A 71,651-nucleotide genomic window follows, 5' to 3' on the forward strand; every position below is an offset into this window, starting at 1 on the left:
TAAGCCATATTAAGGGCTTCTAAGGAAGTGATATCATTGTCTGGGTGGCCTATATGTGTTAAGTTTGTGATAATAAATTGAAAATACCTAAATTTGTGCTTCTTATACCAGTGATTGCAAAGAGGCCTAATATAATAGGTAAAAAGGTAATTTGCTGCTTCTTTTTCTGGGAAAACTAGATGAGAGAAATTAATTTTCTAGTTGTATGTAGGGAGATCAGAGACAAAATATGCATAAAACAAAGGTCAAATTGCATAGCATGGAAGGGGGAGGAATGGAAGAATAGAATATGCTACCCTACTGAATAGGTGTGACACCACAGGAGAACAAGTAGCCCCAAGGGGCTTGGAGGATAGAGTTTCTGATGGGAAAGTTTAAATCAGTGCAGACATGTGAGGGTCAAATAGTCTTAATGGAGGGGGAGAGCTGTTTATAATACTGATTGATGATGGGAGACAGGAGGGATATGGGGTCCATGAATGGAAATTTAATGAGGTTAAGAGAATGCTGGAAAGAAATGCAGGGGGCAGATAAGGAGAGAATGATGAGTAGTCAATATGGACATCAAACACCTCCAAGGGGATAGGGATTAGTTGCAGGACTGGTTGTTCAGGCTGGAGCACCAGTTAGTATGCCCAGCATTGTTAGAAGTTCAGCTCTTAGAGAACATGTTACACAGATATTATCCAGCAAGTCACAGAAAGGAGGCTTGGGTATGATGAGACTGCAAAATAGTGGAGCATGTAGCGTGGGGTTGTTGGACAAGGGAAAATCATAACTACTGCAGTTGTGGAGTTTACAATGGAAAATGAGGTGGAAACAATTACAGGGACAGTAATCACGGCTAGCTACCAAATGAAATACATAGTAGTAGGTAGAGTTTTAGGCCTTTGTGGAGAGATAGTAGAGGTGAGGATTCCATTTCCTTCTCCAATGCATGAAAGTGAGAAGTGAAAGTGAAGTTGCTCAGTCGTGTCTGACTCTTTGAGACCCCATGGACTGCAGCCTACCAGGCTCCTCTGCCCATGGGATTTTCCAGGCAAGAGTACTGGAGTGGTGTGCCATTGCCTTCTCCAAATTCAGGTGTTAGGTACCCAAGATCTGCTCATTTGCTTGCTCAGTCATGTCCGAGTCTTTGTGACCCTTTGGACTGTAGCCCTCCAGGCTCTTCCGTCGATGAGATTCTCAAGGCAAGAATACTGGAGTGGGTTGCCATGCCCCTCTCCAAGGTATCTTCCCGACCCAGGGATTGAATCTACATCTCCTGCGTCTCCTGTACTGCAGGTGGATTCATTACCACTGAGTCATCATTACTAATAGGTACTCAAGAGGAGAAACTAAATGAAGTGGCACCAATAGGAATATATCAGAAATCGTATAGAGTGCTAGTTTACACCAAGAGGCATGAAGATGGAAAAGAGTGGGTTAAGAACAAATCTGAATAATCTATGGGGAGTTCCTTGATGCAGCAGGATAGATATTGGGGCCTGCCAGTAGGCTTTAGTTCCTTGCAAGCTGTCATTACATGGTATAAGAGAGGATATGAAATCTTAGAGATATAGGTAAGTAGGATGTGTAGGATCTTCAGTTAAGTAGTGGACAGTAACCATGGTGCCACTGGCATCATCTGTGTAGGGAACAGAGGCCTGCATAGATTGAAACTGATGGATAAGGTAGGAGGAGAGAGAGAGAGAGAAGAGAGGGCAGTTGGGGAAATTATAGGAGATTCAGGTGGATAAACAGGTGGGGTGGAAGAGTCAGGGATTGAGTCTGGGAACAGAGAAAGTGAGTCTGGTCAGAATTTTTTGGGTGGGTTTTGGCATTGGACTGTGGTGATAGGACATCTGGCAGTGTCAGCATCAAGGCTTGGACTGCTACATTGTGCTGAGATCATCATTTTCAATGTGTTCAACTACTGGGCAGAGGTCATCATCTTCAAAGTGATAGGCTGCTGAGCTGAGGCCATCATTTCTGAGATGATGGTTTATAGTCTATGCTCTCATCTGTTGCCTGCTTGTGAGTGATACCTCTAAGGACCCTAATGGGGCAGAGGGACCAGGAGCTCCTGATATGAATCCTGAGCTACCTTCAAAACATTAAAGCAAAGTTTTATAAAGTGAAGTGAAAGTTGCTCAGTTGTGTCCGACTCTTTGTGATTCCATGGACTATATGGCCCTTGGAATTCTCCAGGCCAGCATACTGGAGTGGGTAGCTTTTCCCTTCTCATGTATACATCCCTGGATGTATATTTGTCTTCAGCCCTCCAGGTGTTACAGAGTAATTTCTTATGGAGAAACTGGGAACTGATTGAATATTCCAAACAAGTAGTATAAAAAGGAGCTCAGTTTGACATTGAGCTGAAGTGGTGGAATCCCATATCCAAACCATGAGCTAAATAAAGAACAGCCAGAACCAGCAGAACTAGAATGTTCCACAACTTTGGACCTTTGGCATATAGTCCCTGGTGTGCTGCCTGTGCCTGTTTAATATGATGCGAGTCACAGGCATTGTCATCCCAGATCCTATAGTGACTCCTCATTCAGCATCACTGTAATGAAATAAATCCAGAGCTGATATCCTATTTAACAATACTGGCCCAAGAACCAGGTCGAGATCTTTTTTCTTCACCAGAAGATCCACACAGTTGTAAGTATTGTATCAGGTGTGGAGATTTCTATTCCCTTTAGGGAAAGTGAAACCTCTAGCTAACCAAACTTTAAAACCACCATATTGGGAAAGGACAGCAGACTTGTAGAAAGCATTCTTGTGGCATACAGAATAAACTTTTGGGTAGGGGCAGAAAATTTTTGGTGAGCCTCATTCTATTCTTTGCCCTTCATCCAGGACCCAATGCAGCATGATTTGTGCCAGGATAGAAAAGGGATAATAGAATGGGGACATGTCATTAATTTGAATGTACTGTTACATTGGATATTGTATACCTAGACCTATAAGTGAAATTAAAAGATGCTTACTCTTGGAAGGAAAGTTATGACCAACCTAGACACCATATTAAAAAGCAGAGACATTATTTTTCCAACAAAGGTCCATCTAGTCAAGGCTATGGTTTTTCCAGTGGTCATGTACGGATGTGAGTTGAACTATAAAGAAAGCTGAGCACCAAAGAATCGATGCTTTTGAACTGTGGTGTTGGAGAAGACTCTTGAGAGTCCCTTGGACTGCAAGGAGATCCAACCAGTCCATCCTAAAGGAGATCAGTCCTGGGTGTTCATTGGAAGGACTGATGCTGAAGCTGAAACTCCAATACTTTGGCCACCTGATGCGAAGAGCTGACTCACTGGAAAAGACCCTGATGCTAGGAAAGATTGAAGGCAGGAGGAGAAGGGGATGACAGAGGATGAGATGGTTGGATGGCATCACTGACTCAATGGACATGAGTTTGGGTAAACTCCTGGAGTTTCCTTCCAAGAGTAAGCATCTTGACCTGGTTCTTGGGCCAGTATTAAACGTCTTTATAAGAGAAAATGCATGAAGAAGTATTGATCCTGTTATTTAACAAAATCTCAGTATATGCTTGTGTGGTAAATCGCTCAGTCACGTCCGACTCTTTGTGACCCCATGGACTGTAGTCCTCCAGGCTCCTCTGTTGATGCAATTCTCCAGGAAAGAATACTGAAGTGGCTTGCCATGTCCTCCTCCAGGGGATCTTCCCAACCCAGGGATCGAACTCAGGTTGGTCATAACTTTCCTTCCAAGGAGTAAGCGTCTTTTAATTTCATGGCTGCAATCACCATCTGCAGTGATTTTGGAGCCCCCCAAAATAAAGTCAGCTGCTGTTTCCACTGTTTCCCCATCTATTTGCCATGAAGTGATGGGACCAGATGCCATGATCTTAGTTTTCTGAATGTTGAGCTTTAAGCCAACTTTTTCACTCTCCTCTTGACATAACATAACAGGAGTTGAGGGGGCATGAAGGGGTTTTGGTAGAGGAAATCAGGCAGACCACCCAAACACTAAATCACTTGACAAAATATATACTTCAGATCCTCTCTCAGCTAACAAGAAGAGAGAGAGAGAGAGTGTGTGTATCCCAGGAAATGTAATTTAACTCCTATAACTTAGGCATTGCCCATCTTCAAAATGGGAGCAATAGAACCTTCCTTCCTTGACCACTGGGAGGAGAAAATGAGAAAACCTAAGGTTTGTCACACTGGGCACATTCAGAAACTGTCTTCACTCTGCTTTCTCCCTCATGTAACAAAGTCACTTTAATACCTACATTCAGGTTATTTATTGCTGTGTAACAAACTGTCACAGGGACGGGGGAGCCTGGTGGGCTGCCGTCTCTGGCGTCGCACAGAGTTGGACACGACTGAAGTGACTTAGCAGCAGCAGCAGCAACAAACTGTCATAGAATTTAATGGCATTAAATATTTCTTTTGCTCACTAACTCTGTGGGTCTGGAATCTGGACTGGACAGAGCAGGGACAGCTTTTCTTTTTCCACAATATCTAAGGGCTCAGCTGTAAAAATTCAGAGGTTCAGGGTGACTTGATGGCTGGGGCTGGTGTCATCTGAGCTCATCTAGTTGAGACTAGCTGTGGGCTGGGACCTGAGCAGAAATTGCTGATCAGAACATCTGCATGTGGTGTCTGCACTGACCTGAGCTTCTTCACAGCATGGCGACTAGGTTCCAAGTGCAAGTAACCCAAGATTTGTGCCCAGAAACTGTCACTGTCACTTCCGCCACATTCTAATGATTAAAAGTAGGTTATAAGTATGCCCAGGTTCAGGGAGAAGACCACAAACCCCACCTCAAAGAGTTTGTGGACATGATTTAAAATCACCATATTTCTTTTTGTTTCTTTCTGTCCTACTGACTTTTCACAATAAATACCAACAAGCAGTAGTATTTTAAAATTATTTTTGTTGTGGCAGTTGATGTTTAAATAAGTGCCCACTGGTGTTTGCAAGGATTGAAGAAAGTTTACATGGTCCATATACTTTCAGAAACCCAGGGCACTGTGCGTGACTGCTCTGTGCCAGGCACTGTGCTTGCTCCTTGACAAAAATCATCCCAGTTATTGCCTACAGCATAACAGTGATGTGAAGTATTAGCATTTCCATCCATTAGATGAGGTCTTGGGTAACATAGTCACTGTATGAAAAACTTGATATCGTAATCCAGGTCTTTATGATATTATATTCAATGCTATTGCCTTTAGCTTGGCTCTATCTTTGAAAAGAACTCCTAAGGTATGATAAGTAAAAATTTGAGAATTAACTCCATAAGTCATCTGTGCTATATACATAAATGTCTAATATAGTGGTATATTAATAGAGAAAGGACTATGAAAAGGCATTGTGTTCTATAAATTATATGGGTTCTGGAAATGGAAAATACAGTTTGGTTTTGTGTTGGAAAAACAGTTGAAAAAAAGGTTGAGTGGATTAGCTATGTTTTTGTGATCCTGGTGCTCCTGTGTGGGTCACACACTGGTTGTCCTGGGATCTATGTCTTGATTAATGGCAGTTTTATTGCATGGGTGTGTGGTATCATGGGAATGGAAGCCTACTTGGAAGAGCAATTTTGGTTTTCATGTTAAATTCTGGTGTTTGGTGAAGAAGGACAGAAATGCATTTCATTGTACTTCATTGTTACTTGAGTGTAGTGAAAGGGCTTCCAATTGAAAGAAGGAAGATATTATATATAATCCAGGAGGGAAGCTGGTGGCTCTCAAGGCAATGGACACACATCACTTGATGGGAAATTGGGTGGACTCTCACTGGATATGATGCTAACTGGATTTCATTTTTTTGTAGCAAAATGATAACCAGTATGTTAATTCACGGTGCTTTAAACCACTTTCACATTTTTCTCATAAAGCTGGAACCCCTACCAGAGCTACTGAACCCAAGACCTCTGCTTTTGGTAGTAATTGTTCCCTATCAGCTTCTTGGTGCCACCATGCTTCAATGTCATGAACTAGAGGCATTTAATTAAAATAATTTGACTAATTTTCATGTTCTTCTGCACAAACCTGGATATATGAGAAGCATGACAGGTGAAATTCATACTGATAGGTGAAGTAAGAAGAGAGCTGATGGGATTTATGCAAGGTTGTTAAAGAGTTATGGGGTGAGTTGCTGGTACCAGGAGCTAGAGAGGTCTCCTAAATTCACTCCAGTGGCCACTCCAGCAGCCAGTGTACTGGTTTTATTCTCTACTGGTTTTGTTCTTTGCTAAATGGTATCTCATCTCTCAAGAAAGTTGTGTGTGTGTGTGTGTGTGTGTGTGTGTGTGTGTGAGTGGGTGTGTGTGAAAAGACAGAGAGAGAAAATCTAATGCAGTGGTTAAAGTCTCAGACTTTGAAGTCAGACAATTATGCATTCAAGTCCCAGTTCACATTATTTTCAGCATTCAGTGGTTATAGGATAAATTACTTAATAGAGTTGGTAAAGAAAAGAATGATTTTTATCATTTTTTCTTTCATGTCTTTTCCTAACCCCTGGTTTTATTGTATAGTATGATTTAGGAGAAAATTTCCCATTGATCTCCAAAAGCAAAAGATGGCACAGAGGGACAGAGCATCATAGTGGGGCTGGTAAATAGAGAAATGGATTCAGGAGACAAATACTGTTGGGCCCATGCATAGCCAACATCATTTTTATTAATAAACATTAACTATATTAATTGATTAATCTAATTCATTAATTATATTAATTCTCCCTTGAAGTAAGCATTTTGCCCTCACTATAGTAGGCTTCTAACAGGAACTGGCTAAGGCCAACTGGCTTGTTTATCCTGTCTACTTGACTGTTTAATAGCACTTCCGTGGCAGGTGCTGTTTGTGTTTGTGTGCGTGCATGCTCAGTTGCTTCAGTCGTGTCTGACTCTGTGAGACCACATGGACTGCAGGCTACCAGGCTTCTCTGTCCTTGGAATTCTCCAGGCAATAACATTGAAGTGGGTTGCTATGCCCTCCTCTAGGGGATTTTTCCCACCCAGGGATCGAACCTGCATCCTTATGTCTCCTGCATTGGGAGGCGGGTTCTTTACAACTAGTGCCACTTGGTCTTTGTTGTTGTTGTTCGATTGCTCAGTCGTGTCCAACTCTCTGTGACCCCATGGACTGCAGTGCGCCAGGCTTCCCTGTCCTTCACCACCTCCCAGAGCTTGCTCAAACTCATGTCCATCGAGTCAGTGATGCCATCCAACCATCTCATCCTCCATCATCCCCTTCTCCTCCTGCCTTCAATCTTTCCCAGCATCAGGTCTTTTATAATAAGTTGGCTCTTCATATCAGTTGGCCAAAGTATTGGAGCTTCAGATTCAGCATTGGTCCCTCCAAGGAATATTCAGGATTGATTTCCTTTAGGACTGACTGATTTGATCTCTTTGCAGTCCAAGGGACTCTCTAGAGTCTTCTCCAACACCACAGTTCAAAAGCATCAATTCTTTGATGTTCAGTCTTCTTTATGGTCCAACTCTCATATCCATACATGACTACTGGAAAAACCATAGCTTTGACTATATGGACCTTTGTTGGCAAAGTGATGTCTCTGTTTCTTAATATGCTGTCTAGGTTTGTCATAGCTCTCTTTAGTGGATGTTAATGTGCACTACAAAGATATTCACTTTGTGCCTACTCCCATTAGTTCATCCGTCATCCATATGCCTCCTCTCCAGATTTTTTTGTACTGGATATTCTATCTTTCTCCTTCCAGGACCCTGACCAACTTGACAAGTCATCTTCCACTGCCTCTGAGTTCAAATATATTCTTACCCTGGGCCAATTCTCTTTAAACCAAGATGAAAGACCAAGATACTCTCCCCATGGTGCTGCATATTGGGAAGCTTTACCCTTAAAATGTATACATTTCAAGGCTACTTCAGAGCAAAGCATAGTGCAGAAGCATTCTATTTTCAGCTCCTACCCACATACTGGGCCAACCCATCCATGAATCAGTTTGTTTCTCCATCAAGCCGGTCATAAGGAATCTTCCATAGCCACAACTATGAGTTGAGACTTGAGGCTCTGATGAAACAGTTTTGATAACTTGGGAGGGAGCCTTGGCACCCACATCAGTAGTTTAACTATGCTTTTGTGACCTGCCCATGCCTAATACTGAAAGGTTGTTGTTGAATCACGCAAAGACGCCGGGATTCTTGGCCCCCAGAGGAGAAGAATTTAATCTGGGGCCAGAGACGAGGCTTGATCACTCAGAGCTTTTGTGTAATAAAGTTTTATTAAAGTATAAAGGAGATAGAGAAAGCTTCTGACATAGGCATCAGAAGGGGGCAGAAAGAGTGCCCCGCTGCTGTCTTCAGCTGGATGTTATATAGTCACCAGCAGTCTGTTAATGAAAGAAAGGAATGTCTTAAAACTCAGAATGGCACCAGGCCTCTCACACATAAGATGTATTTTGGGATAATCTTGGCACCAAATGGTTCATCTTGGGCCATAAAATGTTTAACTTGAATCTTGAAGAAGGGCATATCACCAAATAGTTCTGTTTACGTAGATTAGAGGAACAATATCTGAGTATAACATACTGGTTTGTCAAGTAGGTTCTGAGCCAAGAGGCGGAACCAACTTGAAGACAGAGTTTGTGGTAAATGTATAGTACATTAGCATAATTTAAGATAAACATTTCCATAAGAAAAAGGCATTGGTTAACTCAAGGTTTGAGGATAGTTAACTTCAGGTGAAACCAGGTGTCATTATGGCAACACAGTATTTTAAGAGAAACCTCGTTTTAAATTTGTATAAAGAAGGGAAAAATATTGCTGGTTTGTTTCCTCCTGCCACTTAAGAGAGATAAAAATGTCTGACACTTGCAGGCTATTTCCTCCATTTGGAGACCCCTGGCCTTCCTGCCTATTACCCTCTCATTCCCCCTCCCCACTCTTTTTTTTAGGAGAATTATGTGGTCTAGGGAAAAGGGGCGTAGTTCTCATTCCATAACTGCTTTTGAGCTGACAAGGGGCGTTGTCCCTAAATTGGTGAGGCAACATATTCTCCTAATCTTCATATTGAGGATATCTGATCCAGGGACCCCAAATAGTAGTTGGAGGCAGCTGTAGCAGTAGCAGGAGTTTGAGTAACCATTTGTAACTTAAAAGCTTTTATGTGGCTAGAAACAAATGTAGTTATATAGTTACAGATGCAAGGCAACATAGTCATTAAAACAAGTTAAAAATCAAAATTAAAAGTCAGGTTATGCCCATAGTTAAAGTGTATGTTGCACCAGTCTATTTTATGGTTGGTAGATGTCATCAGATGAAGAAGAGGCTTATAGAAGAGGCATCGCATGTGATTGTTGTAGAAGGTATTTACAGACTTGGGGAAAGTCTTTTATTTGAAGTGGAAATGTCCTACGGGAAGCCTTTCACTGATGAAGAGGGGGGTGTTCCACAGACCCAGCGGTTAGACCAATTGTGGAATGTAGCTTAGGAGTGAGCCCAGGACAGGAAGGCATTGTCTTGAGGATCAAACAGCAGACTCAGGATTTTTGGAGTCAGCAGAAGTAGGCTCGCATAGATTATTAGGCCCATCTGAAAAGTACAAAGTCAGAGCATAGTAAGTAAAGACATAAAATGAAGTCACTTAGTTTTGGTCAGGGTGCCACCTCTTAACTCGAGTGTGATGTACCCACGAATCAATTTTTGGCACTTTGACAGCTGTGGGAGAAGAAAGAATAACCTGGTAAGGGCCTTCCCAGAGGGGCTTGAGGGATGAGCCCCAAGATCTCAATGTTTTTATGAGGACCTCAGTTCCTGGCTCAAATAGAGGCTTGTTTGACCCAGAGGCTGGGTCAGGAGTCGTCTCCCGGAGTTTTGTTAATGCCTGTTGAAAAGCTGAGAGCTGAGTTACATAACTAGTTAATTTCAAGGCTTCGGGGTCTATAACAATGTCTGTGCATAAGAAAAGGCCTTTTATAAATACATTTAAAGGGAGGACAGTCCCTCCTTTTTTGGGGCAGTTCAAGCCCTCATTAAAGCTATGGGTAAGACTTTAATCTAATTGTCTTTTGTCTCTTGAGTTAATTTGTGTAAATGTCTTTTGATAATATCATTAGCTTTTTTAACCTTTTTTGAGGATTTGGGTCTCTAAGAACAGTGTAAGTGATATTTTATTTTTAGAGCTTTAGATACCCTCCGAGTTACAGCAGCTTTAAAGGTGGAGCCATTATTCTACTGTATATTCACTTGGTGTCAAAGGACCAGGTGCTATGTATCTATCAAGGCTCGATAAAATGCCTGGGGTCTTTTTTGAATGGTATCTAATTCTTCATTGCAGGTGGCATGGCTTTGCTTCGGGACATTGAGATTATGTTGTAAATCTCCTGCCAAGGCTCGCCATAAATTACACATGTCGTCTATTCCCTCTACATGTACCTACCTTTAATACAATAGGATCTATTGGGTCATATGGGCCAAGCAGCAAGGCTGCATATACACAAGCTTGGACCTATTACAGAGCCTTTTCTTAATTAAACCCCACTCAAAGTTGGTATTCTTGCATTGCATTTACCATTCTTGGTAAATGGGTCAGAACAGTATTTCTGAGTTGGAATGTGCTGCCTCCATAGCCTGGAGAGGCCTATCAGGTGTCTCATCCATCCTTCTTGATTGGTGGATGGCCAAAAATGCTATAATGCATCCGGTATATTCATAAGATTGTCTGTGTATGTCCAAGATGACTAGATCCCTAAACACTTCATTGATGTGAATCTGTGATGGTTTTATCTCCCACAATGTGTTTTACTAAGGACTCAAATGTATCTTTCTCATCTGATCCAGTTAACATGATATCATCTATATAGTGGCCCAAAGCAATATTTTGCAGAATGTCCACATGTTTCATATCTCTTCAAACTATAACAGAATTGGAAAGTTAACATATCTCTGGGACAAAGCCACACATTAATTCAGTTGTCCAAATCATGTGAATGTGAACTGTGCCTGGGCGTTCTTCATGGTAAGGTTGGAAAGAATTCATTTGTTAGATTAGTGACCATGTCCTTTGTACTTAAAATCTGTTCTAGCAAAGATACCACAACCAATATGGCAGCTGCAAATAGATCTAATACTTGTTTGAGTTTGTGGTGGTTTATTCTCCTCCTCTTTAATCCCTTTGGATTTTTTATGATCCAGACTGATAAGAGGGAAAATGATAGGCATTATTACCACTACATCCTCTAGGTCTTTAAGGATGGGACAAATTTCTGCCACTCCCCACAGGATTTTGTATGTTCTTTTTAAATTTACTGTCTTGGCCAGAGTGGTAGCAGTTTCAGAGGCTTCCACTTGGATTACCCCAGAATAATAGCTTTTTCCTTACAGGCTAAGGAACCAATATGGAGATTCTGTCACCTGCCATGTATATCTATTCTAGTTATATATTTGTGGATCAGGGAGATGGCAAGCAGATTGTCTGATAGACTTATTAGAAATACAGTAAGTTAGATCTGGGATAACTTATATGCTCCCTCTCAGAGAGCCATGAATATACTTTAGGTTTTCAGGCATCAATGTCAACTAGACCTCAGTGTCCAGGAGGCTAAATATGCCTGGGTAATTGTTCCCCAATGTACAGTTAGCTAAGTAAAAGGCTACAGGTCCCTTTGGGGAAGGACTCTGTGAACTATTACCATATAAACTTGCTATAGAATTGCAATATCCTTCCTTCTGGGGGCCTCACATCTGTGCTGTCCCTAGAGGCTTACAAGACAAAATACTCAGGTGAGTAGGTCTGTTGGATTGAGTGTTAAAGTGAGAGTCAGCAGGTGTGTGTCCCATAGTCAAACCCATAAGTCATTGTAGGACCTGAGGTAGGTCACATCCTCTGTCATGTTCAACACCCAATAAATGTCAACTCAATATTTTAGTGAAGTGAATGTCTTATGGTGCTTTGAGTAGTTTTAAAAGACCCTGTAAAGACACTCAGACCCTCATCCAAACACTTATACAATGCAGCTATTTTATTTTTTTGTTTCACTTTAAGTAAGCCAGAAAGAAAAACACCAATACAATGCAGCTATTTTAAAAGAAAATCTTTCTTGAAGAAAGACTTGTGGTGAGTGGCTCTGTTTAAGAGAAATTCAAAGACTGGATCTGGTCTATTCAGTACACACGCAGACACACACACACTCATAGCAGGTATCATCAAGTAAATTCTCAGACACTTCCTGCAGCATAAAATCTCTCTGTATTAATACTAAATATTTTTTTAAGTGCCCACATGGAATACACCCTTTAGTAATAACAAAAAATGGCTAACAGTGACATTTATTCTGACATTCTTTACATCCAGAAAACAACTTTTGGCTGGATGGTAAGATTAGTATTAAAATTTAAAAATTTGCTAGCATACACTATTAATATTACTTATGCAATTACTTTTTTAAAACTCCATTGTCATTTTAATCCTGAGAAGTCTATAGCTGAAAGAACAACTCTAATTAGGACCTAAGAGGGCAGTTGATGTCTCTTAAAGCAAGAGCTGCATGGTAATATAAAGAGTATGGATAACATAAAACGTAAAAATCAGAAGTCAGGAAAACACAGGAAACAAGTGGAGATGGGGTGCTGAAATTTGTCACTGATTCCAAACTCAGTTGAGTGGTTATGCGACCAACACTTAAGCTGCTCCTCCCTTAACCAATCATAGAAGATAAACTTAGGTTTAGGAAAACACTTCCCTATAGTTCTCAAACAGTGAGAATCTTCTGAAATTTTCTAGATGTTTATGTAACATAAAGAGCATTGTGTGATTCTGCTACATATCTGGATGCTGTCACATGGTAGGATGGTCTTCTCAGACCCTCTCTAGGCTGACAAGAAAGTTCCGTGTGTGTGTGTGTGTGTGTGTATGTATGTGTGTATGTGTGTATGCATCTATGTGATGGGGATAAGGAGCAGAGAACAAGAATGAGAATACACAAAAGTGTATACTGTGAGACCAAGACATTAGACATAAACAGATATATTTTCTGTAAAGTCTCTGTATAATTTCCTTTTCATTTAACTTGTATGGATATTTGACAACTTTCACATTAATAAAAATACAATTCCATAACATCAATTCTTTTTTTAATTAATTTATTTTAATTGGAGACTACTTTACAATTTTGTGGTGGTTTTTGCCATACATTTACATGAATCAGCCACAGGGTTACATGTGTCCCCCAACCCGAATCCCCCCTCCCACCTCCCTCCCCATCCCATCCCTCTGGGTTGTCCCAGTACACTGGCTTTGAGTGCCCTATTCATGCATTGAACTTGGACTGGTCATCTGTTTCACATATGGTAATATACATGTTTCAATGCTATTCTCTCAAATCATCCCACCCTCGCCTTCTCCCCCAGAGTCCAAAAGTCTGTTCTTTACATCTGTGTCTCTTTTGCTGTCTCACATATAGGGTCGTCGTTACCATCTTTCTAAATTTCATATATATGAGTTAATATACTGTATTTGTGTTTTTCTTTCTGACTTACTTCAGTCTGTATAATAGGCTCCAGTTTCATCCATCTCATTAGAACTGATTCAAATGCATTCTTTTTAATGGCTAATACTCCATTGTGTATATGTACCACAGCATTCTTAGCCATTCATCTACTGATGGACATCTAGGTTGCTTCCATGTCCTAGCTACTGTAAACAGTGCTGCAGTGAACATTGGGGTATACAGGTCTCTTTCAATTATGGTTTCCTCAGTGTGTATGCCCAACAGTGGGATTGCTGGGTCGTATGGCAATTTTTTAAGGAATCTCCACACTGTTCTCCATAGTGGCTGTACTAGTTTGCATTCCCACCAACAGTGTAAGAGGGTTCCCTTTTCTCCACACCCTCTCCAGCATTTATTGTTGGTAGACTTTTTGATAGCAGCCATTCTGACCAGCATGAGATGGTAGCACATTGTGGCTTTGATTTGCATTTCTCTGATGAGTGACGTTGAGCATCTTTTCATGTGTTTGTTAGCCATCTGTATGTCTTCTTTGGAGAAATGTCTGTTTAGTTCTTTGGCCCATTTTTTGATTGGGTCATATAACATCAATTCTTAATGAGATACATCTTGTCCTGTCATAATTTTATCTATATTACTGCTTCAACAATGGAGAAATCTAAAATACTCTTAGTATTTTGCAGATACATTGTATGTGTGTTTGTATATAATTCAATTGTTATATCTGTATATTCATATGCATATATTTTTGTTTAAAACTTTGTTACATTATTCATGCTATTTTGGGCCTTTCTTATGTGTAAATATCAATGTGTCTATTTGCTTTTCTTTAATTTTACTGGTACTGAGCAAATTTGGATATTTGATTCCAATTGTTTTTCACCTTTGATTTATTTGTTGATAATTTTGAATATTACTGTTCTAAGTCATGTTCATTTTTATGTAAATCACATTAGTTATATGCCACCAAATTATATTCTAATTATTTCTTCCATTTTCTGATATCTTTAAGTGTATTGTATTTGGCAATAGAATTTTTAATTTCCCCATATTATTCCAAACAATGCATATTATGTTTCACCATAGAAATAGTGAAATAACTATTGGTATGCTTTTCCTTATTGATTTCTCAAATATTCAAAGATATACTCCTTTATTTTTTTTTGGCAACTCTGACCTACACCTTAGACCCACTTCCACACACCCCAACCCCCATCTTCTTTCTGTGATTTTAGGAGTCAGTAGTTAAAACTCATTTCAGCCAATACTGTCCCCCTCCCTGTGGTCCAGTGATATAAGCAGACCATTTCAGTCACTAAATTGAAAACCAGCGAAAAGTTAGTTATATCCATGAATCTGAGTGCATTCTTTAAATGAGGTTAATGAACCCAATTCAACATCACTGTTGTGAGATGAATGGGAAATTATGGGAAAAGTCTAGCCCATAGGAGGCTTTCAATAATTGTCACTCTTTGCTACATTCCACCTCCTCTCTCTTGTGAAAGAAATTATTTTGCCATTCACTTAATAGCATTACAGTCATAGAGAACAATGAGAAGTGTAGAGGAAGACAGGAAAGTAGGTGCTTATTGTCATAGTGTATTACTCAGATTCGGTGGCATTTTTCTTTTCTGGCATGTCACCAAATGGAGTTGGGGAATGGGGAGAAAATTAACTACTTTCTTTTATGTCATGCAATATCCTCTCCCCTCTTTTTACTGTTTGATTGAACAGAAAACACAAAAGTTTCCATTGTGCCTAAGAAGGAAGAAGTAACTCTATCCTAATTAGTATTTGTTGGCTACTATAGTCCAAAGACAGGAAATTGTAACTACCACACAGAGGTCAGCAGGTTCAAGTAAATCACTGCTAATCTTACAGGTCCTCCAAAGCCTTTGGGTATAAGCTGTGCAGAAGAATGTTGAGACCACTACAAAAACTCATGTTTTACATCTATTTGAGTGCATGTAAAGAATGGCCTCCATTCTATTCTAAAATGTGTACCACTGGTGAAACCTAAACCATATTCAGAATCCTGCTGACCAAAAAGTCTGGGAAATGTAATTCATAGGCTTCCAGCTTCTGCAACACAGAGGAGAACACAGAAGAGGATGGAAAGACTGTCCGAGACTAGTTGACAATATCTGGGAAAGTCCTCTGAGTTTTATTTCTCTAACCTTCCTGATTTGTTAAAAATACCTGATTCTCTGTATTAAATAATTTCTGTTTGAAATACCTAGTGCAATTTCTCTTTTGCTGACTTAATCCTGAGGGATGCACACTCCCCAGATTCTGATTGAATAGTTCTTATACAGTTACATAGTTACATATGAACTGTGATTCATATTTTGAGAAACAATGCTTTTGAGGGATTCTCCCTCCCATACTGGGAGGGATAAATTACACTCTTTTTTATGCATGCCTTGTCCTACTTGCTGTTTCAGCAGAATATTTCTTGTGTGTGATCTTTCCAGTAATTTCTTCAATAAGTAAATGCTGCACTAACTTAGAGAAGGACAGGAAAGAACATTAGAGAAACCCAATGACTCAGGTAATCTTGGGTAAATTATTGAACCACAAAAACAACATTAAAATGTCCTTAAAAGCCTAGCACTCCAAGTCTCTGAGTTTGCTATTCAGCTCCAGCCAGTTGTTGGCAGTTAGGAATGCACAACAAATACTGCCAAATCTTCAAATGTTTTTAAGACGTTTTTTTTTTCTTTTGCATGAAATGCCAAATGTTTCGAATGTTGACAGGGAAGTAAATAAATAACTGTGCAGTTAAAACACATCTGTGGGCCAGACCTAAGGACTTAGGGACCTAGGCTTAGGGACCATTGATTTTTGACCTTTGCCTAGGACTTCACTGTGCTGGATCATGAGAAATCAGAAATAAACTATCTTTTGTTTCTAAATGGTCCCAGTCTATGGAGAAGAGAGGCACACATTCAAAATATGCACATGATATAGGTGTAGCACAGAAGAGAGTGGAATTAAGGCTAAGTAGGGACAGGACATGTTACCTGGAAGAAGTGATATATTATTGGGATTTCAAGGGGTGTATAGGGATTCAGTAGGAAGATGCCTAATTATAGGGGAAGGGGACATTTCAGGAAGAAGATGCAATATATACAATAGCATTACATCATGAAATAACAGCTTTTATAGGAATCTGTAAGATTTTAATACTGTTAAATAAAGTAAAAGCAGTGTGAGGAGGTGGGGACAGTGGAAGGGGAAGAGAATAGGAAGTGAAAAGGGAGACTAATAGTGCAAAACTGTGTCCTTTGACTATCTTAACAAGCAAAGGGGAGACAGTGATAAATGGCAGGAATATGAAAATAGATTGGGGGGCTTGAGATCAGAGGAAAGGAGACCAGTGAGGCAAATTCTATAGTTCTGATAAGAGACAATGAGGATTTGAAATAGGGCTGTGGAAGTGAAAATGCAAAGGAGAGCATACCCAAGAGAAACTTTTGCACAGATGCACCATGACACATACCCATCAACAGAGAAATGAATGGATATTTTACAGCATTGACAGTGAGTGAACTACAGCTACATGGATGAATTTCAGAAACAAAATTTTAGCGAAAGTAACAAGCCCCAAAATGCTACCTAGAAAAATACATAAATTTTGTCAAATTTGAAAACAAAACTAAACAACGTGGTTTAGGCATATATCTATGTACTGGAACATATGTAAAAAGAGTATGGGAATAATAACTAATATGAATCAAGATAATTATTTCTTTGGAATTTGGGGGAAAGATTATGAGGAGATTCAAATAAGTAATATTCTAGTTTTATGGCTGAGTCCTGGATTTCCAGTTTTTTAATTGTAATTTAGATGGGTAGATCCATAGTTAAGCAGTACTTTAGGGCTCGTGATGAAAATGCATCGTGACCAAGGCTTCTGCTATTTTTCTGTTCACTGAGGGCTATAAGAACGGTGGGAGAAGATATATTTCAGAGCAATTTTGGTGATGAAATAAATTGGTTTCCAGACATTCTTTTCCTTAAATTGGTTTTAGATTAGCTCCTCCAACGGAAAAGACATCACTGTGTGAAGACCACGTGCTTTTACATCCCGCGCTTTTTGCCCTTTGCCCTTGACCACTGTCGCTTCCCCTCCAAAGGGAGGTTGGTTACGCCAAGCCGTGGGGGGAAGGGAGGGGGTGGCCCGCGGGTCTGAAGCGTTCCTATTGGTGGAGAGAAGGAGCGAGAAAGAGGCTTGAACCGAAGCAAGGAAAAGAGGGGCTAAGGGGCAGGGCTAAGCGGGAGGCGGGGCAAGAGGAGCTTAACAGGAATGAGGCGCAAGAGCAATTGGTGGCGCCTCGCTGCGATGGCGGCGGCGCCGAACGCTGTCACACAGCTGGCAGCGGAGTCTTCCCCTCAGGAAGCTACCGTCTCTGTCGCCTCCTCCTCCTCCACCGCCACCGCCTGCGCGGCGGCGGCGGCGGCGGCGGCAGCGGCAGCGATTGTGCCTGCCTCCTCCGCCACCTCCACGTCTGCCTGCCCGCCTGCCGGTGACTGTGGCGGCGGCGGCGGCGGCGGCTTTGGCGGCTCCACTATGGCGGCGGCGGGGAGGGGGGGCAGTAGTTTTAAAGTAGACACCCGCCCTTGCCTGAGAGAAGGTGAGTTCCCGTCCCGGGGTGTGGGGGAGGCCCCATCTCCTTTGCTGCCTCTCTTCTGCCTGTCCCAGAGCGGACTGGGCGCGGTTCGCCACCGCCCCACCCCCCACCTGCTGTGGCGCAGTAAAGGCCAAGCTCGCCCCGCCCCGCCCCGCCGTTGTATCCCCGAGTGTGCCAGAGGGATGAAGCAGAGAGGGGCTTCCCTACCTCCTTCTGCCCGAAAAGGATGGGGCCCCCCCAGGAAAAGGAACTGCAGGTACTCACAAGCCAGGAGTTCGAACGGAAGGAAAAAAAAAAACAACACTTAATTTCTCTCCCAGCCAGGGCGCTTTAGTGTGCTCTCTCTAGGAATCCGAGGTGTGATTTGGTGAAAGGAGAGAGAGCAAGGTAGAAAAGTGCGCTGGAACTAGAAGGTCAGGGAAAGGGAAGTGGGACTGACGGCGAGAGGGGCAAGAGATGAGAGAGAAACAGCCAAAGAAACGAGAGGGAGGAAATTTCCCTTGGGGAAATTCAGCATCCTTCAGTGTAGAAACTTAGAGTAGTGTATTTAAGGAGAGCCGGGATTAGACATTTGGGGAGGTTAGAGTGTATGTTGAGCTTTAAAGTAGGATCGGTTGGATTTTAGAGTCGTAGGGTCTGGTGGAGGGGGTTGTACCAAGGAAAGAAAAGTGGCAGAGGTACAGATTTCAGAATTTTCTTTGGCTATTTGAGGGTGTAACCTTCTAAAGCAAGGTTTTCATGCCCATCTTTAAGGTGGTTTTGGCTTTAATAAATAATGTACATACCAACACACATTACTCCTAACATATTTCGCGACTATTTCAGCTGAAGTGGTATTTAGATCACACAAAGTACTATATATTTGTGAACAGCCTACTAATAGCAAACTGTAAAATTTGCCATTGAAATGTGTTTTAAAGCAATTTTGGAAATGCTTCTTATCTGGGTGAGACTGAGTCCACCGCAGAAAATCTCTGTAAAGCATTTTGCCATCGTAAATTTCATTATTAATTTCCAGTATATTCTGTGTTACCCTATGCTGCTAATTTGCCTCCAAAGTGAAAGATCGTGGACCCCAAAATAGAGTAAAATAATCAAAGTTACTTTTTCCTAGAAGTAGAAATAAAAGTATTCCATAAAAATAGTTTTCACATTCTTAAATGGTGTATCCCGTAACCTATGACATCTTTCAGTTTGGAGGAATGGCAAAGCAGAAGAAAATCCCTTACAATGTTTGTCATAGGCACATTACATAAATGGCACTTACTAAATATAGAAGTTAGAAATACACTATACATGATGTTTTTTAAATTTATGATCTCTTTTACTGAAGGCAGCTTTTGAAAGACTTATTTAGTGTCTTCAGTCATCCTGGACTTAAACACAATTGCTCAGGGATGAAAAGTATGAAACCTCCTGGAATTTTTGTTTTTATACCAAAATTTCTGTCTATAACCAACACAAAGGAGAGAACAGTTTTTCAGGAGTCAAGATCACAGTTCAGTTTGACTCATGGCCTTTTCACAGTAAGGTTTAGGACCAGCATCTTATGGAAAAGATGGCTTTTTGCCTGGCTCTGTGACTGACTTGGTTGCAGTATCTTTAAATATATGCAGGTATTAATGACTTTAAGAGTTACAAATTAAGAAAGTAGTGGCAATACCCTGTCTATACTACTTCTAGCTGGTAAAAATGAGGAGAGCCCTAAAATAGGAGTCTGCTGAATCTAGGTTCTGGTGTTAGTTTATCTGCTAGATTTTTCTGACCCTGAACAGATCTCAAGCTTCCTGGATTTGGGTCTTGACATTTATGAAATACAGGTATTGAACTAGCCAAACTCTAGATCAATTTCAGATCTGAAAGTATGAACCGTGGTTTTGCAGTTCTGCATTGATATTCTTTCAATAGCATTTCCATGGCTGTGCACTAGAACAGTGGTTCATAAACTATAGAAACCTTGACCAAGATTTATGACCTGACATTCAGTGAGTAATACAGTCTTTGTTGTTAGTGTTGATACAGTTTACTAGGATATGAGAAACCAAATATAATTGCTACCTAAAAATTATGTCTTACCATTTCATTTGGGGTAAATATCCTTCATTAACTGTTCAGTCCAAACCAAAACTCCTGACTTTTCACTTAACAAATGAGACATAGTTGATACAGTACACTGTCCAAAATGCTATTTAGATATCAAGTTATTTTTGTTTAGATATTTATAGAGGCCATAAATTGTCACCAGTTACGATAGTGGATAAAGGAGAGGAGAGAAAAATGTTTTTTGGTGGTGTGCCAATATCTTTTGCTTGTTTTGTTTTTTAAGTCCTAGTTTAAAGATGACTAACAAGTGGCAAAGAATTGTCAAGATTCAGATTGACTTAGCAGCAGCAGATTATTACAAATCCACTACAGATAGGACTATTAAAAGTTGTTTGATAAAACATTTGCTGATCCATTTTCAACTATAGTCAATACTCCTGAGGCTTTCATCTGTCTTGGGGTTGGTAATGAGCAAATGTCAGTGGAGATTAGAAATTGCTAAGCAGGGAAGATTAGAAGCTTTTAAAGGCTCCAAGTGGGAAATTGGACCATCAGCTTAAAAACAAATCAACAAATAAATGCCATGTGAACACGTATGAAAAAACACATACAAAGAAACAAATTCATGGAGAGGGGCAAGTCATGAGATTTTCTAGGACCTTTCATATTTCATTCAGTGAAGTTTTTTCAAAAATGTATAATGGCTCAAAACTGAGTTTTCATCCAGTATTGATGTTACCATATGATCATAGTAAAAATCTAAACGAAAATAAACAGAAACCCTCTTGTTTATTTCCCTCTTCCTTTTAAGAAAAAGAAATTATTAAATAGATTCTGTTTTAAATTGGAGGACATCCTGGCATTTTACTTAATGATCTGTTTGCATAGCAATTACCTAACAAGGCTTTCCTTTGTCTTAATGTTCTTAAGTAAAGTTTCAAGGCCAGCAAGAGAAAACCTAGTTAACAGCCTTTTTTTCATTTATTCAGGAATAATTTATTGAATGCCGTGTGTGTGTGTGTGTGTGTGTGTGTGTGTGTGCGTGCGTGCGTGCATGCCTGCACCAAACGCTTGGCTCAGTGCCCAGAATATACAGGCAAACTAGACGTAGCTATATTATAGAGCTCTAGACGTAGCTATATTATAGAGCTCAATAGTAGTGCTTGATAGTAAAATTATAAAGTAAAAATAAAATAGTTGGGGAAAAGACAGTTTTAAGTGTAACTAGTCAGACTTCTAAGCTGTCAAGACTGTGCCATTGTTCATTGTAAATCTGTACTTTGCCCACATTGTCTCAAATATTATAGGCACACTAAAGCAAATCATATGATACATCTAATGTTAGTACTAAGGAAGAATAATTAGCCAACTGTTAGAATTAATTTTTAATTCTCTGCTTTTGGCAGGGTGGGGATATCTGGAGAGAGGTTAATGACCATTTCTAAGTTTGCGATCCTCTGCTTTATTGAGTATCAGTATGTGAAAATATTGACTAAGCATCTAGATTCATAAACATCTATTAAGATTATATTCATCATATATATCTGTTAGGATATGAACTTTGATTCTTTTCCACCTGAAAGCAGTCTTGCAGATCCATTCACATTTACTAACCTGTTGGAATGAGGGACATGGTGACTTTCTGATACAATGTAGTTCTCATGGATCAAGTAAATTAATGAATTTAGACAGGACTTGAATTCAGTTTCTAACTTCATAAGCATGACTGCTGAGCTCGCTAGCCACAGAGTGCTTATGATTTTGAAGGTCAAGAATTTAGTTTCAATATTCAATAAATATTAAACATATAACAAGTACTCCCAATTATTTTGTTAATTCCATTACATTTTATAATCGTTAATATGCCCTGAGAAAGCCTTCATTGTTTTTTTTATTGTGATAATCTGTGTAAATAAAACTTGCCAAATGTATAGGTCAGGTACTAATTTTATAATCTGAGAAAGTAAAGGTACTAGATAGCATTATAGCTATGAGTGTTCATAATGCTGACAGGTACAGATCTGCATTTCTGGCACAATTAATCTATATCTGAAAACTCCTTAAATGAAGTGTGCCCTTTAGGGAAATAAAGAGTTAAAACTCCTTGGCAAGGTTAACATCAGTTCCCTAGTGTCCTACAACTTAGTGTTGAGCTCTGCTCATTCTTTCCTAAGATAATGATGGTATTTAAAGATTGCAAAGGTCAAGTCAGCTATTTCTTAAAAATACATTTTAATCAAGAATGTTTGAGAAAGATTATTTCTAAAGGTACAGTCATGGAGACTATAGCGCATATACTTCTGGTAGAATTAAAATGTTTACTTCTTAGCTTTCTTAATGGCTCCTGATTTAAAATCTGTAACTTAAGAATGAGATATATGTTCATAGTATTGCAGCCAACCCTTTTGAGATTTGCTGCATTCTTTTTTTTTTTTATTTATTTTTAAATTTGCTGCATTCTTGCCCCTATTAAAATAGAACATGTAAGGCATTCTTTACAATGCTTTTTTTTTTGGCATCAAGATCAATTGGACTATGAAATTCTTACTTCAGCAAAGCATTAAAACAGTTAGTAGCTAGTTCTTACCATAAATATCTGATAAATTGTCTTGAGAAAATTTGATGTTGTGTACAACTAAGTCTATTGTCATGTAACAAATGCAAGTAAGATTCATTTTAGTAAATATAGCCAATTATAAATTAGAGTCACATAATTTGAATAAGCATAAACTTCATATCACATTGTGGTGGTGGTCAGTTGCTAAGCCCTGTCTGACTCTGTGACCCCATGGACTGCAGCACGACAGGCTTCCCTGTCCTTCAGTGTCTTCCAGAGTTTGCTCAAATTCACGTCCATTGAGTCAGTTGTGCCATCCAACCAGCTCATCCTCTGCTGCCCCCCTTTCCTCCTGCCCTCAATTTTTCCCCAAATTAGGTTCTTTTCCAATGAATTAGCTCTTGGCATCAGGTGGCCGAAGTATTGGAGCTTCAGCTTCAGCATCATCCTTCCAAAGAATATTCAGGGTTGATTTCCTTTAGGATTAACTGGTTTGATCTCCTTGCTGTCCAAAGGACTCTCAAGAGTGTTCTCCAGCACCACAGTTTGAAAGCATCAATTCTTTGCTGCTCAGCCTTCTTTATGGTCCAGCTGTCACATCCATACATGACTACTGGAAAAACCTTTGTCAGCAGACCTTTGTTACTATGGGCTTTGGTGAGCAAAGTGATATCTCTGCTTTTTAATATGCTATCTAGGTTCATCATCAGAGAAGGCAATGGCACCCCACTCCAGTACTCTTGCCTGGAAAATCCCATGGACAGAGGAGCCTGGTAGGCTGCAGTCCATGGGGTCGCTAAGAGTCGGAAACGACTGAGCAACTTCACTTTGACTTTTCACTTTCGTGCATTGGAAAAGGAAGTGGCAGCCCACTCCAGTGTTCTTGCCTGGAGAATCCCAGGGACAGGGGAGCCTGCTGGGCTGCTGTCTATGAGATTACACAGAGTCGGACACAACTGAAGTGACTTAGCAGCAGCAGCAGCAGGTTCATCATAGCTTTTCTTCCAGGAAGCAAGCATGGTTTAATTTCGTGGCTGCAGTCACCATCCACAGTGCTTCTGGAGCCCAGGAAGATAAAATCTGTCAGTTTCCACTTTTCTCCCATCTATTTGCCATGAAGTGATGAGATTAGATGTCATGATCTTAGTTTTTTGGATGTTCTTTTAAGCCAGCTTTTTCACTCTCCTCTTTCACCCTCATCACCAAAGAAAATTTAATTGGAGCGAACAAAGTTTTTCTTACCTAGAACTAAAGACATGTGATGATCTTCTGGTTCTTTTCCTCAGAGATCTTGCAAGGTTTTTAATTCCATTAGAGAGAATGAACCAAATTATAAGCACAGATTTCATTATTCTTTTCTGATTCAAGCCATATATGTTATTCTTTTGTCACAAAAAAAAAAAATCTATTTCATCCTAAATTGTCTGGTGTTGTCTAATAGTACTAGAAGGAAATTTCAAGTATGATCATTTGGATTTCACACTCAGTTGCATTTTGTATACATGAACTTTAGCATAATATTGCAGCTATTTGGAGTAGACACAATCCAACAAAGTCCCTTTAAAAATGAGTTTCTGGCAAATGAATCCTCTTTGCTTTTTTTTTCCCCAAAGGCAGATATTCTGGTACAATCTAAATTGCATATATTTGTGTCAACACAGGGAATTTTAGTAATGCTCAAGTCCATGGTCCAAATGCACCTGTATCTAGAATCATATCTTTAAAATATTAACTTCTCCAGTCCTTTATTTCCTATAATCTTCCTGGGCCTTAGTTTCATTATTTTGAAATGAGGACATTAGACTAAATCAGTTATAAACTAGAGATAATTTTGCCCCACAAGGGACGTGTGGCAATATCTGGAGATATTTTTGGTTGTGACAACTGAGGAGTGCTACCAAATTCTATTATAGTTAGTAAAGGCCAGAAAAGAAAGAAAGAAAGTGAAGTCACTCAGTCGTGTCTGACTCTTTGCAACCCTGTGGACTGTAGCCTACCAGACTCCTCTGTCCATGGGATTCTCCAGGCAAGAATACTGGAGTGGGTTGCCATTTCCTTCTCCAGAGTAGAGGCCAGGGATGCTGCTAAATATCCTACAATGCATAGAACAGCCTCTCACAACAATGAATTATCTGGCCCAAAGTGAAAATAGTGCCAAGATTGAGAAACTCTAGACTAGATTATTTCTCAAATTACTCTGATCTGAAATAAAACAATTATATATAATATTAAGTAAAAGGTTCAAAGCTCCTGGAATAGTAAACAAGCATACTTTGAGTGCCTTTGTGTATTAAACATTTAAAAATTTTTTATTTTATTTCATATTCATCACATCCTGAGAGAGGTAATGTATTTTCTAGATGAAAAAACTGGCTCAGAGTGACAAAATAATTTTCTCAAGTTTATATAGTTATGGGTAGAGATAGGATTTGAATCTGTTTGACCAACTCAAAAGCTGCTTTTTTTTTTTTTTTTTTTTACTACTACCCAGTGCTCTACTACTTACTGTTTTACTACTACCTAGTACTGTAGGTCATGGTTTTCTCTCCCATTCCAAGTTATTATGAAAGTTTTATTTGCTCAAGTCATGTAAACATTCCTTGTAGGAAGGAAGTAAAGAGATTAAGCACATTCATTAATAGAAAATTGGTTGATTCATTCTGTAACCAAAGGCTACAACTATACATAAATATAATCAAATTGTAAGAGCATCAAATACATGAACTCTTTTTTATAAGATCCCATTTATAATTTGTCACAAAATCACTCTTTCATTTAAAATAGCCTTGATAAATGTTATTCAGTAGAAGATCATTTGGGTCAAGAATCTGCCTGCAGTGCAGAAAACCCAGATTCAGTCCCTGGGTCGGGAATATCCCCTGGAGAAGAGAATGGGAACCCACTCCAGTATTTTTGCCTGGAGAACCCCATGGACAGAGGAACCTGGCAGGCTTCAGTCCATGAGGTCACAAAGAGTCAGACACGACTGAGCAACTAACACTACACTACACTTGTGGCCCTAATGGTAAAGAACCCATCTGCCAATGCAGAAGACATAAGAGACGTGGGTTCAATCCCTGGATCAGGAAGATTCCCCTGGAGGAGGGCCTGGCAATCCACTCTACTATTCTTATCTGGAGAATCCCATGGACAGAGGAGCCTGGCAGGCTACAGTCCATAGGGTCACAAAGAGTTGGACACGACTGAAGCGACTTAGCATGCAGGCACACTACTGCTAGCAAAACAAAGGTTTATTACTTGTTCATGCAGTTTCTTGAGTGACAAGTTGGCTCTGCAGGTTGTCAACTGCCTTTCATGCCATAGTTCAGGGAGAAGAAGGGTGCTTCGAATTTTTTTCAATATTTTATTTTTATTGTCATATGCATAATATAAAGGTTTCCATTTTGAGCATTTTCAAGTGTGCAATTCAGTGACATTCATGTTTTTATGCCACCTGCACCACTATCCATGTCCAGAACTTTTTCATTGCTCCAAACTGAAACTTTTGTTACATGACTATATTTCTACACTCTATAGAACTTGCTGATTCTGGAAAAAACAGATATTTAAAAGTTACTCTTAATCTTTTCCATATCCTATGAGTTTAAGCTCTCACTCCATTATCAGACTTAGGTTCTCTTCCCATATTGAACCTAGTTTTTGACAGTACTTCTTTATGACCCATTGCTTTTGTTTTATGTTAAAACACAAAGAAATGGTATCAGCATCAGAAATTCCTGTATGCTTCAAAGACACTATATCCCAGTCCATATTTGAGAGTATACCAGTGTATCATTAAGATCTCACTACCAATCTGCCCTAAGGTGTGCTTTGATTCAGAGTATAAATCTTACAAAGCTATGGTTTTCCAGTAGTCATGTATGGATGTGAGAGTTGGACTATAAAGAAAGCTGAGTACTGAAGAATTGATGCTTTTGAAATGTGGTGTTGGAGAAGGCTCTTGAGAGTCCCTTGGACAGCCAGGGGAGCAAACTATTCAATCCTAAAAGAAATCAACCCTGAATATTCATTGGAAGGACTGATGCTGAAGCTGAAGCTCCAATACTTCGGCCACCTGATGCGAAGAACTGACTCCTTGGAAAAGACCCTGATACTGGGAAAGATTGAAGGCAGGAGGAGAAGGGGATGATAGAGGATGAGGTGGTTGGATGGCATCACTGACTCGATGGACATGAGTTTGAGCAGGCTCCAGGAGTTGGTAATGGATAGGGAAGCCTGGTATGCTGCAGTCCATGGGGTTGCAAAGAGTCGGACATGACTGAGCGACTGAACTGATGCATATTTTTTCCAGGATTATGATAGCAGGCAAAATATGTCAAGGAATGAAGAACATCTCAGAAGTGCTATGTTAGAAGTATTAAAGCAGTATACTTAAGATTAACTGGGAGATGTTTACTGTCTATGTTTAAAGCATCTTATTTGCTGCATACAAAAGATGAAATCTCATTTCACAGCATTCAGTATTTTTCATTTGATTTTCTAATATGTAATCTATTTATATACATTTTAATCTTTGCTCTCCAACCAAATTAGATTGAAAGATGCAGGACCATCTCCCATGAATTTGGTGTATTCTTTGTAACTGAAAACTGAGCCACTGATACCTAAATTATAACTAAAATAATACTTCAGTTTGCTAAGAAGATGTTTTCTTTCTGACATTAGCTATAATGACTAAAACCTTATACTCAGAAATATGTGTGTATTGCCAAGAAATACTTGAGAAAGAATCAGCTTTTGGGTTAGGACATAGACAAGGAGATGCTAATAATGGAGGATTAGGGGAAGAAATACTGGGACCTTTTGAAGTTTTAGACCCGTAAAGTGTGTATGAACTGAATAGCTGCTTAATACTTCAAATCATCTTTTTTGCTTTCCTGATAGGCTTATCATTTGGAAAAAGCTAAGATATTTGGGTCCGTCTGTAAGTACCCAACAAAATTTTGCTTCTGTATGTATTCTAAAATACAGTCTTTTCCCTTGACCATCAACCCATGATATAGTCAAGTACAAAAGAAACTACAGAAATGGTAACCTGATACATGATATGTCTGTGATATGTTCTTAGTTATATGGCTAGTTAGTTGCAGGGTAAAGTCTGTAATACAGTCTCCCTCTAGAAAGAGTGCTTTTCACAATCTTATTGCTTTTGGAATTAAAAATTGATATAAGCCCATATTTTAGCAATCAACCAACAAAAATACATTTGTTTCCTATTCTAACCAGTTTAAAAAAGACATGGTGAGAGTATAATGAAGAAAATAAAAGAGAGGAAGATACAAATCTCCAAGTTTCTTCAGCTATACCTTGGTCCTGCTTCCTATCAGAACCACCTCTTGAAGTCTAGTTCTTTGAGAGAACACTTCAGTTCCTGGCATGTAGTGATTGTTCAGTAAACATTAGTTCCTCTCTCAGCCATCTTCCTCACAGCCAACGTCATTTGCTCACCTTACCCCTACCCCTAATTTAACATCTGCTTCCTGAAGCTGGCCTTCCCCCTGAAAAACATCTGTACTATCACCAGTTTTCTCTCCTATTTTCAGAGCTGGCTATAGGCCATTTTTTTCTGGATGTCCCAAAATCATGTCTCAAGGAGTGGGGATCAGGGTAAAGTAGGGCCTAAAGGAATATTTATTTAGCATCCTGTGTGAATCAAACATATGTTTCTTATATATGCCAAACCTAGAGAGGAAGTTTCTCATTCAAGACTTTGGTCTTTTTAAGAGCCAGCTCTCAGGGAAATCTTGGGCAGACTTAGGTTTGAATCCTGACTCTGACACTTACTAGCTGTGTGACTTTGTGACAATTGCTTGACTTCTCCAAGCCTCACATAGCACCTTTAGAAAGTAGATATCATTACATTCATGTCAAATTTAGGGGAAATGCAGCTTGAGGAGAATTGGTAGTATGGCATGACCTCTGAAAAACAATACCCCATCATTTGTAATTGCCCTCAGTAAAAAGCCACCTTCCACAATCCTCCTGAGATAAATCTGAATGTATATGGGATCTGTTTGGGGGTCCAGAAAAAATCCTATCTATATAACTATGTCCTGGAGGTACAGAGGTTATTCACTTTCAGGTGGAAAAGAAGTTTGTAATTTAGTAAAAAATTAGCATGAGTTAACAGTATGATGTGACCACCCAAAGATGGCAAAGCAATCTTAGGCTGCATTACTAGAAGAAATATTCAAAATAGGGAGCAGAATATACTTAATATTAGTGAATTGTACACTGAAGAATGGTTAAGGTGGTAAAATTTATGTTATATGGGTTTTTTGTTACCACAGTTTAAAAGATTAAGGTGATTTCATTAGTTTGTTCTGATCGTGACCCCCATTAGGGTGATGTGTTTGTGTTACACTTTATGAATGACATGGATTTAGGCAAACTAGTTAGAGATTTACAAATCATGCTGCATGACAGAACTGGAATCAGCTCACAAATAGGCTCAAGAGGAAGGGAAGGAATAAAGATGTAATGGTTCTCTAAAAATATTTAAGAGCACATGTATACCTGTGGTGGATTCATTTCTATATTTGGCAAAACTAATACAATTATGTAAAGTTTGGAAATAAAATAAAATTAAAAAAAATATTTAAGAAGAAAGTGTATGCTTACAATGACTTAAAGGAATAGAACTAGAACTACTGGAAACTCTAAGATAGTGATTCTCAAAGTGTGGTCCCCAGACCAGCAGCATCAGCATCACTAGGGAACTTTTTAAAAATGTACATTCTTGGGGGCCCTATCCTGGGAATATGGAATCAGAAATCCTAGAATGGGGTCCAACAATCTCTTTAAACAAGCTTTCCAGGTAATTCTGATGCATACTAAAGTTTGAGAACCCCTACTGTAGGAAAACAGATTGCAGTTCAACTGAAAAAAGAAGTAAAAATTTGGCTGCTAAAGAAGATAGCAGTGATTCTCAACCTTCACTGTGCAACAGAGTCACACACAAAGCTTTGAAAAAACAAAACTATGGCCGGGAACCACTCCCAGAGATTTGAGTTAATTGGTCTGGGATGGAGCCTGGGCATTAGTATGTTCTGATAACAAGCAAGGTGATTATAATGTGCAGCCTGGGTTGAGACTACCTTGGTGGAAGACTCAACAAGGATCACTAGGTTGGCTGTTTAAAGATACTACTTAGGGATCCTATTTACAAACACAGATTCTTGGTCCTCAATCCTGGAGATTTAAATAGATTTGAAGTAGTGCCAAAGACTATTTTCTTTTTATTTCCTCCCTCCTTCCTTCCTTCATTAAAAAAAATCTCTTCATGTTACACTAAAGCTCTGTTAGCTTGATAAGTATCATTCTAGATGACAAACCTTTGTATAAATCATCTTATTTACGAAAAAGATATTGTACAGTCATTATGGGTAAGGATCTGAGCCTGTCCTCTCGAGCGTGGTTGACCATGAGAATGACTTGTGGGTGGATGGGACCACCCACAAAGAGGTTTATTTTGATTCAGCATGTTTGATTTTGAAGCTGTGCCTGTGAATTTGATGTGAAACCTTGATTCAGAATGATTCTTACCTGAAGGTTTGTTTCTGAAATTTTGAATGTAGATTTAATCATCTTTGAATTAGGAAAGTGTGCTATTTAAGTACACCTTTTAAGTACACTCCAATATGCAACATCACTCTGATGTCTTCTTTTTGAATTTTAGATTTTTGTGTGTTTTAATTTTTGATTCACTAAAGTTAACATATTCATTATATTATACCCAAAAGGAGAACTTGCTTTTGACAAGTAATTTTAGATGAATGAATTGGATAAAAGGTCAGAGGTCTACATCCTGCATCAGCAACAGCATTGCTTAAGCTTAAATGCAATAGATCTAAAGGTTTATCATATTCATGGCAAGTTTTAAGCTCAGGCTATAATATCCTTTAGTTTCCATAGATATGGGTGGCTCTAGTGGTAAAAAACACACCTGCCAATGCAGGAGACATAAGAGAAGCAGGTTTGATTCCTGGGTCGGGAAGATCCCCTGGAGAACATGGCAACCCACATCAGTACTCTTGCCTGGAGAATCCAATGAACAGAAGAGCCTGGCAGACTACAGTCCAGTTCAGTTCAATTCAGTTGCTCAGTTGTGTCCGACTCTGCAACCCCATGGACTACAGAACGCCAGGCTTCCCTGTCCATCAACAAACTCCCAGAGCATGCTCAAACTCAGGTCCATCGAGTTGGTGATGCCATCCAACCATCTCATTCTCTGCCATCCCCTTCTCCTCCTGCCTTCAGTCTTTCCCAGCATCAGGGTCTTTTCCAAGGAGTCAGTTCTTTGCATCAGGTGGCCAAAGTATTGGAGCTTCAGCATCAGTCCTTCCAATGAATATTCAGGGCTGATTTCCTTTAGGGTTGACTGGCTTGATCTTGCAGCCCAAGGGACTCTCAAGAGTCTTCTCCAACACCACAGTTCAAAAACATCGATTTGGCACTCAGCTTTCTTTATAGTCCAACTCTCACATCCATACATGACTACTGGAAAAAACATAGCTTTGACTAGACAGACCTTTGTTGGCAAATAATGTCTCTGCTTTTCAATATGCTGTCTAGGTTGGTCATAGCTTTTCTTCCAAGAACAAGTGTCTTTTAATTTCGTGGTTGCAGCCCCCATCTGCAGTGATTTTGGAGCCCCCCCAAAATAAAGTCTGTCACTGTTTCCATTGTTTCCCCATCTATTTGTCATGAAGTGATAGGACCAGATGCCATGATCTTAGTTTTCTGAATGTTGAGTTTTAAGCCAACTTTTTCACTCTCCTCTTTCACTTTGATCAAGAGGCTCTTTAGTTCTTCTTCACTTTCTGCCATAAGGATGATGTCATCTGAGTATCTGAGGTTACTGATATTTCTCCCGGCAATCTTGATTCCAGCTTGTTCTTCATCCAGCCCAGCGTTTCTCATGATGTACACTGCATATAAGTTAAATAAGCACAGAGACAATATACAGCCTTGATGTACTCCTTTTCCTATTTGGAACCAGTCTGTTGTTCCATGTCTGGTTCTAAGTGTTGCTTCTTGACCTGCACACATGTTTCCCAAGAGGCAGGTTAGGTGGTCTGGGATTCCCATCTCAAAGAATTTTCCACAGTTTTTTGTGATTCACACAGTGAAAGAAAGGATTTGGTGAAGTCAGAAAAGCCGAGGTAGATGTTTACTGGAACGCTCTTGCTTTTTCGATGATCCAGTGGATGTTGGCAATTTGATCTCTAGTTCCTCCGCCTTTTCTAAATCCAGCTTGAACATCTGGAAGTTCACGGTTCATGTACTGTTGAAGCCTCGCTTGGAATTTTGAGCATTACTTTGCTAGCCTGTGAGATGAGTGCAATTGTGTGATAGTTTGAGCATTCTTTGGCATTGCCTTTCTTTGGGATTGGAATGAACACTGACCTTTTCCAGTCCTGTGGCCACTGCTGAGTTTTCCAAATTTACTGGCATATTGAGTGCAGCACTTTCATAGCATCATCTTTTAGGATTTGAAATAGCTCAACTGGAATTCCATCACCTCCACTAGCTTTGTTCATAGTGATGCTTCCTAAGGCCCACTGGACTTCGCATTTCAGGATGTCTGGCTCTATGTGAGTGATCACACCATCGTAGTTATCTGGATCATGAAGATCTTTTTTGTATAGTTCTTCTGTGTATTCTTGCCACCTCTTCTTAATATCTTCTGCTTCTGTTAGGTCCATACCATTTCTGTCCTTTATTGTGCCCATCTTTGCATGAAATGTTCCCTTGGTGTCTCAAATTTTCTTGAAGAGATCTCTAGTCTTCCCCATTCTATTGTCTTCCTCTATTTCTTTGCATTGATTACTGAGAAAGGCTTTCTTATCTCTCCTTGCTAACTTTGGAACTCTGCATTCAGCTGTATATATCTTTCCTTTTCTCCTTGCTTTTTGCTTCTCTTCTTTTCAGAGCTGTTTGCAAGGCCTGCTTAGACAACCATTTTGCCTGTTTGCATTTCTTTTTCTTGGGGATGGTCTTGATCATTGCCTCCTATACAATGTCATGAACCTCCATCCATAGTTCTTCAGGCACTCTATCAGAGCTAATCCCTTGAATCTGTCACTTTCACTATGTAATTGTAAGGGATTTGATTTAGGTCATACCTGAATGGTCTAGTGGTTTTCCCTACTTTCTTCAATTTAAGTCTGAATTTGGCAATAAAGAGTGCATGATCTGAGCCACAGTCAACTCCCAGTCTTGTTTTTGCTGACTGTATAGAGCTTCTCCATCTTTGGCTGCAAAGAATATAATCAATCTGATTTTGGTATCGACCATCTGGTGATGTCCATGTGTAGAGTCTTCTCTTGTGTTGTTGGAAGAGGGCATTTGCTATGACCAGTGTATTCTCTTGGCAAAACTATTGGGCTTTGCCCTGCTTCATTTTGTACTCCAAGGCCAAATTTGCCTGTTACTCCAAGTATCTCTTGAGTTCTTACTTTTGCATTCCAGTCCCCTATAATGAAAAGGACATCTCTTTGGGGTATTAGTTCTAGAAGATCTTGTAGGTCTTCATAGAACTGTTCAGCTTCAGCTTCTTCAGCATTACTGGTTAAGGCATAGACTTGGATTACTGTGATATTGGATGGTTTGCCTTGGAAACGAGCAGAGATCATTCTGCCATTTTTGAGATTGTACCTAAGAACTGCATTTTGGACTCCTTTGTTGACTGTGATGGATACTCCATTTCTTTTAAGGGATTTTTGCCCACAGTAGTAGATATAATGGTCATCTGAGTTAAATTCACCAATACCAGTCCATTTTAGTTCACTGATTCCTAAAATGTCAATGTTCTCTCTTGCCATCTCCTGTATGACCAGTTCCAGTTTACCTCGATTCATGGACCTAACATTCCAGGTTCCTATGCAATATTGTTCTTTACAGTATCAGACTTTACTTCCATAACCAGTCACATCCACAACTGGGCATTGTTTTTGCTTTGACTCCATCTTTCTGGAGTTATTTCTCCACTCTCCTCCAGTAACATATTGGACACCTACCAACCTCGGGAGTTTATCTTTCAGTGTCATATCTTTTTGCTTTTTCATACTGTTCATGGGGTTCTCAAGTCAAGAATACTGAAGTAGTTTGCCATTCCCTTCTCCAGTAGACCACATTTTATCAGAACTCTCCACCATGATCCGTCCATCATGGGTGGCCTACATGGGATGGCTCATGGTTTCATTGAGTTAGACAAGGCTGTGGCTACAGTCCATGGGGTCGCAAAGAGTCATGCATGACTTAGCTTACATGCATCTCTTATATTCGCTTCTTCCTTTCTATGCCTACTGCCCACTTCTGGTTTAACTTCATGACCTTTTTCCTGTTGCCTGTGCCTTTTTCCTAACTCATAGCCCTATTTTAAGTCACTTCTTTACACTTGTTGAATGCAGAATTAAGTCTAAATGCCTTAATGAAGCCATTTATGAGTTAGCCTCATTCCAAGCTTTCAATTATTGTCCTTCATATCCTTGTTGTTGTTCAGTTGCTCAGTTGTATTTGACTCTTCACGATTCCATGGACTGCACATGCCAGGCTTCCCTATCCTTCACTGTCTCCCAGAGTTTGCTCAAACTTATGTCCATTGAGTTGGTGATGCCATCCAACCATTTCATCCTCTGCTGCACCCATCTCTTCCTGCCTTCAGTCTTTCCCCAAATCAGGATCTTTTCCAATGAGCCAGCTGTTCACATCAGGTGGCCAAAGTATTGGAGCTTCAGCTTCAGCATCAGTCCTTTCAATGAATATTCAGGGTTGATTTCCTTTAGGATTGACTAGTTTGTTCTCCTGACTGTCCAAGGGACTCTCAAGATTCTTCTCCAGCACAGAGTTCGAAAGCATCAATTCTTTGGCGCTCAGTGTACTTTATGGTCTGACTCTCACATCCATACATGACTACTGGAAAAACCATAGTTTGGACTGTATGGACCTTTGTTGGCAAAGTAATGTCTTTGCTTTTTATTTATTATTTTTTAATATAAATTTATTTATTTTAATTGGAGGCTAATTACTTTACAATATTGTATTGGTTTTCCCATACATCAACATGAATCTCTTGTGGCTCAGCTGGTTAAGAATCCACCTGCAATTTGGGAGAACTGGGCTCAATCCCTGGGCTTGGGAGATCCCCTGGAGAAGGGAAAGGCTACCCACTCTCAAGTATTCTGGCCTTGAGAATTCCATGGACTGTGTAGTTCATAGAATCGCAAAGAGTTGGACATGACTAAGTATCTCTGCTTTTTAATAAGCTGTCTAGATTTGTCATAGCTTTTCTTCCAAGGAGCCAGTGTCTTTTACTTCCATGGCTGCAGTCACCGTCCACAGTGATTTTGGAGCTCAAGAAAATAAAATCTGTCACTGTTTCCATTTTTCCCCATTTATTTGCCATGAAGTCATGGGACTATATGTCATGATCTTTGTTTTTTGAACGTTGAGTTTTAAGCCACTTTTTCAGTCTCCTCTTTCACTTTCATCACGAGACTCTTTAGTTCCTCTTTGTTTTCTGCCATTAGGATGGTGTCATCTGCATATCTGAGGTTATTAATATTTCTCCTGCCCATCTTGAATCCAGCTTGAGCTTCATCCAGCCCAAAATTTCACATCGTGTACTCTGCATATAAGTTAAGTAAGCAGGGTGACAAAATACAACCTTCAAGTACTCCTTTCCCTATTTGGAACCAGTCCATTGTTCCATGTCCAGTTCTAACTGTTGCTTCTTGACCTGCATACGGGTTTCACAGGAGGCAGGTAAGGTGGTCTGGTATGCCCTTCTCTTTCAGAATTTTCTACAATTTGTTGTGATCCACACAGTCAAAGTCTTTCAAGTAGTCAATGAAGCAGAAGCGGATTTTTTTCTGAAATTCCCTTCCTTTTTCTATGATCCAGTGGACGTTGGCCATATGATCTCTGGTTCCTCTGCTTTTTCTAAATCTAGCTTATACATCTGAAGTTTCTTGATTCATGTACTGTTGAAGCCTAGCTTGAAGGAGTTTGAGCATTACCTTGCTAGCATCTGAAATGAGCCCAGTTGTGCAGTAGTTTGAACATTCTTTGGCATTGACCTTCTTTGAGATTAGAATGAAAACTGACCTTTTCCAGTCCCGTAGCCACTGCTGAGTTTTCCAAATTTGCTGGCATATTGAATATTGCAATACTTTAGTAGCATAATCTTTTAGGATTTGAAACATCCTAAAATATTTCAAAGAATGTCCAAATTACCACACAGTTGCACTCATTTCACATGCTAGCAAGGTAATGCTCAAAATCCTTCAAGGTGGGCTTCAATAGTACATGAACTGGAACTTCCAGATATTCAAGCTGAATTTAGAAAGGCAGAGCAACCAGAGATCAAATTGCTAACATCTGTTGGATAATAGAAATAGCAAAGGGATTCCAGAAAAACATCTGCTTTATTGATTACATGAAAGCCTTTGACAATGTGGATCACAACAAACTGGAAAATCTGAAAGAGATGGGCATACCAGACCACCTTACCTGCCTTCTGAGAAACCAGTATGCAGGTCAAGAAGCAACAGTTAGAACCAGACATGAAAAAAGGACTGGTTCCAAAATGGGAAAGGAGTATGTCAAGGCTGTATTTTGTCACCATGCTTATTTAACTTATATGCAGAGTACATCATGTGAAATGCCAGGCTGGATGAAGCTCAAGCTGGAATCAAGATCGCCAGGAGAAATATCAATAACCTCAGATATGCTAATGACACCACCTTAATGGCAGAAAGCAAAGAGGAACTAAAGAGCCTCTTGATGAAGGTGAAAGAGGAGACTGAGAAAGCTGGCTTAAAACTCATCGTTCAGAAAACAAAGATCATGGCATTCAGTCCCATCACTTAATAGCAAATAGATGGGGAAAAATGGGAACGGTGACAGATTTTACTTTCCTGAGCTTCAAAATCACTGTGGATGGTGACTGTAACCATGAAAGTAAAAGACACTTACTCATTGGAAGAAAAGCTATGACAAACCTAGACAGCTTATTAAAAAGCAGAGACATCACTCTGCCAACAAGGGTTCGTCTAGTCCAAGCTATGTTTTTTCTGTAGTCATGTTTGGATGTGAGAGTTGGACCATAAAGAAGTCTGAAGGCCAAAGAATTGATGCTTTCAAACTGTGGTGCTGGAGAAGACTCCTGAGAGTCCCTTGGACAGCCAGGAGATCAAACCAGTCAACTCTAAATGAAATCAACCCTGAATATTCATTGGAAGGACTGATGCTGAAGCTCCAATAGTTTGACCACCTGATGCGATGATGTTGGGAAAGATTGAGGGCAGGAGAAGGGAGCAGTAGAGGATGAGATTGTTGGACAGCATCACCGACTCAATGGACATGAGTTTGTGCAATCTCTGGGAGATAGTGAAGGACTCGGAAGCCTGGTGTGCTGAAGTCCATGGGGTCGCAGAGTTGGACCCGACTGAGCAACTGAACAACAAAATACTTGAAATATGAAATCATATTCTTGACCCCCCCCCAGTACCTTTATTCCACTCTTCTATCTGAATTTTATACATTGATTAAAGCTAAGTTCAAAGCCTGTTTTCCTCTTGAAAGCTTTCCCCAAACTTCTCAGCAGGAATACATTGTACCTTATGTCTTATATCACTTATGACATTTTGATCTTTGGATCATAGTTCTTTCTATACACATCTTCCCTGATAAATTGTAAATTTCTTGAAATTAATAGTTATTCACTTGCTGCATCATTTCCAACATGTGGGACAGTTCTGTATGTATAATAGAAAAGGTCAAGATAAAAAGTTTTAAGTTCCAGCTCCATGGAATAACACATGTGATAAGTTTTCTTGATTTCAGTGAATCCTAATTTCCTAACCTTCAGAATTTGGGAAATAACACTTAGCCGCAGATTTGTTTTAAGGACTAAAAGAGTAAGCTATTATCTTGTTTACACACACACAAAGGCCTTATCTCTTTCCAAAATGTGTACCATAGTATTTTGAAACTAGCCTCAGTAAATAACAATAAATCTTAATGATGTCCAAGACATTGAGGGTCTGAACTCGGGTAGTGTTATGGTAAATTTAAAGGAAGAGATGGATATCAAATAACATTATAAGCTAGAATGGACAAGAAACAGTGATTTGCTGTGGCTAATAATGGCTGAGATTTTGAGTCTGGAATATCGTACCATTTAATAAAGAAATACAGACCAAGAACTTGTTTGAGAAAATGAGTCAAAGGCAGTAAGTTTAGGCAATACCATTCTAAAGGAAACGTTGTAGGGGTACCAGTAATTTCATGGGCTTCGTGGAAATGTTTGGGTCACCAATAATGAAAGACTATGTTTAAAAAACTCAGCCTTCATATTTCCCAACTTGACTGTCAGTATCAAACCTTGACTATTAGAAGTAGGGAAATCTGGAATTAAAGTTTGATCTAGGAAAGAAGTGAATGTTAAATCTTAGGAATTCTTGAACTTCTAAATTAGTAGTTTCCTTTTGCCTTCTTAATGGAAACTTCCCCTCTGTAACAAGTTATGTTGCCACCAAATGATAATATTTGCTTATTATTACAAATTTTAATAAGAAGTTCAAGATCTTATCACTGTGCTCATTGCATATAGTAGTTAAGGGGAGTCCTGAAATATATTTTAGTTAAACTCTTTACTTTGCTGACTTTACAGTCAAAATTAGAGAAATGATATATTTTAGAACAACCTAAAAATAATTCAGAGGGGATACTATACATTATAGGCATAAATTTATAACTGTTCAACTTGTTTTTAACATGTTCCTTGTTAAAATTATTATTATCTTGAACATGCAATTTAAGTAAGCCTTTTTAGTCCATACAGTGGTACTGAAAACTAAAGCTCAGTTGAAGATATCCAAAATAACTTTTAAAATAAATACTTTTAAAGGTTTTTAAATAGAAAGTCCTACATACTTCTTGCAAAAATTAAAACAGTTGTACAGAAATTAAAATGTTAAATTTTTTCCCTTTCATCCTTTTCTGGCCTTCCTTCCCAAAGTTAATCATTTTTAAATTTAATTTATATCTTTCCACATATTTATATGTGGTGTATATTTAATCTTAGTGTTGGAAATGAATGTATTATATTTATTGTTCTACAATTTTTTGTCCATTTGATATGTCATGGGCATTTCACCATGAAAGTATGTATAGTATTAGCTTATTCATTTAAATAGCCAAGCAGCAAGCAAAATTTTGATGTTTTGTGATTTATACCTTGTAGATACACTAATAAATTTTGGCAGAATACATTGTAGCTGTTAGAAAGCTTAGTTTGAAGTGTGGACCTCAAGTGTAAATTCAGAAATATTTTGACTTGTGTTATTACAGTGAAAAATGTAGCATAATTTGTGGATGTTATTAATAATACTTTGGGGGCTTGTGTGAGACTTGTTTGGCTAAATGAGTGTGCCAATGTTTGTATAACAATGGAAAATGTTTGCCTACTATAGACAAAGTTTTTTGTGGTTCCGTGTGATTTTTGTGTTAGTTACTCAGTTGTGTCTGACTCTTTGCCATCCCATGGACTCTACCCCACCAGGCTCCTCTGTCCATGGAATTCTCCAGGCAAGAATACTGGAGTGGGTTGCTGTTCCCTTCTCCAGGAGATCAACCCAGGGATCAAACCTGGGTCTCCTACATTGCAGGCAGATACTTTACTGTATGAGCCACCAGGGAAATATGATAATATTGGACCCATAGCTCTAGATAAGTGACAGTATTATAACAATGCCTTTTTAAGGATTATGTATGTGAGTGCTCAGTTGCTCAATCTTGTCCAACTTTTTCAAGTCTTTGCGACCCCATGGACTGTAGCCCACCAGGCTCCTCTGTCCATGGGATTTTCCACGCAAGAATACTGGAGTGGGTTGCCATTTCCTTCACCAGGGGATCTTCCCAACCCAGGGATCAAACCCCCCACTCCTGCATTTACAAATGGATTCTTTACCACTGAGCCACCAGGGAAGTTATGGGGGTACCAGTAACTTTGTGAGCTTCATAAAATGATTTGGGGCACCAATAATGAAAGGCAGGATTAAGAAACCAACCCTCCGAATTTTGTGTTTTACATGTGGCATAGTGATAAAAAAAAAAATCTGCCTGCCAGTGCAGGAGATGCAGAAGACAGGGTTCGATCTCTGGGTCAGGAAGATCCCCTGAAGTAGGAAATGGCAACCCACTCCAGTATTCTCGCCTGGAAAATTCCATGGACAGAGGAGGCTGTGGGCTACAGTCCATGGGGTAGCAAAGAGTCAGACATGACTGACTGAGCATGCATGCACAAGTACCCATGTAATCATTAAAAAGGCTTTGTTATAAAACAGTCACTTATCTGGAGCTATGGCTCCAGTGTTACCTAAAAATCACACAGACTTATCATATTAAATAACTTGCTATACCCTACATTAGAGGCAGACTTATGCTCGTATTAAATTGCATACTCAATAAGCAAAATGCTTTTACTGTGACCTCACAAGGACTCAGATTTGAAGTGGTGTTTGATCCCTGGGTTGGGAAGATCCCCTGGAGAAGGAAATGGCAACCCACTCCAGTATTCTTCCCATGGTCAGAGGAGCCTGGTAGGCTACAGTCCATGGGGTCGCAAAGAGTCGGACACGACTTGAGCGACTTCATCTCATCTCATCTCATCTCATGAAACGATATGTATTCTAACTATTCATTGATGTGATATATGTCTCACTTCCCTTTATTTTATTCATAGATATAACTTGGAATGAACAGGAAAAGACTGAACTTTTTGCAGATAATTTTTGTCATGTATGTGGAGTGGTGCTTCAGTTTGAATCACAAAGGATTTCACATTATGAGGTAGGTTAAAAACAATGGAAATAGAGTATAAAATAGATTTTTTAATGCAGCAGATAAACTTCATATGTTATCTGGTTTTGATACTTATGAGAATCCTGTGTATTATTTCCCTCTGATAGATGAAGAGCTTGGCTCAGTGAGGAACAGTAATTTACCAGCTTAAGTTTGGGAAATTTGGGTTTAAACTCAGTCTCTTTTGACTCCAAAGCATATTTTCTTTCTTCACATCATTCTGCCTCCCTTTCTATCAAGTCACTGTATGCTTCATGTCCTTGTAGTAAATATAAGGAAAGTTTTATAAGGCTTGAATAGGAAACTATTAATGTGAATCAAGGGATCTCACTGAACTCCAGAATTTTCCTTTACAGTAAATGAAGGATAAAAACAAAATGAACTAGTCTTGCACTTGATTTAACTACATATTTTTAAGCACAATACCATAGAATTCTAGAGCTAAAAGAAGGAATATTTAATGTTCTTACTTCTTTAGTTTATTGATTAGAAAGCTGAAACCCAGAGGAATAGTGATTAACCATAGCTAATCTTGGCATTACTAAGCTTAAAGATGATCTCCTCTGATTTCATATCTAGTATTCTTTCCTTTCAATTAGTTTTGTCTCCCATTTCTACGTCATGTTATCAACTATTGGATTTTTTTCATATGTGGTATCTGTATTAACAAAAGTACCAGATACATTTACTTAAAAGAAATATAATGCCAGTTCTACTTTAAAATCTTGTTTTGCCCAGTACTAATCTTATTGGCAGTTATATCTCGGTCCTTATGTTGATTTGGATTCAACTATTAATACTATAATTATAGATGGTGAGATTGTGTTGGCTGTGGATTGAGAGGACCTAGGTTCACTCAGTCAGTAAAGTATCTGCCTGCAATGCAGGAGACCTGGGTTCGATTCCTGGGTTGGCAAAATCCCCTGGAGAAAGAAATGGCAACCCACTCCAGTATTCTTGCCTGGAGAATCCCATGAACAGAGGAGCATGGCAAGCTACAGCCCATAGGTTTGCAAGAGTCAGACATGACTTAGTGAGTAAACCACCTCAACTAGGTTCAAGCCATTGTTGTGTAACCCTGGCCAAGTCACTTTACCTCTCTGAGCATGTTTCTTCAGGCTGCAAAATGGAAGCTAAAATCTCTCTTACTATTCTTGTGAAAATTAAATGAAATCAAACATTTGAGTGTGCCTAGCACATCCTGGCACCCCAAAGCTCAAAGAGTTAATAAAGAGAAACATATAATCAAGGAGCTCTCTGATAACCATGGTTGGAACCATTTGAATTTAAATTTGAAAAATAGCTTTTATGGGCTTATGAAGTACTTACTATTCAGTGTAGAAAATGTACAAAATTGTGAGAAAATGTGAATCAATCATAAGTCTGTCACTTGTGGGTAACCATCATTTAATTAACTTCTCTTTAGCTTATATGATTCCAGTATGCTTTCTAAACACATACATTTTTACAAAAGAGAATTGTATATGTTGTTTTGCCCTTGCTTTTTCATATAAGAACATATTCTGAACACTTTGTCCTATCATTGCATCTTTTTACTTATCTATAATAGTTTAATGACTATAAAGCATTATGTTATATAATGTTATAGCATATTTTTTAAATTCCAGTGCCATCTATAAGTTTAGTGCTTAAGCTTGTTAAATAACCAACTCAAACTATACATGACTTTCAAACTATATTTGAAAGCACTTCTTTACAAATATCCTGCTTGTAAAGGTGATTTTTTTTCTCTTTAATATACAGCTTGGTTAATATTGTCAGACTATCTCAGCATGTAATATAGGACAGTATGGCAAAAATTTTGAATTTTAATAAGGTTGCACTTATTAATATTTCCTTTTATATTTATGTTTATACATGTTTAAGAAACTATTCTCTGTATTTTTGCCAGATAAATATTTCCTTCTATTCTTTTCTAATACTGTTAAAAGTTTTATTTCTTGGGTTAATGTGTGTGATCCATCTGGTATTTATTTTCATATATGCAAGGTGATAACATTGTTTTCCATACAGATAGTAGGTGTTCCAGCACATTTATTTAACAGTTCATTTTTGCCCCACTGATTTGTAGTGGCATCTCTATCATAAGCTACTTTTCATATATACTTTATTCTCTTATTATGTTTTATTGTATTACTATGTTTGCCTGTCTCTAAAATAATTTCACCTTATTACTGTAGCTTTAAAATATATCATGATACTTGATAGGGGAATTTATATGACAGAAAACTCATTATAAAGTTAAAAGAAAAGCCATAGATTGAATGGTATTTATATTCCAATAACTAACAAAGGATTAGTATCTGGACTATATAAATAACTATATATCAGAACAAGGAACAACCCAATAGAAAAATGGGAAAATGATATGAAAAGCCTAGAGTACAGATACTTAACTTCAGAGTTGATCATATGGGAAATTCAGGTTAAAATGATAATGAACTATCTTAGCAAAACCATCATACTCGCAAAAATTAAAACCTAATAGCACTTAACACTTAAGAAAATATAGGAAGTCAAAAATACTCATACGTGCTACATTTGGAGTTGTAAACTGCTTCAGCATCTTTGGAGATAAATTGTATAGTACCTATTAAAGCTGAAAACCCTCATATAAGCCAGAGAGTCCATATCTATGTATCTACTTTAAAGAAACTCTTGGCCATTATATTAGGAGATACATCTACATATGTTCAGTGCAGAGATGTTTGTAATAAGAAAATAATCAGAAACATAACTGCCTTCATTAGGGGATTTGATGGGTAGCATATGGAGTAGAATGTTATGCAGCATGTAATATGAATGAACTAGAGCCATATGTATCAATATGGGCAAATCTTATATAATATTGAGTTATAAAAAGTTGAAAGGATAGGAATAGGCTGATTCCATTTTCATAAAAAATTTTAAATGACAATAGTACATATTACTGTTTATAGGTACATGCATATCTAGTAAAAGAGTAAGAGGAAATGGTACAAAACAACTTTAAGATAGTAGTTACCTACTGGGGAAAGACCAAGGAGGAAGCGATTGTTGAAATGAGGAGCTAGGACTTCTTGTGTAAAATTATACCTCTTTTGAAAAGGAGATTGAAAGAAATAGAGAAAAATGTTAAAATCTATTACAACTGGGCGGTGGGTATGTACTTCAGCTATATTCCTGCACACACTTCACAATTTAAAATGCTGTAGATAGAGTAATTGCCTCACAGTATGTGCTCAGGCATATTAATGTGTCCCTTCTATTAACATCAACATTTTGGTTATTGTGTATTTTGTTATATATGTGTTCAGAGATTTTTTTTTATATGCTTAACTTAGAAAGTTTAATTGCCTCACAGAAAAGAATTTGAGAGGTAAACAATGCAGGGCTGATGTGACAGCTTCATAACACTATCAGAGATCTAGGCATTTTCTGTCTTTCTACTCTGATGAACTAGCCTCTGTCCTCAAGAGCTCCCATTGTCCTAGATGACCTTTATATCTTAATTCCAGAAGCAGGAGAGAAGAAGATGAGACGAGTTCATCCCCCATTCTGTTAGGAGACTTCCAGAAGTTCTACCCAACATTTCAGATTACATCTTATTGTCTAGAATATAGTCACATGGTTACATCTTGCTGAAAGGGAAGCTGGAATATGCAGTCTTTTAGCTGGGTTTATTGCCTAAGATGTGTAACTAAGGAAGAAGAAAAATTTGATATTAGACAAAAACTAGGACTTTCTGCAGAGAAGGCGATGGCACCCCACTCCAGTACTCTTGCCTGGAAAATCCCATGGATGGAGGAGCCTGGAAGGCTGCAGTCCATGGGGTCGCGAAGAGTCGGACACGACTGAGTGACTTCACTTTCACTTTTCACTTTCATGCATTGGAGAAGGAAATGGCAACCCACTCCAGTGTTCTTGCCTGGAGAATCCCAGGGACGGGGGAGCCTGGTGGGCTGCCGTCTATGGGATAGCACAGAGTTGGACATGACTGAAGCAACTTAGCAGCAGCAGCAGCAGGAGTTTCTGTCAAAAACTAAAAGTTATTGGTCTCTAAATTGTAGTATTATTTTCATTTTAACTGAGATTTAGAGCCTTGAAAGCATGTAAAACCTTTTCATAAACTAGGTACACACTAAATATATTCCAACTCACAGGTGCTGTCCTCAGATTCAAAGAGGTATAAATTTGACGTGCCTCTGTTGTTGAATAAACAAAGTCATATTGTATCTTTTTCCAGAGTGAAAAACATGCTCAAAATGTTAGGTTTTATTTTCAAATGCATGGGGAACAAAATGAAGTGCCTGGTAAGAAAATGAAGATGGATGTTAGGAATTTTCAGGTGAGTGGCTTATGTTGGTGTTGTAATTAAAAACTTAGTTATTAAATCTTTCTAACAAGATTGTGCTTATTTCAGGAGCATAGAAGTGAAGTAGTGGACAGAAACAAATTTTGTGGTCTCTGCCACATGGTTTTTAGCTCCTCAGTTGTTGCTCAGTCTCACTATGTGGGGAAAGTCCATTCTAAAAAACTGAAGCAATTAATGGAGGAGCGTGGTCAGGTATCTCCATCAAGATTTCAGCCAGCAACGGGTAAGATGACATTCACCTCTTTAGCTTCAATACAGAGTCTCTCTATAATTTTTTTCCCATCTCTGCTATCCATTTTTTATTGGAGAGAATTTTACTCTGCCACAATAACTTGGTTCTTCTGCTCAGTTAATCTCTTTCTGTGCCCTTGACATTTAATATAGAGATCATTATTGCTAGCTAAATTTTAAGAAATGTTGTGACCTCTCCTTTTCAGTTTATTAAATCCAAATAAAAACATGTTTGCTATAAAGAAACAACAATAAGCAACCTGAGCTCTCCAGTTTCTAATCAAATTATTAAGTCATAGTTTCTTCTTCTTCCCCTTGGCATTTATCTCATTCTTTTTTTTTTTTTTTTTGCTTTAGTACTTTACAAAACATTATCTCATAATGTGTGTTCAGACCAATGTCTTCACCATAATATAGTTATGTTGCAGCATTTTCTGACTTTAACTGTAGACAAAAAAAAGTGGTATGGAATCTTCTTCTACCCTGATAGCTCATTCCTTTCTTCCTATGAATGTAAAGAAAAAGTACCATTAGCTATATCAATGAGCAATTATTGAAAACTTACTTTATGTTAGATCCAGAGATCCAGAGAACTATATAACATGTTGATCTGTCCTTCCAGTGATTTTGGGCCACCAGCACATGAGAGAACTGACCCACAGATTTCACTTTTGGCCTGAAGTGGTAGAGTATGCTCCAGCCTGTGTTTTGCAAATGTTGTGTGCTAGAACAAAAAATAATGATTAATCCTCTGGAGTAAATAATTTACCATATTCTCACTAGCTTCAACATTTTAGGAATAAAGCATGCCTGGCATCACAATTTTACCTACATTAATTTCTAACTCATAGCATAGGCCACATCAGGATTAAAACATTGTTTTCTTAATAAATGAAATGAATTACTTTTAAATTTATTCTAGTCTCTCTGATTTTTGTATATTTGTTGTTCTGCTGTCAGTCAAGAGGGACAGAATCAGTGTACCACACAAAAGAAAGCATTTTGTAAAGCCTTATCTTTAGTCCCCCAAATTCATAAATTTGGGCTCAGAAAGGAGACTACATGAAAGAGCTCTGAAATAACTGTAATTGTGGGAACATATAATTTTATAGCCTTGAACAACTGCATAAACTGTATTTTGATACAAACACCGCTGAATAGATGATCTACTTACTATGCTACTTAAGAAAGACATCAACTTAGAAGTTGGTACCTGTCTCTTTTACCCTCACTTATTTCAAGAGCCATCCTAATACAGCTCTCATGCCTTCATTGATTGCTGAATATTGCTTCCTGTATCTTTGTTGGAGACACTTGGTGACAGACTTATATTCAGTTATTTTTAGCCTGAATACCTTAATCCAACAGTGCTGTGTGGAAAAAGTCCAGAGACAGTAGGTTTTAAAAGAACTCTAATACTTTATAATGAAAACATGTGGATCACTTTTCATTATGACTATTTCAGCAGGTGTGCCTATTACTACTTCTGCAGAGTCAACTTTTCTGAAGCCCCTTGCTGTCAAGCCTCCTCCAGGTGGGATTAAAGACAAGATTATGCCTTCTTCTTCCAGCAGTGCTTTGGATTTGAATAATCCAAACAAGTATTGCAAGCTCTGTCCTGCTTCTTTTAATAGTCCATTAATGGCCCAACAACATTATGTTGGGAAAAAACACAAAAGAAATGAAGCTAGAAAGAAGTTTATAGACAAGATAAGAGAGAAACCTCTTCCTGCAAAATCAGATGCAAATGGTAAACAGTAAGAATATCCCAAATTTCTTTCTTAGGAAGTTTATAGTTTATAAAAATACTGGCTTATATATATACCATTTTACTCTTACTGAATAGGAGGTTGATAATACTCATGGGATCATAGAATTTTCAGTAAGTAAGGACTTTTGAGTCCATGTAGGTTTGTCTGTGGTTTTCTGGAAAATGAGACCCAGAAAGGTTTAAATGACTCTTATTTATCAAATATGGGAATTACCATGGTTTCATGTTATATTATAGGTACTTAAAGTATTTTAAATTAGTATTATATAGTTATTTCACTCAGTCACTAGGTATGGCTTAAGTGTCTCTTGGGTGCTAGGCTAGTCATTCTTGGGAATACAAATGAAGATGCACTACTTTCCCTGATAAGGGCAAGTGTATAAACTACTTGGGTTAATAGCACTTCATTGCAAGAGGCTGCAGCCATGGATTTTTGTGTACATATTTTTGATAACCAGAGGAGTGAAATAAAGTGACTCAAAAAATCTTTTTAAAGGAAATGTATGATTTGCATTGATAGAAGTGGGAAGGACAGAGGATGAACAAAGGAATTTAGGAAGAGTGGCAAGAATTCCGGCACAATAAAGATTCTGATCCTGACTGGAGTGATCCACTTGGTTGTCTAACCATATTTTTTTTTTCATTTCCCCCCGCTACAGGCACCTTCTCACTACTAGTGTATTTTATTCCCTTTTTATATTCTCTCTTCCACCCACTTCTTTTCCTCTGCTCACTATTATTTTTCAGTTCTTTCCTTACTAGACTTTTCTGCTTCATGCGGAAATGTTCATTACTCCCTCTTTGAAGCTCTATTCTGCTTTATGTAACTCTGTTTGCATGTGTTCTTTTCTTGTGTTTCTCTTTCTTTTCCGTTTTATTTGGGGGCTCTTTTTAAAATATATTGCCTACATGTCAATGTATGGCAAAAACCACTACAATATTGTGAAGTAATTAGCCTCCAATTAAAATAAATTTTTAAAAATTAATTAATTTAAAAATATTATTGCCTAAATGTAGGCATTCCCATGATTCCATTCTTGACCTTAATCTGTAAAATAATCTAATCCATTCCCTTGATTTCTTATCTCATCTATATGCTTATGAACTTTCTGTAAAACTTTAGACTCATATATCCAAAGAGCAGCTACCTCTTCACCTGGACACCTCATAGCCATTTCAAATCCACTCAGTCATTCCAAGTAGAAACCTGTAGTTAACTTTAAATCCCCCAACACCATCTACTTCACTTTCTGTATCTAATGAAGCACCAAGCCATGACTGTTTTACCTTCTGAATATCACTGTTACCTTATCTCCTGCTCTGCTTTTCTTATACTAGTTCAAGCCCTCAATATCTTTCCTAGAGCTTTGCTATTCAAAGTGTGGTTTGTAGGCAGCATCTTCAGCACCACATCAGAGCTTGTTAGAAAAAAGAATCTCAGGCTTCACTGCAGACCTACTGAATCTGAATCTGCATTTTATGCATTTTAACAAGATCCCTGGGTGGTTTGTACTCACAATAAATTTTGAGAAGCATTGTTCAAGAATATTGACACAGCCTCCTAACTATTCTCCGTCCATCAGTTTTGTCTCCCCAAATCCACCCTCAATTTAACCACTAGAGTATTTCACCTAAAGTGCATATCTTTCTATGTCACTTCCCTGCTTAAAAATCCTTATTTTTCTATTTTCTAAGGATAAAAATATAAGCTTCATAGTCCTCTACCATCTTGTCCTGTCTTCCTCCTCCAGGCTTATTCCCTGCTACTTTCTGCTGTGATCTATGTGAGTCATGAACCTGCAAAATGCTTTTAGTTTCTGTGCCCTTCATGCTGCCATTTTGCCTGGAACATCTTCATGTCCCTCTTCTCTTGACCAACTCTTACTCATACTTTAACATGCTACTTCCCTGTAAGTCTTTTTACTTCCTTCAAGGCTTGTCTTCTCTGCTTCCTTAACCTGCATGTCTAATTATCTCTTCCTGTGTCTTTATCTCCCATTAGAATGTAAGGTCTTTGAGGAAGGGGATTTCATCTAACTCATCTGTATTTCCATTCCTAGAGATAGAAACTGGCGCAGAGTAGGCCTACCTCAATAGATTAGTTTAATATATGAATCAGTGAACTATTAACCTTTATTTATTGAATGCTAACCCTGTGTTTGTATTATTAAGTTTGCTGCTTATTGTGATTCAACATCTCACCAAAAGTTACATAGAAATCTCTGTTTTTATCTAGAATTTTAAAGAATGTCAATTTAGACAAATGTAGAAAAAGAAGTTGGAGAAGGCAATGGCAACCCATTGCAGTACTCTTGCCTGGAGAATCCCATGAACGCAGGAGCCTGGTGGGCTGCAGTCCATGGGGTTGCTAAGAGTCGGACACGACTGAGTGACTTCACTTTCACTTTTCACTTTCATGCATTGGAGAAGGAAATGGCAACCCACTCCAGTGTTCTTGCCTGGAGAATCCCAGGGATGGCGGAGCCTGGTGGGCTGCCATCTCCGGGGTAGCACAGAGTCAGACACGACTGAAATGACTTAGCAGCAGCAGCAACAGCAGAAATAGAAGTCGTAGGGCTCCTGAAAGTCATGGAAGTTAGAAGATACGACAGACTTGATAGGTTGTTTTTCCTGTTGCCGTGCAGAGTGTTCTCTGAAATAAGTGGCTTCTAGTTGTGTGGCATTGGGTAAATTGGAACTGAAAAGTGTGTCAGCTCTGAGAGAGATGTGTACTCTGGTCACTTCTGAAAGGAGGGTTATTTTACACTCTGAAGTTGCAAGATTATTAGAATGAGAGAAAGAGGATTTTGGTGAAATTTTCATCTGGCCAGGCAGGGGGGCTGCTGATTATCAGCATAATTTAATCCAGTCATCGAAGTCGTTTTACATTAGCCTCTGAAGCTGGAAGCTCAAAAGATTTTCAACCCTGCCTTGACTATTTCATTTCATTACAGTAAACATTGAGGATTAAAAAATAGCTGGAGCACTGTTGTACAACAGAAACTAACACAACACTGTAGAGCAATTATATTCCAATTTTTAAAAAAACTTTAAAAAAAACTAGCTGGAGAATTTAAATTAGCCAATGAGAATTTCAAAGAACAGCAACAGCAGAAGCCCATATATTATAAGTGAGCAAGCAGTAAGACAAAAGCAGTTTAACATGTGCCACTTTAATTATTTTTACTCTTCACCTATTTTCTCCCTTCTTGCTGTCTTTGCCTTCTTTTTTATCTGCTATTGTTTATATATGTTTCTACTCTATCTAATCTCTTTCTCTGTTTCTTCATCATTCTTACTGCTCTCTTCATGTCCTTCATCCAGCCCAGATCTTACTAGCACAGGAATGGCTGCCATAATGATATAGAGCTAAAGTATGTATGTATTTTTTATTTATTGTATTTGTTTTATTTTATTAATTTATAGCCCCATTGTTGCACTTATTGTCTCACCTTCACCTGTAACTCAACGTACCTAACACTGAATTAATAATCTTCCCTGAAACCATCTTGAATTTATCAAAAGTTTTTTGTTTTTGCCAGTAGTAGCACTATTTTTTAGTCACCTACACTTGAATCTTTGAGGGCATCTTTGACAAAATTCCCCTATATCCTATCCATCCACAGTCTTATCAAGTCTTCTTAGAACTGTTTCTCCTACCTGTACCCTTCCATTGCATTTTCATTACCATCACTTTAATGCTGTAACCACCTTCTAGAAGGCTTTACTTATACCTCATTGTTATTCTCTCACTACCTAGTAGCAAGATTTCAACCTAGGATCAATTCCACAGTCTACCTGTTCTACTTTTACATTCAGAATACTTAGTGGTGCTATGGAAAATTATATAACACTAGAGATTGGGTACCTCTATAGAGTCTTAGTATCCGATCTCTGTGACCTTTTAGTCCTACTTAGTACTCTTCCTTTTCCTTCATTTTCCTTTCAGCAGTAATTTTTAAATCTACACCACCTTCCAACACTTTCTTCTACTATTCAACACGCCACCTCCTCACATCCTTCAGACAAGCTTATTCCTTATGCCATCAAGAAAAATGTGACCATCACATGTGGATACCAAGCATCTTACCCTAACCAAATAATCCTTTAACCTTGAGTTTCCCTTTCACTATGATACTTTCCCCTTGTTTTCTTAGCCAAGGTTTTTGTTGTTGTGTTCTTATTTTTCAGATATGCTCTTACTGTCCTTACTGATATTCACTCCTCCTCAACTCACTGCCATTTGTTGCCACACATCTCCCCAGCCCTCCACACCACCACTCTACTATTTCACTGAAACTGTTCCTCGCAGGGTTGTTGTGACTTCTAAATGCCTAAATCCAATAGACATCTTTGCTCCATTCACTAAACATTCCTCTTTAAAAATCTCTACTTCCTTAGCTCCTTTGACATCACTTTCTCCTGTTCATCCTTGCAACTCTGTCCTTTACTTCTTGACTTTTCATGGACCCCCTCCTCCTCTACCATCTAGTTTAAAGAGTGACACTATCCAGGGTTTTTATCATTATGTTGCTATTCCTGTGCCCACCCATACATTGTCCTCAAGAGATCTCATCCACTCTGTCTTAATTACCCTTTATCCTCAGATTTCTCCAAAATCACTCTAAACTATCGTTTCCCTTTCAAATTCCCATATCTAACTGCCTGTTGGACACCTTTATATGGAAATCTCAGAGATATAGCAGACTCTGTGTATCCAAATTCAAGCTCACCATTGATTATTCTCCCATGTCCAGTATTCCTTATGAAATTCCAATTCAGTTAGGATCACCACACACTCAGTCATCAAACTATGCTGAGTTATTTTAGACCTCTCTAGATTCCTCCTTCTCCTTTATCTCCCATATTTAATCAGTCATTAAATTTTGTTAGATTTAATGGTAAATATTACACCAATATCTCTGCTCCTGTCAGTCCCTACCGTGACCTTTCTAGTCCATGCCTCCTTATCTCTTGCCTGCTCTGGTATATTTATGTAACTGTGGTCTCCTTACTTCCAGGCTTGCTCCTCTCAAAATTACCTTCCATATTGCAGTTAGAGAAGAGATTTCTCTAAAACACACAATTGACCATGTTACATACTGGTTAAACCACCTGATGGTTTCCCAGCCCACAGAATATAAAGTCTAGACTCCTTGTGCTCTGTGTGCTCAGTTGCTCAGTCATGTCCGAGTCTTTGCGACCCAGTGGACTGTAGCCCGCCAGGCTTCTCTGTCCATGGAATCTTCCAGGCAAGAATACTGGAATGGGTTGCTATTTCCTACTCCAGGGGATGAGCCCAACCCAGGGACCAAAACCCATGTCTCTTATATCTCCTGCATTGGCAAGCAGGTTCTTTACCACTGCACCACCTGCTAAACTCCTTAGCATAATATAGAAGTCTCTTTGATCTGACACCTTTTTGCCTCTCCCATGCCATCCCCTTATATTTTATTCTACAATTCCAAATTTCAAAAAGTTCCTATAAATACTTCTGTGCTCTTTTCAACTCCTTTCACCATTAACTACTTTTCCAAATTTAACTAAGGCCTCATCTCCTTCAGTAGCACTCTTCAGACTCCCATATTATACTAAGTGTGTCTGCTTCCTTGAATTCCCATACCTCTTAAGCATACTTCTCTTATCTTTTATGAAATGAGATTGAAACCCTCTGTTCATGTATCTGTTTCTCATTTGAATTTGTGAGCAATCTGCCCATTTTGTTCATCTTGTACCCCTAGCATCTAGCATGATACTTGGTGCCACAGAGGTATTTAGTGTTTGTTGAACAGATTATTTGAATTCAGCACACCACGCTCATTTCTGTCTCTTCCATACCTGATATTATTTTCATCCCCTAGAATGCCCTACCTACTTTCCTTATAATTCAAATCCTTTTCCTCCAAAGTCCTTCACAACTTCTCTCACTCTTGGTATTCTCCCTTTCCTCTGATTTCTCATAGGCTTTACTATTCATTGACAGTTGTGTTATAGTCTCTTAACTTAATTGGCCCCTTAAGACAGGGATTGTATTTTATTCTGAAATATATTTCTCAGTGCTTTATACTCCAATGAATATAGATTTTTCTCAATATTTGATAATTGTTTATTGAGAGGCAGTGGGATAAACATCGAGGTGTTTGAGTCACTTGCCCAGTTGTACCTTAAATTCCTCAGGTATAAAATGAAAATAAGGCTACGTCACAGGATTGAAAAAAGGGTGAAATGAAGCAGTATATACCATACCCATCACAGAATACGTCCTCAACAAATGTTAGTTTTCTTAAAATATTGTTTCCCTGTCATAATTTTTAAACATGTAAGTTGTACATTTTCTATTTTTTGTTCATAAGCTAAATGCCATGTTAAGTTGCATTTTTGCTTACATGTAGCTCTCAATTGATTTTCCCCATTTAAGATATTAGACCAATGATTCTCATTCTCTACTACATACTAAAATCATGCAGGGATCTTTTAGAAATCCCAATGTTCAGGCCATCCCTCAAATCAATTAAATTAGAATCCCTGGCACTCACATTAGTGTTTTTTTTTTTCTTTTCTAACTCTCCAAGTGATTACAATATAGAGCCAAGATTGAGAACCATAATGTTAGACTATAAAGACATGCATTCCCCTAATCTCTCCTTTGAAATCAAAGACCTTAGTCCAGGGAGTTATAAGATAGGACTGTGATTAGGAGAAAAGTCTGCCCCACATGTGTTAGGTTATGGATGATTTTGAAAGTTACCAGATACAAAGAAACTTGAGTTGCTGGGTGAAGTCAGAAACAAGGAATCCTAGCAGGGCTGAGGGGAGCAAAATTTGACAGGGTGAAGTCAGAAACAAGGAATCCTAGCAGGGCTGAGGGGAGCAAAATTTGACAGGCCCAAGGAACAGACTCAGGAGAATGGACAGTATGAGAAACAGTAGAGGCAGGTTTCAGTAGGATTAGACCAGGAATTTTGATCTTGAGACAAATACATAGGCTTCGTGTCTTCACAGAAAGGGTTTACACCATTTTCATATGTTATTTTCTCAGAAGACTGTATCCTAGAAAAAGAATATCAATGTGTTAAAAAGACAAGGGCTAAGGTAATAGAGAAAGCAATGGCAACTCACTCCAGTACTCTTGCCTGGAAAATCCCATGGACGGAGGAGCCTGGTAGGCTGCAGTCCATGGGGTCGCGAAGAGTCAGACATGACTGAGCAACTTCACTTTCACTTTTCACTTTCATGCATTGGAGAAGGAAATGGCAACCCACTCCAGTGTTCTTGCCTGGAGAATCCCAGGGACAGAGGAGCCTAGTGAGCTGCCGTCTATGGGGTCGCACAGAGTCAGACACGACTGAAGCAACTTAGCAGCAGCAAGGTAATAGAAGCAGACCATACTTTTCCAGAACTGCTTCTAGGTCTTTCATATATGACCTGCAGCTCCTCTAAACTACTATATTGCCTGTATTATAATCTTCTGATATAACTTGTGAAGAAACCAAGGAGGAACTGAAAAGAACATTATATATACTCTATAAGCACTAGACAAATGTGTAAAACCTCTGAAATATAATCTAAGTTTATAATCATTGGAGATCATCTAGGCAGTGGTGCTTAACAGTCTCTGCACAGAAAAATCAACTAGAATGCTTGCAAAAAGTAAGAAAGCCTAGTTCTACCCCTAGAGATTCTGATTAAATTGGTTTTATGTTGAGCTGTAACATGAATAATTTTTAGAGTTCTCCACATGGTTCTAATGTGTAACTAACATTAAGAACCACTAGCCTAGGGGAAACCAGGAGTCCTGCTTATCTTGCATAACTTGGGTGCCCTCAGAATACATATCCAAGTGAATCCGAGCCTTAATTTTCCCACTTGTAAATAACGTTAGCTATAATGTCTGGAAAGGGTTTTTATAAGCATGCAGAGTCCTGGATTCAGTTCTCAGCTTTGCCAGAATCTTCAAAGGTGATTAGCCTCAAATGAAGGACTTCCCAAACCAAAAACAAAATTGCAAGATGGTGATAAATAACAAAGGAACTGGAAAGACACTCCTTTAAGGTTTTTTTTTCCACCCATTCTTTGACAATTAGCTGGGATATTGTTAAAATACAAATTCCCTGTCCCAATGTATCATATTCTCCAGAAGAAGGGGTCTGGGGATCTATATTTTTAACTCACACTCCAATTGATTCTTATCAGAGAAGTCTGGGAAACATTGCAGTTTAATTCACTGTCTTCTGTTATTGATTTATGGTAGGAGCATAAATAGATATTTCAGTTCCCAAGTTTGTAAAAAAAAATATCATTTAGATTATCCTCTTATTGGTATCAGTAATATAGGAAACCAAATTATAATCAGAAGTGACTTGGCAAGTGCGAAAGTCAGCACAGGAAGAGAGGATAGTTTTGAAGAATCATTTATTCAGACTTTGATGTAACCAGCTGAGCTCTCCTGGGCCCACTGCAGAGAATACATCAGTAGTGAACATAGTCCTCATGTGCTTCAAAGTCAGGATCTTTCTTTCCCTTTGACAGTAGTTTCCTGTTTCTATGAATAATCTTTGCTTGGACATGGCCAATACACCTAGTAATGATTAATTTAGTGTCCTTTAAATGATCAATTTGCTGTTTGATTTCAAAGAAGATAGCCTTGCTGGACCCTAAAATCTCTGCAGCCATGAATTTATTGCCTCTTCTTTAGAGTGAGATTGTTTTTATATTTAGCTTAATGAAATTTATTAATTTGCATCTTCTGACTGAAGAGAAAGTGGAGGGATAATAAGATTAAGAAAATAAAACGTAACCTATCACCTGCTTCCAGTTCTACCTATCAGTCAGAATAGAGAGGTAAATAGTATACCTATTCTATAGTTCTTGACTCTTATGAAGTGGTAACTAATAGTTTTATTTTAGAATTTTGCTTTCAGCATTTATCTTGAGAGTGGGGCTCACTGAAACTCTCTCTAAAATCTGTCTATGGAAATCACTTTTGGTAAACTAATGCATTACAGTGATTTCAGGTAAGAGAGTAAACATTTGCCTTTATTCATCTTTAATATTTTGGGATGTTTCAAGTTTTAGTTGGGTAGAAAGAAAGTTGGGGACAAACAAAAAGAGGTTGATTGAGGGATTAAGAGGCAAAGATAGATTATGCACACTACATTTGAAGTGTCTGTTGTACTTTCGCATAACAAAAATAAACAAGCAGATAGCAGTTTCTTAAAGAGACCAAGGCTGGAGCTGCAGTGTGGTATAGTGTGAAGAATTTTGGACTTTAATAAGAGACGTGGGCTCTGAGAAGCTATCTCTGTTACTAACTGACTCTGCGACTTCAACCAAATCATTTATCTTCTCTAGGCCTTATCTTTAAATTGGGAAAGTTCAAGTAGATGGTTTCTAGTAAACAACTGTCCAGCTATGTAATTCTAAGTATATTCCTATTGACCTTTTTAACTTGAACTCTGTTTTTTCCAGCATTTAGTATGAGAACCTACGATTGTCGTATTTGTAATATCACCTTTACATCTTTAGAAATGTTCCGGTCTCATATGCAAGGAAGTGAACATCAACTTAAGTAAGAATTTCTTACCAAAGTGTTTCTATGATACCAAAAAAACAGGGGTTCTGTCAAGTATCTTTACATGTATTATACAAACTTTCTAGACATTTATTTCCTTAAGAGTTCATCCTGGATATGGTTGGTAGTATTTGTAACATATTGTATGCTAGTTCCATCTCCTAGGGAGTTCTCTAGCCATGATAGTATGATAGTATGCCAAAAGAGCTGGCTCACGGGCAACCCTCCTGACCAGACATCTTTGGAAAGATGCTAAAGGATCATTCTCAGGCTAGCCAGATGATTCAAATAATCCCTGTAATCCTCGGAAGGTTGGCTAGTTCCAGAGGTTCAGCTATCGATTTGTCATCCTTCCAGTGAGGTATAGTGGTTAAGAAAAAAGGTCTTGCTGTTAAACAGAACCAAACTGGAATACCAGATCTTTCTACCAAGTAATTTTGGACAGCTGTGACATAAAGTGGTTATAGTGAAGTATAAAAATATGGGCAAGGTCCCATTGTAGAAGCTTAGTACACATTTATTCCAATTTGTTCTATTATTTTAAGGAGAAGATTGACTGGACAGTTGGGGACTGGATAAGTCAAGTAGTGGGACAGAGGGGCACTTAAGTATTGTATATTTATTTTGTTGCTTTTAGTATAACTTACATTATTCTGGTAGAAAATATTTGTATTATTGAGTCTGAATACTAGGTAGCTAAATTGTATAACTAACCAAATTAACCTTCATTTACACTCTGTAAAATTTCAGAGTTCCAGAATAAATAGATGTCACATTTATAGATCTATACAAGGAACTGATAATTAGAACTTTTTACAGCAATGTGGCATGCAGATCAGACCATCTTTAGGGCATTAAATATTATTGGTCCTTTCCCACACATCCCAACATGTCTTACATTTTTAAGTACTACAACAGTATCAGATATGTCTGCTTCTTTATACCTATCTTCCCTTTCATCCCAAGTGTGAAAATTTTTTATGTATAAAAAATTGTGAGGTGCCTAGGAGATATGTGACTGTTCCTGCTTCTTCTCTTTGGCATACAAAGTCATGATTTATAGCTTTTATATTAAGGTAGGTTTTAAAATTTTGCTTGGGCCTCTGTTGTATTTTTTTTTTCAAACTAGTATTTTTGAAAGCAAAGCAAATATTCCAAATAAAATAATCTAGTAACAAGAACTTTCTACTGTCTTATTTGCAGAGAATCCATTGTTATTAATCTAGTGAAGAAATCAAGGAAGCCACCAGAATCTTGCCAAGATGAATATACAGATTACATCAAAGTACAGAAAGCCAGAGGATCAGAACCAAAGACTTGTTTTAGAAAGATGGAAGAAGGTTCTTTGGAAGCCCGTGGGTACAGAGAAGCAGTTGATTCCAGATCCAGACATAGAATGTTTGAACAAAGATCCCCAGGTGAGACGTTCTGGACATATCCAGGACCATATAATATTTCACAAACAGTGGAAAACCAGTTACCTCATTGCTTACCAGCTCAATCAAAGAAAACATATGACTCTTTTCAAGATGAACTGGAAGATTATATCAAAGCGCAGAAAGCCAGAGGACTAGATCCAAAGACTTGTTTCAGAAAGGAAAGAGAGAGCTCTGTGGAAACCCATGGGTACAGAGAAATTGATTCTGGACCCAGACCAAGAATGTGTGAACAAAGATATTCATTTGAGACTTCTCAGACCTACCAACGACCATACACTACTTCACCAGTGGAAAGCCAATTATATCACTGGTTACCAGCTCAGTCAAAGAGGACATATAACTCTTTCCAAGATGAACTTGAGGATTATATCAAAGTGCAGAAAGCCAGAGGACTAGAACCAAAGACTTCTTTCAGAAAGATAAGTGATAGCTCTGTAGAAACCCATAAGCACAGAGAAATGGTTGATTCCAGACTCAGACCTAGAATGTTTGAGCAAAAACTCCCATTTGAGACTTTCCAGACTTACCCAGGATCATACAGTATTTCACAGGCAGAAGAAAACCTGTTACCTCATCCTTTACCAACTCATGACAACAAACAGAGATTAGACCCTGTGACCTACTGTCAACCCACCAGAGACTATTTCCCAGAAAAACCAGTACCCCTGAGCCTTAGTCAGCAGGACAATAACTCTGGCACATACAGTGTAGAATCTGAAGTTTATAAGCACCTCTCCTCAGGAAACGATACCAGTGAGCATCAAGCAGGTCGTAAGCGGAAACATCAGAAGAGAAGAAGGCACATGGAGAAAGGTGAAGAAAGGCCAGAGAAGGAGCAGTCCAAGCATAAAAGAAAAAAGGGTTATGGGGATACAGGTCTAGACAAGGACAAGGGCACTGGGGAAGGGAAAAGAGGCAGAGAGAAACTCAGTGTCAGTTCAGGAAAGCTTAAGCATCGAAAAAAGAAAAAAAGCCATGGTGTACCCTCTCAGAAGGAAGAACGTAAGCACAAGAAAGAGAAAAAGAAACCTGTTGAAGAAAAGACGGAAGAGGAAATGCTTTGGGATGAGTCTATTCTTGGATTTTAAACTTTTAGCCTTGTTTACCCCAGGAGAAATAGAATGGGGGAATTTAGACAAAGACAGAAACATCCAATGAAGAAAAAGAGAGGTGAGTATAGTCAGTGTCAGTTCAAGAACGCTTAGTTTTTTGTGTGTAAAAATTGAAATTGACTTGAAAGAAGAGACAAACAAGCCTAAACCTCACCTCTGAGAAAGAAGAACAAAAGAACACAGATAAGAACATAAGAGAAAAGGAAGCCAGTTAAAAGACAAACATGTCAGTGATTTAGGACGAGTCTTCTCTTGGATTTTGAACTTTTAAGTTGTGTTCCTTTAAGGTTGAATTGAAGAAATAAGTTGAAGAGTTTGGTTTCATGAAATTCATGTTATTTGAATTTCCCTAAGTGAACAGTTACTTCAACCGTTAACAAAAGCCAAGTAAAGTAAGAGTATTCAATATGCCTTTTCCTCAAGTTATTTTTCTCATTTCTTAACATGGAAGAAAAATTACATATTTCCTATGTATAAAGTAATTTATCTTAATGAGGCTGTCTCTGCTCCTGTTCATCCAGTTGCTCTGCTAGTGAATTATTTACCTATGGGAGAAAATTAGTTTTAAATGAGAAAATCAGCAGGCATTATAGAATCCATCCTCTGTTTGAGTTGTGTTAGTGTTGGTGGTATTTTTTATTGCTATTATATGTTTGTTTATGTTTCTTGGTTTTCTCCAAGGAAAATATGTGAAGCAATTTAGATTGATTTTTTGTTCGTTTGTTAAATATAATTTACAGTGTATTTTTGTATTTTCTAGTTCTGAAAGTGGGAAAGTCTATAATAAATGTAGATGATATATAGTTTTAAAGAGTTCTCTCAAAAAGTACTGATAAAAAATCAGTCTATATTCTGTAAATGTTTATATTATATTAAAGTGTTTTAATTTCTATATATTGTTTTATGTAAATAATTATTTCCCAGCTGAATATTATTTTACTTTGGGAGTGAGAGGGGAAATAAACAATTTTCACCTCTAAGGAGATCACACTGTAAAGTTTTTTGTTTTGTTTTCCTTACTGATATTTCTATTTATTTATTTTTTAATTCACTTTTTTAACACCAAAAACATTCTGTATTGAGGTATAGCCGATTAACAATGTTGTGATAGTTTCAGGTGAACAGTGAAGGGACTCAGCTGTACATATTCGTGTATCCATTCTCCCCCAAACCACTTTCCCATCCAGGCTGGCACATAACATTGAGCAGAATTCCATGTGGTATACAATTGGTTTTTGTTGCTTATCCATTTAAAATAATAGCAGTGTGTACATGGCCTTCCAAAAGTCTTTAACTATCCCTTCCCCCTGGCAACCATGAGTTCCTTTTCTAAGTCTGTGAGTCTCTTCCTGTTTCATAAGTAAGTTAATTTGTATCATTTCTTTTTAGATTCCACATTTAAAGGATGTCATATGATATTTCTCCTTCTCTAACATACTTCATTCAGTATGACACTCTCCAGGTCCATCCATATTGATGCAAATGGCCTTTTTTTCATTCTTTTTAATGGCTGAGTAATATTCCATTGTATATGTGTACCACATCTTTATCCATTCCTCTGTTGATGGACATTTAGGTTGTTTCCATGTCTTAGCTATTGCAAACAATGCTTCAATGAGCATTGGGGTGCATGTATCTTTTCAGGCCATATTTTTCTCTGGATATATGCCCAGGAGTGGGATTGCACGGTCATATGGTAGCTCTATTTTCAGTTTTTTGCAGAGTCATATGGTAGCTCTATTTTTAGTATTTTAAGGAATCTCTATACTGTTCTCCATAGTGGCTGTACCAATTTACATTCCCACCAATAGTGCAGGAGGGTTCCCCTCTCTCCACACCCTCTCCAGCATTTGTTGTTTGTGGAGTTTTTGATGATTGCCATTCTGACTAGTGTGAGGTGATATCTCATTGAAGTCATCAAAACAGTATGGTACTGGCACAAAAATGGAAATATATAGGTCAATGGAACAGAATAGAAAACCCAGAAATAAGCCCTATAGTCTTGTGATTGGTCTGTTCATATTTTCTATTTCTTCCTGGTTCAGTCTAGGAAAACTGTACCTTTTCCATTTCTTCCAGGTTGTCCATTTTATTGGTGTATAGTTGTTCATAGTAGTCTCTTAGGATTCTTGGTATTTCTGTGGAGTCAGTTGTAACTCCTCATTTCTAATTTTACTGATTTAAGTCCTCTCCCTTTTTTTCTTGGTGAGTTTGGCTAAAGGTTTATCAATCTCATTTATCTGTTCAAAGAACCAGCTTTTAGTTTCATTGATCTTTGCCATTGTTTTGTCTCTCATTTATTTCTGTTCTAATCTTTATGATTTCCTTCCTTCTACTAACTTTAGGATTTGTTTGTTCTTTCTATAGTTGCTTTAGGTGTAAGGTTAGTTTGTTTATTTGAAAATTTTTCTTGTTTTTGGAGGTAAGATTGTATAGCTATAAACTTTTTTAGAACTGCTTTTGCTGCGTCCAGTAAGTTTTGGACCATTGTACTTTCATTTTCATTTGTGTCTAGGTATTTTTTTTATTTCTTCAGTAATCAAATGGTTGCTTAGTAGCATATTGTTTAGCCACCATGTGTTTCTTAGAGTTTTCTTTGAAGTTTATTTCTAATCTCATAGTGTTGTGATCAGAAAAGCTGCTTGATAAGATTTCAACTTTCTTAAATTTACCAAGGCCTGCCTTATGGCCCAGCGTGTGATCAGCCCTAGAGAATGTCCCATGTGCACTTGAAAAAATGTGTAATTATTGATATATATGATCCTATTACCATTTTGTTAATTGTTTGGGGTTTATTTTTTTGCAGATCGTTTCCTTCTCTTGTGTTTCTTGCCTACAGAAGTTCTTTTAGCATTTGTTGTAAAACTGGTTTAGTGTGCTGAATTCTCTTATCTTTTGCTTATCTGGAAAGCTGCAAGGTGGGAATTCAAACTATATATCATAAGAATATTCACAAAGATACCAAATTACTCTGATATTTCCAAAATAGGTAATTATTCATTAAAATTAGCTGCACACATTAAAAATTAAAATTTTAGTCAATACTGGGTAAATCATTTAAATTGCTGGTGTGGCAAGTTTGATGAGAAATAAGGATGTGGTGTTGACTGCATTCTTGGAGAAGTTATCAGTGACTTGCTCTAGTAAATGGTTTTGAAATATTTTCAGTGGGTGTTTTTGGCCAAAAAAAGCTTTTTTGGCCAAAAATGAACTATATCTTAACCCCACCATAAAATAAATTTTCTGTTACCTACTTTGGCACATTTGCTTTGCTTCCAGCTTCTGCAGCTGAACACTTGGAAGTAATAGTATTTTGAGATATTTAAATATATATTCAGGGATCAAAAATGATCTCAACTTCTAGAGTTGAGTGCTGAATATAGCAAGATAAAAGTTATTAGTATAAACATTAAATCCACATTTGGCTATGGAAGACAATAAAAAAACATGTTTGAGGAGACATTGTTTTTAAGATACTACATGTGGGGGGAGAAAAAAAGATATTACATGTGAAAACAATGTTGGGATTTTTATTACATGCTTGGCTTGAAAGGCTAATATGCATATATATATATATATACACACACACACACACACACACACACATATATATATATAATCACATGTGATTTAAGGCAACTTATTGAACTCAGTATTCAGACAAGTAAATTAATAACACTTAGCTTCATAGGTATATCCTCAACTGAATAGAAAGTAGAAGGAGGCAAATTTTGACTGAATTTAGAAAATAATTTTCAATGATTGTAGCTATGGAGAAAAATGTAATTGGCTGCCTGGTTATATGCATGCATTGGACAAATGATAAGAACTGACTCATAGCACATATCCAGGAAAGAAATTTGAGGAAAAAAAAAAAAATGAAGAACGTAAGTTCTGCTCCACAAAGAGCTCACATTCTAACAGAGAAAATGGACTAATAAAGAAGAAACTATAGTGTAAATTTGATAAAGGCTACAATGGGAGTGATGAAAGATGCTGTGGGTAGCAAGGGTAATGCTTCATGAGAGGGAAAGTGGGTATTCAGGAAAGGCTTCCCAAAGGAAGTGACATCTAAGCAAACCTTTTCCTCTCAGTTCAGACCTACTTCTTTGATATATCCACTTGGCTATCTAACAGGTACTCCAAATTTCACGTAGCCAAATAGAGTGCCTGCTTGTTCCATTATCAGTCATTCATCTCCCAGTGTTCCTCATTTCTATAAAACCTTCATCCAGTTACCCAAGCTAAAAACCATTTTGGAGCACCTCTTCACTCCTACATTAGACCATAAGCAATCCCTCTTGATAATATCACCAAGATATCTCTCCTAATGTCCAATTCTCTTCATCTTCAGTTACCACTGTCATCTAAGACATCATTATTTTTGATCAAACTGAGAAAATAGGTATGAGAGTAACTGAAACATTGAAAGAAGTCATTACAGGCCCTGAATTGCAAGTGAGTGGAAAAAATGGTACAGAATCAGCAAGAAATCATAGAGCACTCTGGTGAACTAAGCCCCAAGGACTTCAGAACTCTCCAGCATAAAGTTTTCTCCAGAAAAAACAACACACATATAAAATGAAAACTCCTGGTTTCAGAAATCAAACATAACAGGCAGAAATATAATGGGTAAAGTAAGGAAAAGTTCAGACAGTAGTAGATGGGGAGGAGACTAGAGAAAGTGGATCCCAGGAAGTATGACAGCAAAATAAACTTAAATTGGAAGGAATACAAGAGAGAAGAGACTGTGGTAAAGATAGTAAAGGAAATAGTAGAAAATAAAAGTTTCAAATTATATAGATTGACAGAATAGATAACAGCAATGGATATACAAAGAAATTTGTTGTAATAGGTGCAGTGTTGTGCTCCCCAGAATTGTCACACTTTTCAAGATAGAGACACTCATCTCCCCTTCTGGGGAATTGGCCTTGTTTGAAGGGAACTGCCTCTCCTTAGGTCATGCCCTCTCCTGGACATAGCCCACATTGATGGGATAATGTAGGTATATAAATGTCAGGCTTCTTGTTTCAATTTTGGGCAACTCTGAAAGGCCATTGGATCCACTGAGTCCTTTGTTGGGACTGTATTACAGTTCAATTTCTCTGCTAATCCTGCTTCCCTCAAAAGTGTTCTTCTGAGCATGCCCCCTGTAAATTACCTACAAACAAATCTCTCTCGCCAATTTCCCCCAGAAATCTATCCCAGACAGGAGGTACTGGGAGCAGTCTTAAGGAACAGACTCTATTTTGGAGCAGGCTATGAGATTCTGTCATTGACAGTGAAAGAGGACAGTGGAAAAGGTGACTTAAAATTCAACGTTCAAAAAACGAATATCATGGCATCTGGTCTCATGACTTCATGGCAAATAGATGGGGAAACAATGGAAACAGTGAGAGACTTTATTTTCTTGGGCTCCAATAACACTGCAGAGGGTGACTGCAGCCATGAAATTAAAAGACCCTTGCTCCTTGGAAGAAAAGCTTTGACAAACCTAGACAGCATATTAAAAAGCAGAGACATTGCTTTGCCAGCAAAGGTCTGTCTAGTCAAAGCTATGGTTTTTCCCATAGTCATGTATGGTTGGGAGAGTTGGACCATAAAGAAGGTTGAGTGCCGAAGAATTGATGCTTTTGAACTGTGGTGTTGGAGTAGACTCTTGAGAGTCCCTTGGACTGCAAGGAGATCCAATCAGTCAATCCTAAAGGAAATCAGTTCTGAATATTCATTGGAAGGACTGATGCTGAAGCTGAAGCTCCAATACTTTGACCACCTGATATGAAGAGCCAACTCATTAGAAAAGACCCTGATGCTAAGAAAGATTGAGAAAAGAGTAGGGTTAGACCTGGAAGACTGACAGAGAGGGTTATTGTCATTAACTGTTTAGGTAAAAAGGGTCATTGAGAGTTTCTAGGCAGAAAAAGGAAATGAGAGGGAGTTGGACTGGATGGTCTAAAGTGAATATAAAATATAATGTTCCCATTTAAAAATCAGTGTGAAGGTGGAAAGGTAAACAGGACAGGAGATCAGACACAGGATGTGTGGCATCAGAGACTAGGGTGGTATCAGAGGAAACTGGGAGTAAGAGACAGATGAAGAGAGTCTGTGAGGTTCTCTTGGCAAGACTCTGAAATGCCAGAGCTGGGTCATAGATTTCTGAGAAATATATGAGCTCAGAGGCAAGAAAGTGGGAAAGCAAAGCTCAGCTTCGGACAGGCGAATTTCACAGTGATATCAAGAAAGTGAAAGAAGCATCATGATGTCATTAGAGGAAAGAGGTAGCCTTAAGATTGAAAAAGAAACTTAACTAATTTAAAAACAGACTGAAGTTTCTTGGGACCTTTTAATCAAGTCCAAAGAGAATTAAAAACTAAATATTAGGACTTACCTGGTGGTCCAGTGGTTAAGAATCTGCCTTGCAATGTAGGGGACACAAGTTTGATCCCTGGTCCAGGAAGATCTCATATGCCATGGAGCAACTAAGCCAGTGTGCCCAAACTACTGAGTCCATGCTCTAGAGCCCATGAGCTGCAACCGCTGAAGCCCATGCACCTAGATCCCGTGCTCCACAACAAGAAAAGCCACCGCGAGGAGAAGTCAGCACACTACAATGAAGAGTAGCCCCCACTTGCTGCAACTAGAGAAAGCCCACGTGCAACAACAAAGACCCACCATGGCTAAAAAAAATTAAAATATTAAAAAAGCTTTAAGTACTAACATATAACAATTGACCCATGAGACTTGGGGTCAGTAAAGTTTCACTCTGCACCTCAGTTTAAGATAGTCACTTGGAAAACAGATGTTTGGGAGTGGCAATGATAAATCATATTCTGGAAAGATAGAAGAGGATTCCCCACAGATCTACTATTCTATAAACAAAATTAAATTATTAGCATAACCTCACTAGAGGTGAAAGTTCGTTGCTGAACCACAAAAGATACTGGGATTCTTGGCCTCTGGAGAAGAACTCAGTCCGGGGCCAGTCACAAGGCTTGATTACTCAGAGCTTTAGTGTAATAAAGTTTTATTAAAGTGTAAAAGAGATAGAGAAAGCTTCTGACATAGACATCAGAAGGGAGTAGAAAGGGTGCCCCGCTGCTAGTCTTTAGCTGGATGTTATATAGCTACTAGCAGTCTGCTAATTAGAGCAAGGAAATGTCTCAAAACTCAGAGACTGGCACCAGGCCCCTCACCCACAACATGCATTTTGAGATAACATTGGCACAAGGTGAGTTGTCCGGTGCCATAAAATGACTGACATGAATCTTGAAGAAAGGCAGGTTTCCAAGCAAATACAGTCTCATCAACATAGCTTAAGAGAACATTTGCATGAGTAAAACATACTGGTTTGTCAAATCTGTTCTGAGTCTTAGGCTGAACAGACTTGAAGACAGAGTCTAGGGTAAATACATAGCTCATTAACATAGTTTAAGACAAACAATTCCATTAAGAAAAACACATTGGTTAGCTCAAGGTTTAAGAAAAGTTAAGTTCTGGTGGAGCCAGGTGTCGTCATGGCAACACAGAATTTTAAGAGAAACCTCTTTTTAAATTAGTATAGAGAAGGGGGGAAAAAATCTAACACTTGTTTACTTCCTCCTGCTGCTTCAAGTGAAAGTGAAGTCGTTCAGTCGTGTCCAACTCTTTGTGACCCCGTGGACTATAACCTACCAGGCTACTCCATCCATGGGATTTTCCACACAAGAATACTGGAGTGGGTTCCCATTTCCTTCTCCGGGGGATCTTCCTGTCCCAGGTATCGAACCCAGGTCTACCCACATTGTAGGCAGATGCTTTACCATCTGAGCCACCAGGGAATTCCTGCTGCTTAAGAGAGAGATAAAAAATGTCTGACACTTGTACCCTATTTCCTCCCTTTGGAGACCCCTGGCCTTCCTGCCTGTTACCGTCTCAGAGGTTGGCTCCATTTATGTTTTCTTCCATTTGTTTTTGTATAATTTTTAAATATATTGTGGCAAGATTCCAGAGGAAGAGTTCATAAACTCTTTAATTGGCTTACTGAGGGTAGAACAATGGGTCAGGAAAATCTGTGTTGTATTTCTTTTCAAAAGATGAGCTGTACTTCAATCTTACCTCACCTAATATGTATACAAGGAAGGAGATAAAGCATAAAATAACCAAGAAAGTAATCATTAATTTGGCATATATATATATATATATATATATATATATATATTATATATATATATTATATATATATACTCCACATGTTTTTATTTTCCAAAGCTGACAGAGCCCTAGTGGAACAGGGCTCATTCCTGTCCCACTGCATCTTATAGCCAGTGAAGTCAGGAGGTGATTCCTGAGGCTTTCTCTGAATTTAGTGTAATATTTGCTATTTAATGATTGGTAGCAACACTGTTATCAGGTACCCAGGTAGCTTATAGTGCAACAGGGGGAGAAAAAAAACCATACATTATGGGGAGATGACATGGAGTGGTGCAGACATTGGATTCAGATTCAGAAGATCTATGTTAGGAAGAACATTTTAAGCTGACTGCTTTAATGTAACTAGGGGCAGGTCATTCAACCTCTGAAACCTTGCTTTTCCTCATCTGTAAAATGAAGATTTAAAAAACTCACAGGGTTATTTAAAGATTAAATGAGATAATGTATCAACATAGTTTCTGATGCATATTGAACTCTCAGTGAATGTTAATTAAATTAGAATATCAGTTAGCATTAGGGAGACCGTGATTAAGTGCTAAATTACATGGTGGTGATGCTAAGAAAAAGCCCTTTCTAGTGGTCACAGTTGTTCAACAGTAAACTGAGTTACTGGCAGTGTTCAACAGCTGGATGATTATTATGCTAGATTTACAGGGTGCTCTGAAGCATTAAATATGGGGTTCAATACCAACCTTACCCTTATATTTCACTAACTTCACTCTTACTTTTTCTATTTTCCTTTATCTACAATTTCATCACTTTAAATTTTTTTTTACCATCAAGCCCCTGTCTTTGTAAGCTGCCTTGACATTTTTTGGAAATGAAGCCTGATATAAACAAATAAATTTCACAAAAATTGTATGTGGAATTAGACCTGGGAATTAAAAATTCTGTGGTTTCATTTTTTGTACTAGGAGAGATTTGATAGGAAAAGTCTGCCTTTAAGAAGGCTAAAAAAATGAGTTTAAGTCACAAACTCTTTGCATTGACACTGTTTTCAGACTATTGCTTTGTGGGAAGGCACATTTTAAACTTTTTTTTTGGCTACTCTGGGTCTTTGTTGCAGCATGCGGGCTTCTCTTGTTGCAGTGCGTGGGTTCTGTAGTTGTGGTGCGTGGATGGGTAGAAATTTACTATTAGCTAAGATTTTATAACAGTGACTATATAAATGAATAATTACACTGCCTCACATTGGTTAAGTTTGAGTTTGTAAAACATTATCATGTCACCTTTATTATCCTCAGTTCATAGATGAGCAAAGTAAGTTTTCCTGTGATGTGCCCCAAATCACACATCTCCCTATCTGTAGGCAGTTATTACATAATATCTGCATGTCCATCATAGTGTGTCTAATTTATCAAGTTTCATATCCTCTGCAAGAGTGGAACATCATCATCTACCAAAGATCTTCCCTAATTAAAAACACATGCAAACACCCAAAGTATCTGTAAAGGGGACTAGTCCCTCTTCCTAAACTGTGCTTCTCCCCAAAGAATTGACTTTTAATTCCATCAGAAAAGTTTAAATCCTATGGGCTGAAGAGTGTCCTTAATGAGAATGCAAATACTCTTCAAAGAGTACCTTATCCAGCCATTACCAGCCACTAATTTCACCTGTGGAAAAGTGGCAAGAGAGAAAATAGACAGCTCGTGGAAGATTTGATGTGAGAAGAGGGAACTGGAACTAGATTTGAGTATCAATATTGGGCTAGGCAGGCTTCCCAGGTGGCGTTAGTGGTAGAGAATCCTGCCAATGCAGGAGATGGAAGAGACGTGGGTTTGATCTCTGGGTCTGGAAGATCCGCTGAAGAAGGAAATGGCTACCCACTCCAGTATTTTTGCTGGGAAATCCCATGGACGGAGGAGCCTGGAGAGCTACAGTCACAAAGAGTTGGACATGACAGAGTGACTTAGCACACATTTGTTCTTTTTAATTTATTGCATTCATTCTGAGACCCAAATGGAAAAAAGAGGAAAAGTGAATCTCAGAGTAGTTAAGTCCATTAGTCAAGATCATAGAGTTAAAGGCAGAGCTGGGAATTGACTTCCCATTTTTGTGACTACTGAAGCTGACAGGAAGTTCACTATCCCTAGGGAAGGGCTGGCTCAGAATGGCTTCTAGGTACCAAGATTCTTGGCAGGCATAGGGACATCTTATCAATTAAGCACAGTAGTCACAATGTCTAGGCCCCATGGTACTTTCAGGGGTCCATGAAAGTGGTTTAATTTAGAGAAGGGGTGTCACTCAAAATGGTAGTGTAGCAAACTCCTGTTCATGTATTGATACAAAAGCAACTAAACTGGCAAAAACTCAGCCTCAACTTTCACAGAACTCTGGAATCTAGTCAAACTCTCACAACAACCAGAAGAAACTTTAATGAAGAAAGAAGCTGTGGCATTTTAGTAAGAGAGAGCTATGGCACTTAAAATAACTCTCTTACCATCCCCATTTCCCAGACCAGCAGCAACCATGAAGATTCCTAGTGAAGGTTGCTAAGTGCCACAGGGAACAGTACAAACCTTATTCTCAAAGATAGTGGTTGTATGCTTTGACTAGTATGACAGCTCTCTGAAAGACCATCTCAGGGACTTCCCTTTGTTTTTTTGACTTGGAGAGTTCCCAGGGCTGGAGAGACTTCTCTGCAGCATTTGTGATGGTTAATTTTATGAACTTGACTGGATCATTGTTCCAAGACATGTGATCAAACATTATTCTAGATGTTTATATGAAGGTGTTTTTTGTGTAGAAATAATCAATAAACCTATCTATAGTAAGAATAGAGGAGAATTTTATTTGAGCCAAACTGAGGACTATTGCCCAGGTGACAACCTCTCAGAAAGTTCTCAGGAACTGCTCCAGCAAAGCATAGTTTTCAACAGTTTAATGTCTTATCAGAACAAAGAACATCAAATATGAGGTACATTTCTTTAAGATTACAAAAAATACAGATCAGCATATACACAGTGAGTCAATATGGCATTGGTGCCTGGGAATGGAGCCTTATCATTGAAGGAGTAGTAGCATTGATGTCCCAGAAAGGGAAGCATTTATCTCTATATTCCAAATGACACACTTCTGGACAACACATCCTTTTCTTTAATGGTTAAAGCAGATGTACAATGTATGTTTAATAGGCCACAAAACAGGATGTTCTGGTTAACATAAAGTTTAAGTTAAATCATGAATAACCTAGAATGACTTCCCATACCTCAACATGTGAACATTTCTTCCATCATTTGTACGAATTTAACATTGAAATCAGTGAACTTTGAGTAGGGCACATAACCTTTCATAATGGATAAGCCTCATCCAATCAGTTGAAGAACTGGCTGGCCTCTTACTTTTTTATTTTTTGGCCATGCTTGTGGGATCTTAGTTCCCCAACCAGGGGCCAAAACTATGCCCCCTGCAGTGGAAGCTCTCAGGACCTCCAGGGAATTCCTTCCAGATTTTTTACTTACCAAACCTCCACCATTATGTGACTCAATTTCTTAAAATAAATAAGCATCCTGTTGGTTCTGCTCGGAGAAGGCAATGGCAACCCACTCCAGTACTCTTGCCTGGAAAATCCCATGGACGGAGGGGCCTGATGGGCTGCAATCCATGCAGTCACTAAGAGTCAGACACGACTGAGCGACTTCCCTTTCACTTTTCACTTTCATGCATTGGAGAAGGAAATGGCAACCCACTCCAGTGTTCTTGCCTGGAGAATCCCAGGGACAGGGGAGCCTGGTGGGCTGCTGTCTATGGGGTCGCACAGAGTCGGACACGACTGAAGCGACTTAGCAGCAGTAGCAGCAGCAGTTGGTTCTGCTTCTCTGCAGAATCCTGACTAATATGGATTCTGGCACTGAGAAATGGGATACCGCTTTAACAAATGCCTGAAAATATAGAAGTAGCTTTGTATCTGAGAATGGATAGAAGCTAGAAGAGTTTTGAAGTGCATGTTAGAAAAAGTGTAGTGTGCCAGGAAGAAACTGTTGGTAGAAACATGAAACTAAAGGAGATTCTGATGAGAACTCAGAAAGGAAAAAGGATCATGTGGTAGGAACCTTAAGGAAAGATGATTTTTGTTACAAAGTGGCAGATAACTTGGCTGAATTGTGTCCTAATGTTTTGTGGAAATTAGACATTGTAAGGACAAATTTGGATATTGAGCAGAGGAGATTTTAAGCAAAATGTTGATGGCATTGCCCAGTTTCTCCTTGATGCTTATAGTAAAATGTGAAAGAGAGAAAGAAAAACTGAAGAAGAAATTGTTAAGTAGAAAGGCACCACACTTTAAGAGTTGAGGAATTCTCAGTCTATCCATATTGCAAAAAATGAGAAAACATATTCTGGAGAAAACACTGAATTCCCTGGTGGCTTAGACAGTAAACAATCTGCCTGCAATGCAGAAGAC

General features: G+C 38.4%; 1 protein-coding gene across 10 annotated transcripts; it reads left to right on the plus strand.

Annotated features, from left to right (window-relative positions):
* Positions 1–17,630: 17,630 nt before the first annotated feature.
* ZMAT1 (zinc finger matrin-type 1) lies at positions 17,631–60,044 on the plus strand. 10 transcript variants are annotated; one of them, XM_061409169.1, is made up of 7 exons: positions 17,631–18,071; positions 40,442–40,548; positions 44,807–44,908; positions 44,984–45,158; positions 46,635–46,916; positions 56,406–56,505; positions 57,712–60,044. In XM_061409169.1, exons 1-7 carry the CDS (start codon positions 17,744–17,746, stop codon positions 59,033–59,035), a joined length of 2,418 nt encoding a protein of 805 aa, XP_061265153.1. In that variant the 5' UTR covers positions 17,631–17,743; the 3' UTR covers positions 59,036–60,044. The 10 variants fall into 10 exon arrangements, with proteins under 10 accessions (XP_061265153.1, XP_061265152.1, XP_061265154.1 ...); XM_061409168.1 differs by having other exon boundaries at positions 17,632–18,071; positions 46,632–46,916; XM_061409170.1 differs by having other exon boundaries at positions 17,632–18,071; positions 46,659–46,916.
* Positions 60,045–71,651: the final 11,607 nt, after the last annotated feature.

Source organism: Bos javanicus, chromosome X, assembly GCF_032452875.1.
Source record: "Bos javanicus breed banteng chromosome X, ARS-OSU_banteng_1.0, whole genome shotgun sequence".
NCBI classification, from domain to species: domain Eukaryota; kingdom Metazoa; phylum Chordata; class Mammalia; order Artiodactyla; family Bovidae; genus Bos; species Bos javanicus.

Coding starts and splice junctions, on each gene's coding strand:
- ZMAT1 (XM_061409168.1), top strand. CDS start 17,744: ATGAGGCGCAAGAGCAATTGGTGGCGCCTCGCTGCGATGGCGGCGGCG. Junction 44,909..44,983: donor TGGATGTTAGGAATTTTCAG/GTGAGTGGCTTA, acceptor TGCTTATTTCAG/GAGCATAGAAGTGAAGTAGT. Junction 46,917..56,405: donor TGCAAAATCAGATGCAAATG/GTAAACAGTAAG, acceptor TGTTTTTTCCAG/CATTTAGTATGAGAACCTAC.